This window comes from Nicotiana tabacum, chromosome 8, assembly GCF_000715075.1.
Source record: "Nicotiana tabacum cultivar K326 chromosome 8, ASM71507v2, whole genome shotgun sequence".
Lineage (NCBI taxonomy): Eukaryota > Viridiplantae > Streptophyta > Magnoliopsida > Solanales > Solanaceae > Nicotiana > Nicotiana tabacum.
Window position 1 is genome coordinate 203449947 of NC_134087.1, and position 72089 is coordinate 203522035.

General features: G+C 36.8%; 1 long non-coding RNA gene across 1 annotated transcript; it reads right to left on the reverse strand.

The window, feature by feature from the left end:
* Positions 1-12832: 12832 nt before the first annotated feature.
* Positions 12833-14867, reverse strand: LOC107787397 (uncharacterized). Its single transcript, XR_001648389.2, has 2 exons — positions 14629-14867; positions 12833-13300 (listed from the first exon to the last, which is right to left on the reverse strand). It is a non-coding gene; the product is annotated as an uncharacterized LOC107787397 (long non-coding RNA).
* Positions 14868-72089: the final 57222 nt, after the last annotated feature.

The following is a 72089-nucleotide window of genomic DNA, read 5'->3' on the forward strand; positions in this document are numbered from 1 at the left end:
TGCATGTTTCTTTCATCATTGGCAGTATACAAAGGTTCAGAATAAGATTTTAGTTGATATGAGGTTCGTTACCGGTATCGAGTTGATTATCAAGCAGCTATTGCAGTCGGAAGTTATCACTATGAGTATTTGAGTTGTGTGGTATATCCTGTGATTGTGTCATGGGTCATGGTTATGGCTTGATATAGCTTGTTTAGACTTATACAGTGTGTATATGAGAAGTTCGGGTCTTGTAGTAATTCCGAATGTTGGAAATTGGATACTGTGGTTTACGGACTAAGGATGGAGTAATGATATTCAGTTGTGTGGTGTGGTCGGGCCTAGTTGAAATAGGGTGACATGGTATCACCCCCGAGTATGTGCATGGTAAAGTAATACGACAATTTAATGGCCTTGGAAACAACTCTTGGCACGTTCGAGGAAGAACGTATGTTTAAGTTAGGGAGAATGTAATGACCCGATCGATCATTTTGAGCATTTGTACTTCGCTCGGTAGTTTGGGGGCATGAATAGCTCCGTATGATGTATTAGGACTTTATTGCAAAATTTGAGTTCATTTCGAGTTGATTTGATATATTTCGGTGCAAGTTTTGGAAGTCGAAAGTTCATTAAGTTCGATTTGAGATGTGTTTCATCGTTTCGATGTTGTTATACATGATTTAAGGCCTCGAGTAGGTCCGCATTTTATTATGGGACTTGTTGGTATATTTGTACAAGGTGCCTAGGGGCTCGTATGAGTTTCAGATAGGTTTGGGCTGTGTTGCGCTCGTTTGTCTTATGTTCTGACGTCCTTTCATCAAGTATAAATGGTACCACATTGAACAAATGAACTCCGATTTCTGTTTTGATTGAAGCATTAGATCCGTATCGTAATTACGGAGCCATAACAAAAAGAATCGTCAAATTTGGATATTGTGTGAGGATTTTATGGTCATTTTACTAAGAATTGGGTTGCTAGATTTTTTTTGCAAATTAATTACGAAATTGCTATTGCTGCGTATTTTAAAATCTGCACTATTTTCAAATATTGAAACCAATATATCTCCTTCAATATAAGGTCAAATTGAGTGATTCAATAGCCTAACTTGACTAAAATTTTACAAGAAATCCATTGGAGGTATCAAAAGTGAGTTTCAAGATCTTTGGTACAAGAAATGAGGCAGAATAGTGTAAAAATGAGAGTTTTGTTCATTTAACATATTTTGAGTTAGGGAACTCGGAATTGGGCAATTTTTGAGGCAATTTTCAGCATATGTATTGGGGTAAGTGTTCTCTACTTGGTTTTTATTATACTTTATGAATCCATCTTTGATTTTAGCTTTTGGTTGATAAATTTTAAAGAAGCAATTGGAGGTTTTGGCCTAAAGTTTCATAATATGAATATTTGAGTTTTGAACACCGATTCGGAGTCGGATTTGAGTGAAACTAGTATGCTTGAACTCGTAATTGAATGAGTTGTCGGGTTTCGAGGCGCGGGCCCGAGTTGGATTTTTTAATCGATTTTGGGCTTTTGATTAAAAATTCGACCTTTTTCGATTGGGATTGGTTCCTTTAGCATTGTTTGATGTATTTGAGTTATTTTTGGTTAATTTCGAGTCGTTCGAAGGTCGGAACGTACGGGATGGCATTTTTGGAGCATCGCTTGGCTTGCTCAAAATTAGAATTTGGTTGTTCGAGGTAAGTAACTCTTCTAAACTTAGTGCTGAGGCTATAAATTCCACCAATACGTGTTATGTGATTGGTATTGAGGTGAAGCACATGCTAGGTGACGGGCGTGTGGGCGTGCACCTTGTGAATTGGGACTCGGTTGTTCCCATGCCCCAATATAGTGGCCCTATTTTGTTGATATTTGTGTTTTCACCATGTGATAAAGTAATTGAGCTGTCAATCATGCTAAACATCATGTTTAGACTTCATGTGATATTGTTTGTACTCATAGTGGTTATTTCTGGTTGTCATCTTACTAATTTTCATTGATATTTTTGTACTCAGCCTCATTCATACATTAATATCATATCTCAGTCACAGTTGTTGTTATTGATACATCATATCATTGTTGTGGGCAAGATTCATGACATTGTGTGCCCGTGAGTGAGACTAGAGAGATAGATGACTGAGTGAGAGTGACATTTTGTTTGGATCGGACTGCACGTCGCAACATATTATATCTATTATACTTTATGGGATTGGGCTGCACGCCTATATGGATCGGGTTGCACGCCGCAACGATATATGGATCGTACTGCGTGCCGTAGCTATATTGGGTCGGGCTACATGCCGTAGCGATATAGAGCTTGGGCTGAAGGAGCCCCTCCAGAGTTTGTACACCCCCAGTGAGCGCAATCGACTATATATATATATGGATCAGGCTGCACGCTGCAACAGTTATTATACACCGCTGAGTGATTTAGTGTGTTGAGTATTGAGCTTCGTGAGAGAGAATGCGAAGCAATAAGATTGAGTACTCTGAGAGTGTGAGTACATGTTTCAGCTTTGAAATACATGGCATTTACATGCATACATGACATACAGACATAGAGATGCATTTTTTCTCATGCTATATAGTATCACATCATTCATGACTTATTATACACATTGATATGTGGGTATGGAGAGGCACTTAATACTTGTTATTTGGAAAGAAAATGAAATATTTCATTTATTGTGAAAAGGATATTTGGAAAATTATAGTTTTCAAACTTACTCGTACTTTTGGCATTTTTGGTAAGAGATTCGAGATTTTATTTCACTGAGATATTTGAAAAGCATGACCATTTTCTGGAACTGTAAACGAGCTGAGTATTTTACTTTTGAGATATCTCTTTTATAATTGCATTTATGTTGTTATGAACTGTTGTGGAAAATATTGGCATTGGACTCAATCCTGTGTTAGCTTGTCACTGCTTTCAACCTAAGGTTAGGTCTATTACTTACTTAGTACATAGGGTTGGTAGTACTAATACTACACTTCTGCATATTGCGTGCATATATCAATTGCTGTTGTTCCTGTTCTCGATGGTTGCGGGACTTGAAGATGTACCAGCATCCCTATTGTAGCTGCATCCTTTATTTGGGGTAGCCTTAGCTTATAAAACTCTGTTTATGTGCTTTTCAAACAGACTATGTATTTCTTTCATTTCTGATTTGTAAACTCTATTCTTAGAAGATCATGATTTGTACTACCAGTCCTTGGGATGTATATAGAATTCAGTAAATTTATTTTTGTTTAATCGACTTAATAAGATTATTGAAACTGGATAGCTTTAGTTGGCTTACCTAGCGGGTTGGGTTAGGTGCCATCACGACTGGTGGATTTTGGATCGTGACATAATGTACCAGAGGATCCGTATCACCAATTACCAGTAACTCTTGTATATTCATATTGATGGCCAAATTAAGCCCCATAATGCAAGCCTCATACTCTACTATACTGTTGGTGCATAGAAATCTGTGCTTTGCGGATATCAAGTAATGTTGGCCAGTTTTTGATACCAAAACTACTCCAATGCACACTCATTTGAAGTTTGTAGCTCCATCGAAGAACATTCACCATCCGTCATAGGCTTCAACGATGTCCTCTCCTACGAATGATACTTCTTTATCAGGAAAATACGTTTTTAGTGGTTCGTATTCTCCTCCCACAGGATTTTCAGCAAGATGGTCTGCCAATGCTTGTCCTTTGACCGCCTTCTGATTTACATAGATGATATCGGATTCACTTAACAATATCTGCCACTTGGCTAACTTCCCGGTTGGCATGGGCTTCTGAAAGATGTACTTTAGAGGGTCCATCCTGGATATGAGGTATGTGGTATAGACACAGAAGTAATGTCTCAATTTCTGAGTTGTCCATGTCAAAGCACTGCAAGTGCGTTCTAGCAAAGAATACCGTGCTTCGTAAGGCATGAACTTCTTACTCAAGTAATATATGGCTTGCTCTTTTCTTCTCGTCTCGTCATGTTGTCCCAAAACACATCCGAAAGCCCCATCTAATACGGATAGATAGAGTGGCAAAGGTCTTCTAGATTCTGGCGGGACTAGGACTGGTAGCGTGGACAGGTATTCCTTGGTTTTGTCAAAAGCCTTCTGAAAATCTTCGATCCAACTAGTTTCAGCATCCTTCCTCAACATTTTGAAAATGGGTTCACATATTACTGTAGACTGTGTTATGAAGCGATTGATGTAGTTGAGGCATCCTAGGAAGCTCATCACGTCCTTTTGCTCCTTGGTGGTGGTAACTCTTGGATAGCCTTAACTTTGGACGGGTCCAACTCGATTTCGCGGCGGCTGACAATGAATCCCAACAACTTACCTGTGGGAACCCCGAATGCACATTTTGCGGGGTTCAGTTTTAGATTGTACCATCTTAGCCTGTCAAAGAACTTTCTCAAGTCTGCTATGTGATATGCAGCCCTCTTGGATTTGATGATGACATCGTCAACATACACCTCTATTTCCTTGTGTATCATATCATGGAAAAGGTTGTCATGGCTCTCATGTAGGTAGCCTGGCATTCTTTAGAACGAACGACATCATTTTGTAGCAGTACACTCCCCATGGTGTGATGAAGGCTATTTTCTTTGCATCTTCCTTGTCCATCCAGATCTGATCATAACCCGTGAAGCAATCTACAAAGGATTGGAGTTCATGTTTGGCGCAATTGTCGATTAGGATGTGTATATTTGGCAGTGGGAAATCGTCCTTGGGACTTGCTCTATTTATATCCCGATAGTCGATACATACCCTAACTTTCTCATCTTTCTACGGGACGGGTACGATGTTGGCTAAACAAGTTGGGTACTCAACTACCCTGAGGACTTTGGCTCTAATTTGCTTAGTGACTTCTTCCTTGATTTTCAGGCTTATATCTGGTTTGAATTTTTTGAGTTTCAGCTTCACCGGCGGACACATTGGATTAGTGGGAAACTTATGAACCACTATGGATGTGCTAAGACCGGTCATGTCATCATATGACCATGCAAAATATACTCATATTCTTTCAGGAAATGAATGTATTCTTCCTTCTCTGACGGTGATAAGTGAATGTTTATGCGAGTTTCTTTAACGGTTTCAGAATCTCCCAAATTGATTGTTTCGGTTTCATCCAGATTGGACTTAGGTTTGTTCTCAAAGTTCTCAACTTCTCTGACAACTTCTTCAGGTTTTTCATCCTCTTCTTCTGAGTCACTATCCTTATATTGCGTTGTCTCATTACATGTCACAATCATCAATTCATCAGGAAAAGTAATAATAACGCTGTGGAAGAAAAATGTGAAGGATAATACTGAATAATAAATAGCAATGCATTAATTAAATTTGAAAACATCCAAATAGGTACAGCTCGATGGCTCGAGCAATTATTTCAAAACAAAATATGTCTTTAAAGCAAAATTACTGAAAATATCTTAAATGCCTAGCATGGATATTTAAACAAATCAGGCTAATTGCCAAGCTACCCAGGAACTCGACGGGCCCAAGATGGTATGGCAGTTCAATTCTTGAGAATGGCTCCCTTCTCTACGGTCTGAATGGTGAGGCCTTCTTCCTCCTCCTCCTCAACTATCACATTGAAATCCATATTCTCGTCTTCTAGGAACAAATTTCTCAAACCAGCCAAAGCTTCCTCCTCTGCGGATCCCCATATTGTATCAGCTTGGTGAAAAGCCTGACTCAGATGTGGCACTGGCTACTCGAGAGGGTAATAAGGACCACGCCATGGTGGCAACCAATCATTATATTCTTTTCAGGTGTATGGATAGCCCAGATCGAAAGTTGTGTTGTGACGTTTCAACTGTATCGGTTTGATAATGCCCTAGAGTTTCTTCCCAAGCCCTTTGCCGTGTTCATACCCAGACCATGCCAGTATGCTTTCTATTTTTTTACTCCACCACTTGTCCTTCTCAATTGTATTGACATGTTCAATGTGGTGATAAATTTCTCCACCCAACCTTCTTCTATTCTCAACAACCAGAACAGTTTGACTGGAGTAAATGGGATTGCTTCCATCCCCGTGAATGATTACCTCCTGATGGTTCCATTCGAATTTCACGTCCTGGTGTAGTATGGAATCCACAGCCCCAGCGGCATGTATCCAAGGTCGTCCCAATAAAAGATTGTATGTAGCTGATATGTCTAGTACTTGGAACTCAACATCGAACAAAGTTGGTCCCATCTGCAGATAAAGGTTAATCTCTCCAATCGTGGCCCTTTGAGATCCATCAAATGCTTTCACATTCATACTCCCTGCTCGTATCTCATAGAAATCTTTGCTCAACTTTTTTAGAGTAATCAATGGACAAATGTTGAGGCTTTAACCCCCATCTATTAAGACCCTGGCGATGAATTTGTCCTCGAACTGTAATGTGATATGCAATGCCCTATTGTGGCTTAATCCTTCAGGTGGTAGTTCATCCTCGTGGAAGGTGATCTTTTGACTCTCCAGTACTTGCCCTACCATGTTAGTCAACTCTCCACTAGTGATATTTTTGGGCACATAAGCTTCATTCAACACCTTCATCAGAGCACTCCTATGCGCTTCAGAATTTTGTAATTGCGACAAGATGGATATCTGGGCGGGAGTCTTGTTTAAATGATCGACGACAGAGTATTCTCTTGCCTGTACTTTCCTCTAAAGATCGTCTGGTCCAGTTTCAATGACAGGTTGTTTGGTAGCAGCTTCCTTGCTTGATCCTCCCAAATTTTTGGGTGTATAGATCCTTCCAATTCTGGTCATTCCCTGTATGGCACCAGATTCTTCCATCTCTGTTTTTCCCTTTCTCCTAGCTTTGGCAATGTAATCCCAATATATGGCATTGGACTTGAAAGGAGGTGTGGTTTCTACTGTCACTGTGAAAGGTATGGCCACTTCTACCTCAAATGGAATAGGTGTGGCTGCAGGTGGTGTTACTTCTACCTCAAATGGAACCGATGCGGTTACCTCAACCTCAACTAGCGGCTGTACTTGGACCACAATAGGATTGAGCGTGACTGCGGGCTTCTTAGGATCATCACCTTCTTTGAATAAGTCCAACTGATCCCTCGGGATCCCACTCCTCGTCAGTTTCTATCACATTGATCCCTTTGCCCCTATGATCTAAAATAGGATTGTTGCGAATGTTAGGTGCAGCTTCCTTCGCCTGTATGACCTTATCATCAATCAATGTCTGGATCTTATCTTTCAATGTCCGGCACTCGTTAATAGTGTGCCCTTTCATACGGGAATGATATGCACATGTTTTATTTGGGTTGACTCATTAAGATGAATTCCCCATTGCCACAGTGGGAATATGGGTGACATAACCATCAACCTTCAACCTTTCGTACAACTGGTCGATGGGTTCAGCAATAGCGGTGTACTGTCTGGGTTTTTGATAGTTTTGACGGATTAGAGGCGAATGGTAATAGGCTGGTTGGGTGTTATAAGTGTGATAGGTGGTGGCGAGTTGAGAATATCTGGGAGGTGAGGGTTGATATATATGTGGAGGTGTTTGGTATGTGAGTAGAGATTTTGGGCCTTGGGTCACCATTACTGCCCTTACTTCTTTCTTGTTCGATATGCCACCTGATTGTAATGCTTTGTTCATGGCCTGCAGTGCCTCAAAATTTGTCACCATCCCGCTTTTAATACCCTCTTCAATCCTTTCTCTGAGTTTGATGATATCGGAGAACTTATGGTTCTCAATAACTATTTTCCTTTCATAATACTGTGGGTCATGTGCCTTGATAAAGAACTTGTTCATCTGTTCCTTGTCTAATGCTGGTCTGACCTTGGCTGCTTCCGACCTCCACCGAGTAGCATACTTGCGAAAAGTATCAGTTGGCTTCTTTTTTAGGTTCTGGATATAGAAGACATCCGGTGCATTCTCCGTGTTAAACCTGAACTGGTCCATAAAATCTGATGCCATGCTCACCTAATTGGCCCACTTCTTAGGATTTTGGCTTATGTACCAGGATAGGGCATCTCCAGTAAGACTTCTCATGAAGAGCTTCATTCGAATCCTTTCATCTTTTCCGACCCCCACGAGCTTGTCACAATAAGTTCTCAGATGAACCTTGGGATCACCCGTTTTGTCAAATATTTCGAACTTGGAAGATTTGTAACCCTCCTGTAGTTCCACATCTGGTTGTATGCATAAATCCTCATAGTTCAGACCCTCTATCCCTTTACCTCCTTCAATACCCTGAACTCGACTTGTCAACTTCTTGAGCTTTTCGACCATGTTTTTGATGAGCAGGTCCTTCTCAGTGGATTCTGGTGTATAGGAGATTAGTTGAGTGGAGTGAGGTAGGGTTTCCACGTATATTGGGTTGTTTTGGTGGGTGCCAGGGATTATTGATAGAGGATTAGGATTTTGGAGAGAAGTTGCATATTGATAGGGTGTGAGAGGATTTTGTGGACGTTGATTTGGCGTGTTTTGAGGAGGTGCTAGGTTTTGAGCATTTTGTTGGTTGACGTCTGGGATGTTTAGGGTGAAGGAGAGGTTTGCCAAGTTGCGGACCTGCTCAAGTTCTCCTAGTAAATCCAGTATTTTCTGCTCCAATCGTAGGACCAAATCATTCTGGATCGGAGTACTCCGACCGTCTGAAGTTTCAATATTCTCAGCATTTTCTTTTCGGATACCACTCAGATCATAAATCTTAGCTTTTCCTCTTCTTTTCGGATTACTCGGAAGAGGATGAGGTGGAGGGCCTCTAGATCTGGTGTGATATGTTGATGATGCCAGTATGTGCGAACCAACCTTAGGGGATGAGAATAATAAAAAATAAAGAAAAATAAAAGGTAAATAAGTCATTAAGGATTCTGAAAATGTGTGCACTATTTAAACACATATTGCGGGAATATAAATCCACGTCCTAATATGGGAGCCTCATCGTGCTCGAGGTAGGCCTAGCGACATGTTGATTTGGATAATTTCAGTGTCAATAATTGCCTCATTTCATTAATGTAAAAATAGATGAATCTAAAACGACATTAAATAAGATAAGTCACTGATGACACTTAGCCTTATACATCTGAAAAAGTAAATAAACCTAATCTACTTGGTCCCAGAAGGACCTTTTCCAGGCTTGATGTTTTTGGCTTCGTCGATCAAATGAGGCCAGTTCGCGCAGGTTCAGCAATAGGTATGCCCTTTCTAAATGTCCTTCTTCGCTTCCTTCGGCTTTCTAGCAATCGGTGACTCTCTTCCTCAGTTTTCCCTCCAATTCCATCATACTGTACTCCAGATATTCCAACCTTTCGCCTAATCTAACAACTATCTCCCTCCATTCATTAATTAGTCCCATATCGGTCTTGTGTCACTCCAGATGCTTGGCCTCAGACTCGTGAACTCTTTTGCGCAGTTTGTTATATTTCACTTGCGCTTCAGCAACTTCAGCTATGACTCTGTTCCCTCGACCAATTCTTGGCTCAACTATCCCTGCTAAGCTGTCTTCTGACCATGATGGATAGAAGTGCACATGCCCTGCGTGATACCAGTCTTGTTCGATGGTATCTCTCCCTACAATGATCTTCAAGTTCCACATATGTTGAGCTTCATATTTGTATGGGACGTCATCATCTTGAAAATCTGCCCTATAGTGACTCATTGTAGAAACTCGCGGTATGACTTACTTCCTGCCTGCCTATCTCATAACCCTGATGAGAGCATAAGGGTATATGCCCCTTAACCCGATCAGTACCAAGTGCGGAACATCCCTAGATATGATGATGAATTCGTCGGTAGGGAACTATTCGAACATCCATTGAACCTAATCCTCGGTCAAATTGCTGAAAAACTGCGCCCATTCTATAGCATTCTCGAGTTGAGAAACCCTGTCTAGGATATAGGTCATTCTCTTAGGATGATGGAAAGCTATGTGATCTTTCCACGGCCTTAGAGAAAGCTCTTGACGGTATTGACCTCTTTGGAGATGCTCTAAAAACCAAACTTGTAGTAGTAGATTACAACCTTCGAAGTATTTGTACCCCTCTGACAGCGCTCTAAGGCCCGGTATATGTCTGCTATGATCATAGGGATAATGGTATATGTCTGCCCCTCGATCCCATCCATCAAGGTTTTGGTTACCATGGCCAGTCTAGTGTGGATTTTATCCCCTTGGATCCGGGAACACTATCATACTCAAGAAGCAGACGATGAACACAAAAACCCTACGATGAATCCAACCCAAGAAAGATTGAGAATTCGTCATGATAAATACGATAAGATCTGTTGTGACCATATTGTTCATAGAGGAAGTCAAAGGGTATGTAAGACTTCTTCAGGCACTCTATGTCCTCATTCTTTCTCAGACCCATCATTTTCAGAAACTTTTGGGAGTGCGATTTTCTGGTACCAATAAACCAGGACTATCCCAAGGTATCCCAGCGAATCCCCCTATTTCTTCCAAGAGAGGGGTCATTTCTATGTTTTCAAAGCGAAACACGACTCTTTCTTTGTCCCAGAACATTGTGGCAACTTCATGTTGTTCGGTTGGAGGTCCAGTAGAGAAGGCAAATTTTTCAAGACCCTTTTCACATGATTTTTATCGCTTGATCTCCCACCAATCTAGCAGCAGTGGTGGTATGTTACGGACCATGCCGAACCTGGGGACTTCGTGCCTTATTTTCTACAAAACAAATATGGTTAGACCCTTTCCCCCTCCATATTCGACTATTTATATAACATTGATTAGCGTATTGGCACTTATTTCTCCAAAATTAATGCACAAAATCGTGGTTGCGTCCGTTGGGATTATTGAAACCCTGATGGACTTTTGGACGAGGCTTGTCTTAAAGGGTTATTATGTGGACAACATATTAACCCGGCTAAGTTTGACCGTGATGCATGTACAATTAATTAGAGTAAGGTTTCTATAGAGGTCTAGACTGGTACCCTCAAGTGGACAACTTGAGGAGGAAAGGCACAGAACCGTCGACTGCACCGCTAATCGACTAGTTTTACCGCAAATAAGCCTTTCCGAATTTTAAGGGTGATATATAGGAAAGGTGCAAACACTCATCAAGCGTTGCTATAGGATTGATTACGCATGAGTAGAATATGATGTTGAGCATGATTTATGCAACAATAAATATCATGTTGTCACGTATTTGCACGTTAAAAATGATAAATGCGGTATTTAATAATTGAAAGACGTTTAAGAAAGAAAACAAGGAGACAAATCAGTTTCTGTAATAGAGGAAATCATAAATACTTGAAAATAGGCAATTAAATCCAGATAAAAGGGGAATGCGAAAGGATGCACACGTATTAACAGAATAAAGCATGTTTAAGACTAATTCACAAAAAGCAAGTTTGTTATGGTAAGAGCCTAATTATCTTCAGCAGAGTTGCCATGCTGTCGCACCCCCTTATTTCTCGCTGAGTCCAGGTTTCGATATTTGAGACTACTCCTTTCCTTTTGGAATTGGGTAAGAGATTTGAAGAGTTGCCACCTAATGGATTAAGGTGCGTTAGGGCACCTAGAACAAATAACTCATGAAACTAGTTCACATCACCACAGATCGGGTAAGGACTCGAAATTACCTTGAGGGGAAGGTGTTAGGCACCCCTCGAGGTCCACAACGGTGGGTCCCGGTCAAACTCAATTAAGCGAATTAGTCTTAAAGGAAAGTTACACAATTTAAAACAAATCGATAATTACTTTAAAACAAGAATTGAAGAGGTTCTACGTTTTTTAGCCTATAGGATCATTACATGCAATACTTTGTAACTTTCCCCAAATTGGGGTATTACGCATAGCATTAGCGCACAGGTCATCGTCTCCTTTACTACCCCATTACTATCTTTCAGTTGTTACCTAAGCGTTCTAGTAGCGTCTAATATGTAACTTATGCGTGCACTACCCGTCCCTTACCCATAGTCCTGGAGGTGTTTAGGACTTCTATTTAGGATGGATCTAGACTTACCTACGTTGCTTAAAAATAGGAAAACTAAGCGACAAACAAAATTCAGATGGGACTATCATGTAAGGAGCAAATAAGGGGGCTCATTGTTAACCTCCACAAATAGCCAACCAATATACGCAATTCGAACAAACAAAGTTTTATAGTTTTGGATCCTATCGACAAGATATATAGATGAGCATGAACAGAATATACAACAACTTTATTAAACCGAGCAGCAGTACCTATAAGTTTGCCTACTGATATTTGTCAATATTCAAAATCTGGGCGTGTTTCAAGCAGCAAGAAATCATAGTTTTTTTAAACCCAAAATTCTTAATTACACTACAGGCTTGCCTAAGTGAGGACCGGAGCAGAATCCTATAAGCATGGTATATAAAACTGTTAATTAACGACTACAGTTTATAAACCAGTTACTGATTTTAACAAACAGGTTTTTATCTCTTTAGATCCTATAGACATGCTTTCTAATTTGCAAAATCAGTTAGCTCCTATAAACATGATTTCTAGGTGTTGGGACTGAAACCTTCTTTATTCCTATAGGCATGACATCTATTAATTTAAATCCTATAGACATGATTTCTAGGTTTTTGAAATTGATTCCTTCTTTATTCTTATAAGCATGACATCTATCAATCACATGTGGGCAAAATTTTAAACAACTTGCTAGGAAAGTTATTATTTGAACAGATAGGATCCTATAGACATGGTTACTAATGCATGTAAGTTAAAAAATATGCATGGATCATATGGACAGGATTTCTAATGCAAGGGGACTATAAACAGAATATCTAGCATGCAGATGAAACACAGAACAAAGCACTTAGAAAATCTTATAGGCATGATCTCTAAACAAATAGTAACATTCACATAATCGAACCAATAAACATATAAGCAAGATTTCTACCCGACTTTCAAACAAAGATATGAAAAATCCCTCCCAGTTTTTACTCATAAACCCCAGATATGTTCATTACAAAAATTATTACAGCCTAGAATGAATAAATTACATAACAGTAGCTATTACACTATAGGGAGCTTAGCAGGCCCAATATGAACCTGGGAACCAGGCCTTCAAATATAGCAACTTTGAAGCATAATGGTAATCCATCCATAGCATATAAAATTGGACTCCTAGTGTGTCAAAGTTCCCAAGGGTATCAGGACCCCCGGGCAATGCTCACACCAGGACCACACTCAGAGAAGCAGTTCATAAAAATATTAGAAGACCTGCCCCAATGTGTCAGAGTTCAGAGGAGTCTCAAGGACCTTAGGCAGTGCTCACACTGGGGGTGGTAGGAATCTAAATAACTAAGAGTGGAAGTTTGAAAACTAGTACATAAAGGGTAAATGAGAATAGGTTTAGAAATCAGCACATACAGAACAGTAACAGAACTGCACCAGAAACAAACAAACTCATTTTCAGCATATAGTTCAATTAAGTTGATATTTGTTCAGACTAGATACTCATACCAGCATTTAAAGTAATCATAAAGCAAAGATACTTGAACTAACGTACAGAATTAACCACAGATTACGTGCTTACAATATCTAACAATAGTCAGAATAGGGAACATATAGCTGAATTGGACAGGAAACATATTGCTGAAAGTAACTTAGTGTAGCATTGTCACTAAGTGGGATCATGTAGTCATAGAGAAAATAGAAGCATGCTGAAAATTTAAATAGACTAACCGAATAACGCATGTAGAACAGAATAGAATAACAGGGGTTAAGGCATACCAATTGAGAAGAAAGAAAGTAAAGATGCAGTAGCAGTTAAGTTCCAGAACAATTTGGCATTGACTTTTAGCCGGCCAAATAATAGTCACTTAGTACAGAAATCAGAACAGGAGCAAGAGAGAGCTTAAGTTTTTTGTAGTGAGAATAGGAGAGTTCACATGTTCTCCAAAGGGGAAAGGGGAAGGGTTTTTATAGCATAAAATAGAGTAAAACCAAATAAGGTAGGAGAACCAATGGTACACAAATAAGGCAAAGAGATCAGTTAATCAGTCAACTACGGCTAACAGGAATCAATTAATAGGATAGAATTGAGCAAGTATCACTTAATTTAAGGAAAATCTCACATGGAATCAATCAATAATTAAGAATAAGGTTAAATAAGGTAAAAACTAATTCCAAAATCAATTTTAGGAGTCAAAACGCAAAGTCAAGCCAGTAATACAGATAGTTAATCACATAAATAAAGTAAGAACTGGTAAAATCTTAATAAAGAAATACTGGTACTAAAAGGAAAGTTGATTCCAAACCCTAATTTAGGTAAGTAGAATTAATTAACACATAATTAACATAATAAAAGGTAAACGGGCAAAAGACAGTAGAATAAATAGTCAAAGAATCAAAACCTTAAGAAATACAAAGACATATAGATGGAGCTTGATTAAATCAAGTAAAATCAGTCGAAAAATTAAAATAGGAAAATCAGAGATGAAAACATTTAAACGCTAAAACCTTTTTTTTGCAGAAATCCATCAGAAATCAAAACCCTAGCTTTTAGGATAAATGAAATCGGTCAATAATACTGAAAACGGAAAATTTTAAGGGAGAAATACCAAACAAACACAGAATCGTTTCAGATCTAGAGAGATCTAAATGGATTCAACCAGAAATAGTTAGATTCATGAAAATAGCCAGAAGCGAATCAAATCTAGTTTGAACCAAAGATTTGAATCCTCAAAAATACGAACAATACTTATACTCACACGTATCGGGGTGAACATAGACGGGATAGTCGAGAAAGGAGAGACTTTGAACCAGAGTTGGTTCGAGTCTCTTGGAATTCACATCAAGCAGCATAGAAATTGTGTAACCAGTAGAGGGGTGAGGCAAGATAAGGTATAAAATCGAAGGAAAACCCCATGAATCAAGGGGGATATCAATGACGGCGGGCTAGGGTTAGAGGGGGGTGAGAGAGAAGAGAGGAAAGAAGGGATTCAGAGGCGGTGGGTTTGGGAAAATGAGGGTAGAGTTAGGAGGTTTAGTTAATTAAAAAAAGGAAGGTGGATCCTGGACCGTTGATCTTCTGAGATCAACGGCCAAGATCAATTCCAGGCTGGGGCAAGTTATGGACGAGTAGGGTAATTGGGCTGGGAGGTCCGAAAAATGTAATTAAAAAAGGCTATGTTTTAAATACCCATTTAATTTAATAAAATAATTTTTAAAAATAATTTATAAATGATAAAAATGTCATTTGTGCATGAAAATAATTTAAAATAATTACTTAATATTATAAAAATATAAAAAAACTATTTTCCATGTAAATAATATAATTATGCATATATGGGCTATTATTCTGAAGTTATTGCAATTATAGCCTAAAGATACAAATATAATTATGCATGAAATGATTAAAGCTTAATATAAATGATAAAAGATCAAGTAATAAACCATTATAAAATTATCTGTGATGCAATTAGTAATAATTTAGATAATAAAATGCTGGAATAAATTAATTAAATCCTTTTTAAAAATTACAGAAAATTATAGAAAAAATGCTAGTTGATGTTCATGCACTATTTTGAAAGTATATATGCATTTAAAAATATATGAGGGAAAAATTGGGTATCAACAATACCGAGCCCATTTACTTGTTATTGTTTTTCATCTATTTTATGATCTTTATGATGTTGTTGTTATTCCTATGGTTTATGTTGATGGTATTGATATATTGTCTCTTTTCGTTGAGCCGAGGATCTTACGGAAACAGCCTCTCTATTCCCTGGGGATAGGGGTAAGGTCTGCGTATACACTATCCTCCCCAGACCCCACTAGTAAACTTTTATTGGGTCTTTGTTGTTGTTGTTGTATATACTAATAGCTCCAAACTGGTGTAGTTAATAATTTTTATAATGTCTCTCGATTTATTTTAGTGTAAAGAATATCATTGTATGTGCAAAAGTTTTGCGACGATGCAAAATTTCCACGAGAAATAAATTTATTTTCCATATTACACTTAAAAAATCAGATTACGTGTTCCACATCCCTTTGGTCTTGTATATTGACGTCTTAAACATATGAAGCAAAATTATCTTCAAAATCTTTTATTTGTATCTCCCGTACGACACTTATTGTAAATATTTTTGATGTGTGATATACTTATGGATGAGTCAAAGAGTCATAATGCTACATAATTAATTTTATGTTGGTTTGTACACATCGATCGTATCTATATCTAACTAAATTTAGCTAATTATTTTTATTCGACAGTTAAGTTTGTGCTTGTATTTTTTCTTTTAATATTATTTATTTATATTATTTTAAAAGTTTGTATCAGGTGACATAGAATACACGTGCAATGCACGTATTCAGAGTATCGAATATCGGGTGAAAAAAACAAAAAGAATCATGGTGATGGACACAATTAACTTCCTCTTTCCCTGACGCTTCCTCCGCCGGTGGCAGAGCCTATGTTTACTCTCTACATTAATTGTCAAAATTTATATTAATTCCCAGCTGTAAAAGCAAGTAAAAATTGACTACACTATTACTATATAACTTGTAAAGTATTTAATTTGCTTCGTTAACAATTTTTATCGCATGGGGATTACCATTACCTTAATAATTATAGCATTTAATTACTTTTCATGTTGTTTCCACCTGCACATCTTTAGCGTCTAAAGATCTAAAAATTTCCACAGTGCTTATTATTCCATGTTATTTCCGCATGTAGTTATGCAGCAAATTGTCATTGTACACAACACAGAAGTTACACATTTTGCCCCGAGACACACACACACACACACAAACACACACACACTATATATATATATATATATATATATATATATATATATATATATATATATATAATGTGTTTTTATTATAATTTAAATTCATATTTTTAATAACTTAATTGTACAAATTATATATATGGGTTTTTATACAATTATTAACTTAATTGTTAATATCTCTTAAATTTATTTGCAACTTCCAACGTAAATTGATTGTTCAACCCAATTTGAGGAATAATTCGTGGCGAACACTTAATTAGTGGCCCAATATCAAGTTATTATGTTGGGAAAACTACACAATATAGTTGCTCTAAAATATACTCCCAACGTTTCATATTATGTGTTGCGTTTCTCTTTTACATGCCCCTTAAGAAATATTAATTAGTAAAGGGATTAGATTATTCTACTCTTATTTATGTCATAAGATATAATCTCTTTTCATTGAATATTTATTCTATTTATGTGTTATCTCCATGTCACGACCTGTAATTCCAATCATCGGGACCGTGATGACGCCTAACATAACAATTGCTAGGCAAGCCAACGTTAGAGTATTATTAACCAATTTCCTTTACGTTACAAAGATTAAGAGTAAACAAGCTAAAACAAGTAAAAATAATTGCGGAAGTAAATAAAATAGCCTCTTGTTCATATACAATTACCAATACCATTTCTATTATTACCCAGAATCAGGTGTCACAATCCACGAACACAATATGATTTTCTACAAACATCAGTCTGAAAGAAATTACAATTGTTTTGGAAGAAAAGGAAAACAATAATATAGAGATGTAGAAGGGGACGCCAGGGCCTGCGGACGCCGGCAGGACTACCTTGGGTCTCCTAGTTGAAATTATCTACAACCGACCTCTCGATCAGCCACTGCCTGCTCCAAAATCTGCACAGAAAGTGTAGAGTGCAGTATCAGTACAACCGTCCCCATATACTGGTAAGTGCCTAGCCTAACCTCGACGAGGTAGTGACGAGGCTACGGCGGGGCAATTACAATATAACCTACATACAGTATATAATAAAAATAGAAAGAAGGACATAACAAAATAAAGCAGTAACTTGCGAGGAATGAATACAGAACTCAAGTGTCTTATCAGTATCCAGCTATAACCAATCCTTAAGTGAAATGCAAAGCTACCGAATAACTTACACAGCAGAAGAAAGATACATAAACACATAAATTGACCGGTGTGCATGCCGATCCCACCATATATCAATATCAATATGAACATTCACCCTTATTACTCCAATCAATCCACCCTTATTCCTCTTGTTGCGGCGTGCAACCCGATCCCACCGTATAATGTCATTTCACCCTTATTCCTCCTGTTGCGGCGTGCAAACCGATCCCACCATATAATAGTATTTCGCCCTTATTCCTCCTCAATATATCACCATCATTCCTCCTATTGCGGCACGCAAACCGATTCCACCATATCAACATCAATTACTCAATAAGTACAGAAATATTCACAATATTCAAGACCTCTTCACAATATTTAAACCTCAAACCAAAGCAAACGGAAAGTTTGTACATTATGAAACTTCACACAAATAATACTACTCAGCGAAACCAAACCAAAACATATCATAAAACACTGATAAAACCAGCTTAAGCCAATATTATGAGACAATGAAACTACGGGGTAGCTAATACCTTTAACAATGAAAAATAATGTCTAACAAGTAGCAATTAAGCATGGAAATACCTGTAGCATGTAGCATTTAAAGCAGGGAAGACAATAGAATAAGAGCGGAAAGAAAACAGGCAAAACAAATAAATTGGCGGCGCATAGGTACTCGTCACCTCACCTATATGTCACTCACATGGATTTTCATATACTCCCTCTGTTTCATATTATATGAGGTAGTTTGACTCGGCACGAAGTTTAAGAAAAAAGAAGAAGACTTTTGAAACTTGTGGTCTTAAAAACTTAAGGGGTAAAAAGTTTGTGGGGCCATGACATTTGTGTAGCTATAAAAGCTTCTCATTAAGGGTAAATGGGTAAAATGAAAGAGCTTAAAGTTAAATTATTTCCAAATTTAGAAATGTGTCATTTGTTTTGGAACAGACTAAAAAGGAAAGTACCTCATTTAATATGAAATAGAGGGAGTAACAATTAAGTTAAGAATTCCTAATCCCTCGAGTCAAAGTTAAACACAATACTTACTCGATCCGCAGGCCACTCACTGCTCAATTACCGTTTTTTCTCAAGATTCCACCTCCAAACCACTCGTATCTAGCCATAATTAACTTAATAACATCAAATATTGCTAAAGGAATCAATTTCAATACATAAATTTAGGTTTCCCAATATTTTTCCCAAAAAGTAAAAAATCAACCCCGGGTCCGCTTGGTCAAAACTCGAGGTTCAGACCAAAACCCATAAATTTAGGTTTCCCAATATTTTTTCCAAAAGTCAAAAATCGACCCCGGGCCCGCTTGGTCAAAACTCGAGGTTCGGACCAAAACCCATTCATCCACTCACCCCGAGTTCGAATATGTAATTAGTTCTGGAATCTGACCCCAAATCGAGGTCTAAGTCCCCAATTTGTAAAAATCCCTAATTCTACCCAAACCTCCAATCTACCATGAAAATCCTAGATTTTTGGTTGAAAATTCAAGAACTATGATGGAAAATTGAAAGAAAGTGGGTTAGGATCACTTAACAAAGTTTTGGGGAAGAATTGGTCTTGGAAAAATCACCTCTAGGATTTGAAAAATGTGGAGAATTGGAGAAAATCCGGTCTAACTTACGTTTTGAACAGCTGCAGATGTCACATTTGCGAACTAAGCTTCGCAAATGCGAACTCCTCGCATTTCTGCTGCCTTCGCAAATGCGAACTATTGTTCGCAAATGCGACCTTAGGTGATCGCAATTGCGATCCTAATCTTCGCAAATGCGATGTTCACCCCTGCCCAATTGCTCGCAATTGTGATGAACTCTTCGCAAATGTGAGGCTCGCATTTGCGAGCCAGACCTCGCAATTGCAACGTCTGCAGACCTGAAGCATACCTGCAAAATTTTTCAAGTTCAAAATATTCCGTAGCCTATCTAAAACTCGCCCGAATCCTCGGGGCTCTAAACCAAACATGCATACAAGTCTTAAAATATCATAAGAACTTGCTTGCGTCATCAAATCGCCAAAATAACACCTAGAACTACGAATTTAGCACTAAATCACATGAAATTCTTAAGAACACTTTGAAATTCCTATTTTCACAATCGGACGTCCGAATCACATCAAATTAGTTCCGTTTCCCACCAAATTTCACAGATAAGGTATAAATATTATTTTGGACCTGTACCGGAATCCGGAACAAAAATACGGGCTCACTACCAACAAGATCAAACATTAACCAAATTCTTAAAATAATTTAATTTCAGTTTTTCAATTTTCATCAAAATTTCATTTCTCGAGCTAGGGACCTCAGAATTCGATTCCGGGCATACGCCCAGGTCCCATATTTCGTTTCGGACCCTCCGGGACTATCAAAACGCTAGTCCGGATCCGCTTACTCAAAACATTAACCGAAGTCAACTAAATCAACTTTTAAAGGCAAACATTATTATTTTTAAAAACTTTTCACATAAAAGCTTTCCGGAAATACGTTCGGACTGTGCTCGAGGAGGAATAAAATGAGGTTTTGAAAGCCGCGGAATACGAAATCGAGTTCTAAAACATTCACACTCCATCTTCAGGGATAATTATTACTAAGAGTAAAAAAGAACAAAAATAGTCAATTTTGTCTTGAACTTCTAAAATAACAAATAATTTGAGACAACTATTTTTAGTAACCACAACTGTTAATATGAGACAGAGGGAGTAGTAACTACTATTCACGGTAAGTCTGATATTATAACATAAAGAGAATGAATAATCTGTTGGAACTCAAGTAGTGTTGTGCACGTTTGGATCAATAAATGATTGATAGATTCGAGATTTGATAACAAAAAGAGTGGAGGATCTGTTGTTCTTGAATCATTAAATAGTTGCTGCATGTACTAATTAATTAGCCCATTGAATTTGCTCTAAACACACTCTTATTGAGCTTAATCTTTCTACTCCGGCACATCGATCAGTGACGTGTTGAGCCACTCCATATTCTAATTTAAAAAAACACGTGTGCATCAATCAGTAAGTCTTAATCAGAATTTATGACACTTAATTAACTGAAAGCTATTATTAAATTGGGGCCTACACATAGTTATTCCTATGAACCATAAATTGTACGAATAGCCTTAAAATTTGACAACAAATGCTAATATTAAATAGACAAGAGGAAAGATTGCTCTCATGCCATGGGTGGAATGATCCGTCTTTAATTGGCTGATGGAGAACATATATAGTGCTAGGTTCATATAAACCTAGCGTTTTTTGACGCAGAGCATAGAACTATATATAAAAATTACTAAGATTGTAATAAATATGTTTACCTCGAAAATACAATAACAATTAAATTTATTTGTGGTTTTAAAGATATGTGATTTAATCCAATACTAATTGATAAACAAAGAATCTAATGTATAAATTTAAGAGTAAGGCAAGTCAAACCAATCGTGTAAGCAGACCTCGACCTCGAGCATAGGCGACCTCGAGGTAAATGAGCAAGAACAATAAGAACAGTAAAATAATAATAAGATGATTCAGATGAATAGTAGGCAGAAAAGTAAGAGAGTATATTTGTTGGTAATGATTGATGATGTTTACAAATGATTTGAGTCTCCTTTATATAATAGGGGAACCCTAAATAAGGTACATTTTTATTTACGGTAAAGAATCTTATTGGGACAGTTGTATAACCGCCTAGTACGGATCTGTACTAATTCGTACAAATCTATTCCGGAATTTATGCCACGATCTTGGTGACATGGCGGGAATCTTGCTCATTCTGTTACTAACCCGTAACGGCATTATCGCGAAGCCGGTCACGTTCGATGTTCATCGGACACTTTGATCTTCGAAGCCTCCCATCGGGCTCGCTCCTGGTTTATTTCGATCTCGCTCTTAAAAGTGACCCTTGTGCCCATGAAATCAGGTAGCCCCGATTTCTACCGTATACAAAATAATAGATTCTTAATCTATATTCAAAAGCCTAATGAGTTCAGCGATAAAAACGTAACCTAAAAGTTGAACCCTTCCATCAAAATCTCGGATCCTTCTCTGCTCTTTATCTTTATCGTCATTGCCAGAAGTCCAGAACTAGAGCTAGGTAGGATAGATCTATGATGTGTAATTGAAGTTCATTGTACTTGGGGAGAAATAGTACAGTGGAAAGCCGTAGGTGCAAAACAAAAGAATTTTGATGCCTCGAATAATTAATAGAGCATTACGTAGCTTGTTTTTGGTTTCTCATCCGATGTTCTGTATTTGTAATGGGATCCGACTAAATTCGGATTAGCACCAGAAAATATCATATTCAGAGATAAAATAATCCCTAACAAAGACGACTCCATACCCAAGCTCAAACCTGAGACCTCCTGTTAAGGATGAAGAAGTACTTATCATTCCACCACAACCCTTGTTTGTACGTGCGTAGGTTTTTTCGTGATGTCAAATGATGCATGTAAATAAAAAAAGAGATACCTTTTACAATGGATCAATTACTTTTCATATAGAAAAAGATGAAAACTACGAGTCGAACCACCCCTCAATGGCCAATAATTAAGCGTTTTAGTTTCTTTGAAAATGAAATGCATTTTTTCAACATGCTTAAAACAGTAGGAATGTCAATATCATGAATTCATGATTCACCAAATAAAGCCCATAGAAAACAAATAAAGCCCATAGAAAACTTTTCTCCTTTTTGTCGTCCACCATTAATTCGTGTAGCGCCTGCCATTTTTGTCTATACCATAGTATTCAATGAGGTAAATTAATTTAACGTGAAAGCTCAAGTGCACCAAAATTTGAATACCTCCCATATATGTAATTTAATAAGTACATTAATTGCAATACGGTTGAACATTTGTTTAAAATGATCTCAAATCAATCAATATATTTGTAATAATTAGAATAATTAACGTAAACAACCAAATGCTTATATATATATATATATATATATATATATATATATATATATATATATATATATATATATATATATATATATGTGTGTGTGTGTGTGTGTGTGTGTGTGTGTGTGTGTGTGTGTGTATGGGATTAATCAATATAATCTAGGTATATAAACTAAAAAACATAAATAATGAATCTGATAAGCTCTATGGGTATACTTAATGAATATGTTCAATATGCAATAATTATACCAGTAAATGTGCATGCTAGAATGAAGGCGAAATTTAGAATTTAAACTTAGACCCAATTTAAAGTTCTTAACATGGCTTAACTCTTTATACTTTTAAAATTATCTTGTAATTTTTTTTGTCTACGATGGAAGGAAGAAAGAAGATGAAGTGATACATTGGAAATATTCTTTCAATAGATAGGAGGAGATGATCTTCCAAATTAGTTCATTTCAGCTTTCTAAAAGAGGTTGAAAAAGATTAAAATAGCAGAAAGTATTATGCAGTAAATAATAATATAGTGGTTGTTATATGGTGAATAATAACAATATAAGGATTGTCATTATGTCATATGGTGCTTAAAATACTTGAATTATTATGTAGGGGTTTGCCTTATTGCCTACTTTAAAGGCTTTCCTTTTTCTTTAAATACTTTTATATTCATATAATACATACTTTTTCTTCATAATCAAATCTTTTTCTTTATTGTTTTTGGTCCTAAATAGCTCATATAATACTTCCATAGGAATCATCAAAGTGAAAAAAGGACCATATTGTAACGACTCGACCAACCGTTTAGCATTTGCACTTTGCTAGGTGGTTTGAGGGCATGAGTAGCTCTGTATGATGTATTATGGCTTATGCGAATCGTCGGTTTTGGTTTTCAGGTTATTCAGAACTGATTTGGAAGAATGATTCTCAACTAGGAAGCTTTAAATTGGAAGAGTTGACCAAGTTTGATTTTTTAATATTTGACCTCAAATTGGTATTTTCATGGTTCCTTTAGCTCCGTTGGGTTATTTTGGACTTAGGAGCTTGTCTGGATTGTGATTTGGAGGCCCGTAGTTTAATTTGGCTTGAAATGGCGAAAGTTGGATTTTTGAAAAGTTTGACGGGGAGTGAACTTTTTGAAATCGGATTCGGATTGTGGTTCTGGGATTTGATATAGCTTTATTATGTCATTTGGGATTAGTGTGTAAAATTTGGGTTCATTCTAGGTTGATTTGCTATGTTTCGGCACGAGTTATGGAAGTTGAAAAGTTCAAGTTCATTAAGTTCGATTTGAGGTGCGATCCGTTGTTTCGATGTTGTTATGCGTGATTTGAGGCCTCGAGTAGGTCATTGTTATGTTATTGGGCTTGTTGGTATATTTGGATGGGGTCCCGAGAGGCCCCGGTGAGTTTCGGACGAGGCTCGGATCATTTTCATTTCTGTCGGATTGCTGAGGGGCTGTTGGTTCTGGTGTGATCGCGCCTACGGCTTGTTTCACGCAAGTGCGATGGTCGCAGAAGCGACGAAGGAGTCGCAGAAGCAAGGTGAGAGCTGGTGAGGAGAATCACAGAACCGGATTTTCCACCCTCGGGAGTCGGGATGGCGCCTACTAGTGAAATCTAGGCAAGCTAATCATTCCAAATATTTACCCTTTTCCATTTTAAATCTCTTTAACAATTGTAAATTAATATTATATAAACAGAGGAAATAATAAAGAGGAAGAATGAAATGTAACAATTTAATAATAATACCGATACAAATCCATAAACAAGAGCTACCCAGAACTGGTGTCACAATTTCACGAACTGTCTGAGAAAACTACAAATAAAGTCTGAACAAGAAAGTACATGTCTGTCTTTGGAATATAAAAGAACATAAAGAAACTAGACAGGGAGGGGACGCCAAGGCCTGTGGACGCCTGCATGACTACCTCAGGTCTCCTGATGGACTGAATACAACAACCTCTCTTTACAGTCCAAATGCTCCAGCACCGGGATCTGCACACAGTGCAGATCGTATTATCAGCACAACCGACCTCATGTGCTGGTAAGTGTCGAGCCTAATCTTGGAGAAGTAGTGACGAGGCTAGGACACGACTACCAAAAATACCTGTGCAGTTAAAGCATATATGACAAGAAATAATAACGGAAACTAGCAGTTAAATATGGGAAGGGGAAATATGCTGCGGGGAAATATCAAATACTAACAGTAACTTTGGAGAAAAGCATAAAGAACATTTTAAGGTTTGCATCAGTAAGAATAAGGGAATAGTAACAAATCAATATCCACTTTTATTATTTATTGTTGCGGCGCGCAACCCGATCCAAATCATATAATATTGTTGTGGCATGCAACTTGATCCAATCATATATCACTGTTGTGGCGTACAACCCGATCCAATCATATATCATTGTTGCGGCGTGCAACCCGATCCAATCATATATTATTGTTGCGGCGTGCAACCCGATCCAATCATATATCATTATTGCAGCGTGCAACCCGACCCCTCCTGTCCTCCCTTATTACTCCATGTTGCGGTGTGCAACCCGATCTAATGTAATATTATTGCGGCGTGCAATCCGATCCCAATATACAATTCAACACTAATCACAAATGATTCCCGACAAGGGGACAATAAGAAAACAACAATGTCCCGACAAGGGAATCAATAATCAGAATAAGCTCATCCTGGCAAGGGAATCAATGGTAAGAATTAAATACGTCCCGGCAAGGAAATCAACTATAACCAAACTTATACCAACATTTAACTTCACAAATGAAACCTCAATTAGGACCAATACTCAACAACAACCAAATACCACGAGAATAATCATTATTCTTGCCCAACACAGAGAATCAACAACTTAGGCATTTATAGTATTTATCAAGAATGCAACGTTTACAATTTAAGACTCACGGGCATGCTTGACAATGACGTATAGATACTTGGCACCACACATATACGTCGTACACTACACTAGCACATAGCAAACAACCCACAATACTTATTCCCTCAAGCTAAGGTTAGGTAAAACACTTACCTCAATGCCACGAACACAATTCAAGCCTCAACTATCGCTTTACCTCTTGTTTCCACCACCAATTCGCTTGTATCTAGCCACAATTTACTTAACGATATCAATAAATGCTAAATGAATCAATTCTAATGCATGAAAATAGGTTTTCCAATGATTTCCCCAAAAAGTCAAAATTGACCTCGGGCTCACATGGTCAAAACACGAGGTTCGAACCAAACATCGGTCACCCATTCCCGCACGAACTCAAATCTATAATTTATTTTGAAATCGGACCTCAAATCGATGTCCAAATCCCCAAAATTTGAAAATTCTAAGTTCTACCCAAAACACAAAATTTCCCCCATGAAAACCTTGATTTTGAGTTGAAATCATGTGAAGAGATGTTATAGATTAAAGAAAATAAGTTAGAAATAACTTACAATTGATTTGGAGAAGAACTATTCTTTAGAAAATCGCCCAAGAGAGTTTAGGTTTTGAAGAAGTTTGAAAAATGAAGAAAATGCGTCCAAGTCCAAATTAACTGGTCGCAGATGTCGCAATTGCGACCAGTTGCGAACCCCTTCAAGACCTGCTGTCTTCGCAAATGCGAAGAATCTGTCGCATTTGTGACCATGGGAAAATCATGACACCTTCGAAATGGCGAAGGGAACATCGCATTTGCGATTGGGAGGGCTTCGCAATTCCTACCCATTGTTCGCATTTGCGAAAAGGGCCTACCCAAGCTTGGTTCGCATTTGCGACACTGGGATCACATTTACCAAGCATGTCCATTTCGCAATTGCGAAGCCTGACCTCACAATTGCGAGATCCAAGGCCTGGGCAAAAATACCAGATATCAGCACTTGCTCCTAAGTCCATTTTCATTCTGTGGCCTATCCAAAATTCACCCGAGCCCTCAGGGCTCCAAACCAAACATGCACACAAGTCCAAAAATATCATACGGACTTGCTCGTGCGATCAAATCATCAAAATAGCATCACCAACTATGAATTAAACCTCAAATTCTTGAAATCACTCAAGAACATCAAAATTACTATTTTCTCAACTATAGGTCCATTTTATACCAAACAAATTGCGATCTATACCAAATTTTACAGATTCAACTTAATTATTCTTTTAAACTTGTACCGGGCTCCAGAACCAAGATACAGGCCCGTCACCATCAAGAAAATACATCAATTTGCTTCTAAAAACCTTTATATTTTCCAGAAAATAATTTTCTTTAAAATTTCATTTCTCGGGCTTGGGACCCCGAAATTCGATTCTAGGCATACGCCCAAGTCCTAAATTTTACTATGGACCCTACGAGACCGTCGGATCACAGGTCCGGATCTGTTTACCAAGAATGTTAACCCAAGTCAACTTTATTCAATTTTAAAGGCCAATTTCCATATTTTACTTAGTTTTCACATCAAGCTTTCCGGAAACGCGCTCGGATTGCGCACATAAATTGAGGTGAGACAAAAAGAGGTTTTTAAGGCCTCGGAACACAAAATTAACTTGTAAAACTAGTGATGACCTTTTGGGTCATCTCAATAAAGCGTAGAAGCGGGGAAATATTTCCGCAGGTGCGATAGGCTGGGCCTTTAGTGATTTCTCACAGGTGCGAGTTGTTTTCCGCAAAAGCGATGGTCGCAGATGCGACGATTATTCCGCAAATACGGAAAGTGCTGGGCAGAAACTATAAAATCGAGGTTTTTGGTTCATTTATCATATTTTGAGATGTAGGACTCGGATTGCAGCGATTTTTGGAGTAATTTTCATCACAAGAATTGGGATAAATATTCTACATTTGGTTTTGTTCTTATTCCATGAATCTATCTTCATTTTTGGTAATTGGTTGATGAATTTTAAAGAAAAATTGGGGATTTTAGCCTAAGGTTTTATAAAGCGAATTTTTAAGTTTTGAACAACAATTTGGAGTCGGATTTGAGTTAAACTAGTATGGTTGGACTCGTAATTGAATGTGTTATCGGATTTTATAAATTTTATCGGGTTCTGAGGTGCGGGCTCGAGTGTGACTTTTGGTCGGTTTTGGGTTTTGACTAAGGATTCGACATTTATCATTTGGAATTATTTTCTTGGGCTTTATTTGATGTATTTGAGTTGCTTTTGGCAAGTTTTGAGCCATTCGGAGGTCAGTATGCGCGGGATGGCATCTTTGGAGCATCGTTTGGCCTGCTCGGTATTGCATTTGTCTTGTTCGAGGTAAGTAACACTTCTAAACTTAGTGTTGAGGGTATGAAACCCCGAATTACGTGTTATGTGATTAATGTTGAGGTGACGTACATGCTAGGTGACGGGCGTGTGGGCGTGCACCGTATAAGTTATGACTTTGTTATTTCCGTGGTACTGTGTAGTTACCTGATCATATTTGTAACCATGAAATCTCTGCGTACTAAAGTAATTGAGTAGTCAATCATGCTAGAGATCATGTTTAGGCTATATGTTGTTACTGTTGGGACCCATAGTGGTCGTTTCTTGCTGTTGCCTTATTGATTCTATTGGAATTTCGTACTCATACTACACTTCTGCACCTTGCATGGAGATGTTGACTGCTGATGTTACTGTGTTCAGCGAGAGCTGGATTTGAAGATGTACCTGCATTCCGGTTGTAGCTGCCTCTTGTTCATGGTAGCCTTATATTCATACAACTCTGTTTATGTACTTTTCAAACAGATGATGTATTTACTTCATATCAGCTTTGTAAACTCTAATCTTAGAAGCTCATGATTTTTACTACCAGTCCTTGGGGAATGTATCAGATTTAGATATTTCTTTACTTAATTTCTTTATTAAATTGTTATTGGAATTAGTTAGTTGTTAAATTAACTTACCTAGCGGGTTAGGTTAGATGTTATCACGACTAGTTAGATTTTGGATCGTGACACACCTCACAAAAAAAAATTAGGTGGCCAAGTTAATGATCAATCCCCTGAAAAAATGAGAAGACGTGAATTGACTATAAAAGAGAGATTAAGGGAAAGTGAAGTGCTCAAATACAACCAGTGATGAAGAAAATTTGTCGCGAGAAAATATATGCCCTGCAAATCTAAAAGGGTCCTCACTCCTCACGATGTTCCTCAACAAACTACACCACCCACGGCCAACTCGCACCGCCCTTTGCCCCACTTAGAGGCGATTTTACCGATAATGATATTGGATTTATTTGAATTCAATATATTTTATACGAAATATAAATTTATATATAAAAATTAATTAAAGTTATAACAAGCAAAATACTACAAACCCATAGCTTAAAATTAATGGTTTGATTCTAAAATCCTTAAAGATTGTAACGATAAAGTTTAAATCTTGAATCCGTCTCGTATGCCGTTTTGTACTCTTTTTTCGGATACAAACATTTCAAGCCTTTCAACAATTAGTCGGCCAATATATGCCAATTCAACAGTCAACTGCTCAATTCTATGAACAACCATGCACTCAGCATGGACCATTCACATAGCATTATATTCCTCAAAATTCAATGTCGATATTGAGTAAGGATTTGACTATCCTTCTGCCGGATTATTCAAGATTAAAATTTGATGAAATTCAATTATAAAAGATTTTCAGTTTTGAACTTATCTTATTTTTGTAATTATGAGTTCACATTTAATATTTATTGAAATTTTAGTAGTTTTTGATATATATATTTAAATTCTTTGTTGAAAATACCTGGTTAGTTGAACACTTAGCACAAAGGCTGCATTCACATATTACAAAATCGAATTCAGGATTTAAACTCATGGAACTTGTAGATTTGTAAGCACTAAACTCGTAATACTTCTAAAATTATATATATATATATATATATATATATATATATATATATATATATGTTTTCCTTGCCAAATACTTGGTACTACCACTGATTATGTACAGAGTTTAAATTTTGTGCGTGGATCATGTATAAATTTTGTGCGTGGATCAAGTTGAGCTATAACAATTAATATGTAATTTAAAAAAAATTAATATGGTAACATGGAAAATAAAATAATATAATAATGTTCTATATATAGTAGATTAAATTATAATTACATAATTTCTGTTATATTATTAATGCATATAACTTACATCCCTTTCTATATCACGTGTAAACAGTGAATCGACACTGCTCTTTTCAACTATTTTGAGTCCTTTCACTCCTCTCTCCATAATCCATATCTAGAAAATTGAAGTGGTGAAAGTTGGTATGGTAAGATGGATGTGTCAAATAATTGTATGTATATATTGCACGTGCATCATTCTATCTTTTTAGGTTTTATCGGATTAATGTTTTATGAGGAAGATGGTGACATGGAAGAAGATTTTCCAAGATTTTACTTGCATTTACGACCACAAAAATATTAGTAGTACTTGGCCCTATTTTCTCACTCCGCGAATGTTTGACACTTGTAATAGGACCGATTAATTTAGATTCGTATAATACAAGGTTCTTTAACGGGGAAAGAACTTCTTATTAAGATTTTTTTCTTCTCAAAGCTCGAACTCAAAATTGTTGGTATTATTTTATACTTTATAATGCAAAGTCAAAGATTTCTTTGTAGTTCCTTTTCTTTTTTTAATTCTTTGTCTTTTGTGAAAGACAAAGTGTCCCTCATTGGTTGTGGAAAGTCTTTTTCTTCACTTTATAATGAATTAATCTTTGTTGGGCTTGTAAAGAGCTAGTAAAAGGGAGTGGTCTCGCACACATGAAAAGTTGGTCCTGGAGACAAAACGGGTCAATTCCTTCCTACCCTCACGAGATATACATGAGGCCTAATCCAAATTAGGTTTTGCTAAAATTATTTCTTCAGTTTTTGAGCTTACCAGAAAAGTATCCAAATACATGATTACCAGAATATTTCCAATTTTTTCTCTTTACGGCTCCATTTTAATTTCTGTAACATCTACGGATTAATTTCTTCAACTGTAATTGTTCAACATCTTTGCCTACAAAAGGCAATCTTCTTTATGAATAATCTGACATAGAAAAAATACCTTCATCCTCTTTTCTGCTTCAACCGAATTCTGGGCAATTGTTTTGTACAAATTCCAAACTTCCAGCCACGAGTGCACGTGTTTGGAAGTGTTGTGGAACCTTGGGGAGCGACCGGTCTTAATGATTTGCACCCAGTCGAGCCGAAATCACTTTCAAGGCAGTGGCTTGCCACAACACAGTATTTTTGATAAGTTGTTCTTCTTTCCTTCTTATTCTTAGTCAATATTATCTACTCATTTTTCTTACAAAAATCTCTAATTAAAGATGGATCTATCAGAATTCGAACCTAAAACCTCTAGTTAAAAGTGGAGGGATCATCTTCATCTCCTCACTACAACCCTTGGTGACTATTTGCTTATTAGTACTAATGTTACTATCACCATGATCATATGCGTAAAAGATGGGCCACAAGGACTCAACGACTCAAATTTAGCGGCAGAATCATAATTTTTATTGAGGGAGTAAAACTATACATGAAATTATAGTGTATATACACTGAAATTTTTTACTTAGCTATATAATATAATTTCCGACAAAGAGACGTAAATTAACACTCGTTAGACAAATTAAAGGTGGCTCCCCGCTGCTCTAATTTATGTCAAAAGATTTGTATAGTAGTAGGAGAATGTTTTTTCTTCTTTCTTCATGGTTTTTTTCTTCCACAAATTAAGGAGTTAATTAATTTTCTAAATGGTTATCCAACTTGATGAATTTACCTAGTAAAATCACATTTTTTTCTTTTAGGATAAAAAAGGTATTAACTATTCATTTTTTTCTTCAAAAGTCATACGCCACATTGAAAGTCACTTTTTATATGAAAGACAATTTTACCATCCTCAAATTGTATTTAATTATCCCTCAACGCTATAACTTGAGTATTTTCTTGGCCTACTAATTTTGTCATTTTAGTTTTGAAGTACATCCACATTATTCAAGTAACAATGAATCAGTTATGAGAAACGCTAATTAAAAAAATGAGATAATTATAATTTTAACCTTAATTTTAAAAAATTAAGCAAAATTTCGCTCCTATTTTCTTTCTACAAATTTTAAAAAAAATAATATGTTAAATTAATTGTTAACTAAGATGGTATACTCCTATCGCATTTTTATTACTCTTATTACTTTAAGTAGTTTTCGTAATTATTACTAAATAATCTTAAGCTTTTTAAAAATAAAGCACCGACAACTCATATATTGATTTAATTTGTAAAAATAATGATGATTTTAATATATAGATATATGTGGAGAAGTAAAAAATATTCCAAGACAAATGTTTCGAGTGATGGGATGAACAATAACAGTTTTGATATTAATTTAAATCTGGAAAAGATTCATTTGACTACCAAAAATAGATTATAACTTTAACTTTGTACACTATAGATAAACTGCCTTTATTATTATATCTAAAAATATGACTATGATTTTCAACCGTAGAGTTTTTTTAACATCAAAAGGGTATAGGGATGGATGGTTGAGACTGAAGTTTTGGCATATAAAAATATTAATTTACATTTTTATGATTGGGTAAAATGAATAAATTTATCTTTTTATACTAAAAGAGGCCCTTTTAATGGTTCTTATTCTATTTTTTGTTGTGTATGATTTTTGGAGAAACAAATGAATCGTTTACTGATTTTTTTATCCTAAAATTAAGAAAATAACTTTATTAGATAAATTCATCAACCTGAGTGACCATTTGAGGAATTAATTCTAAACTAGTGAACTTGTTGCCGCAAAATAAAATATCAATGCAGTATGCCAGTGTGAGCATGCATATATTGTCCAATTTAAAGTCATATTAGTAGTAATAGAATGGAGTATTAAGAGAGGAATCAAGAATCTAAGGTTGTTTTGAATCTTATCGAAGCCAAAAACAATGGAGCGTAGCCGCTTCATTGGAGGAATTGCTGCCCGGCCTTACAGCCAAGGTCAAGCATTTCAGATGAGCTTCAGACTGATCCCGCCTCCTTTTTCCAAACCTCTACCTACGTTGGGGGGAAGTTTGTGAATATTACTACAACGCACTAGAGGAAGACTATCCATTTAGGAGTTAGACTTAGGATGCTACTGATCAGCTACTGATGCAGGGCTGTATCTGTTGGATATTAGTATACCTTACATCCTTTTCGTATTTCTTATATTGTTGTTATTTTGTTATTTTATGTTATGTATTTTATGTTATTTACTATGAGTCTATTGATAGTACTAATATATTGTCTCTTGTTGCTCTCTTGAGCCGAGGGTCTCCTGGAAACAGCCTCTCTGCCCCTCGGGGTAGGGGTAAGGTCTACGTACATATTTCCCTCCCCATACTCCACTTATGGGATTATACTGCCATTTTCCAAACCTCTACCTGCGTTGCTTAATCCTTTCATGTTAGATTATATATGATATAGGTACATATTGGTGAACACTATCATAAATTATATTGTCATAAACTTACACATTAAACAATTACGAATATAAAAGGCATGAAAATATTGAAGTTATTGAAATATAAGTTATGAAGATAAAGATGTGTGAGTTATGAATTTAAAGTTTTTATAAATACAATAAAGGAGGAAAAAGATAAATATATTTTTGGATTAAGAAAGGTGACACCTTACTTTTCTATTACTCTCTTTTATATATATATACTAAATTTACCTGTATTTCGCACAGTTATAAATGAAAAATAAAAATATGCAATATAGATAAAAAAAAACCACTGGTTTGAGAAATTAAACAAACTTACAAAGTACAGGAGAATAACATGTATGTTTTGTCTTTTTGCAGTGAAAAAATAAGGTAAATTTAGAAAAACCTCTTACAAAGAAAGTGAAATTCATCTCCTCGTATATGTCTTCTTATCAGAATATTGCTCTGTCTATTGACTATGAGGACTTCAAACTATGTCGTCCTCCCGAAGCTTTTCTTATTGTTTATAGATACAATGACCGTGTAATTCTGCATCGCTCTTTATAATTGAATATGTTTAGAGGAGATGTATGAGTAATTTGAGGGAGTAATTAGTGAGAGTAATGGGCAAGTAAATACTCTAAACTTAATGGGCAAATAATGGTCAATAAATACTTAAATTGTAACGAATAGAGAAGTTAAAAAGAAAAGAACGATCCAATCCAAAAGATGTCTTCTTTACCTCTTATGAAACAAGAAAAGGGAGAAAAAGCCAAAAAAAGGAGATAAAAGAAAAGTGCATTTGCTGAAATTAGAGATATACCACATCACCTTTGTCATTCCCAACTTTATATTTATATATAGATATAGACCTAGCGTACGTATATTAGGGAGAAAATTTCTCCAACTTTATTAGAAGCTAAATTAAATTAAATGGTCAGCCCCCACAAATTGATTGTAGACAATGTTATTTTTTTTTTCTTTTTTTTTAATCTGTAGACCCCAATCATTATCTCAGGTTGTTTGATTAGCTTTAAAGTAATAAAAAACATAACTGAAAATGACGTTAGTAAAAAGGCCCTGCATGAAACTGTTAATCACTCAAAAGGTATAGTGAATCAGCTAATGTAATAATAATAATAATAATAATAATAAATAAATAAATAAATCAGCTAATGCTTGCTTTATTCTTATTGGACAAAATTGTAATAACCACTTACGCTGTGGACCATCTTTTTCAATGTCCAAATTCAAAAACCTTATAAGATTTTTTTTTTTTTGATTAATTCTGTGATCACTGTCTTTTATCTTTTTGCAGACAAAAACTGGACTTTATATCAAGGTTTATGATGGGATTGATAGGATCCTTTTATTCTTGATCAGGGTTTTCGGCTTCAAACATTATGTATAGAAAAAAATTTCTGATAGTGGCCTCTGTACGAATACTGAATATGAAACCTAAATAAATAAAACCTAGGAAGGAGGGATCTATGCTGTGTAATTTCGTACTTGGGGCCACATATCCATACATCTTTTCAATAATGTTACAAAGAAACCACTTATTGAAGTTTGATTGTTAAAGCTATGGGTACCACACGTAATAGAAGATGCAGACAATTTGCATGCAGAGGCGGGCCTATGTATTGAGCAGAAGGGTTACCGCAACACATTAATCTCGGCAAATTATTTAAATATACATGTTAAAAAGGTCATATATTTTGCTTTAAAAAAATCTGAAGGGTGTTGACCAATCCACATGTGGCACAGCCAACTTCAAATCGTGGGTCACCTCTGTCAGTATGTATAAAATTTCATACGTATTCAGGATTTAAAATTTATGAATTTATACAATAATATTGAATTAATACACAAGTAACAGAATTTATAATTAAATATTTCTAAATATTTAGTGTATATATATATATATATATATATATATATTAATGATTCACGTAACCCGTAACCAACTCTCTATATTTGTCCTTGCACCCTCCCATACACCTTGCAATGAGCTTCTATAGTCTTCTCGTAAAAGAAAATGTAAATAGTACTACGTCAAATCAAATATTCCCTATATAACTTTTTGAGTAAATATGGATATTAATTTCTCCAATACTTTTTTTCAATAAAATTTGTATATTTAAAAGTACTACAATATATATCACAATTTTATTTTTAAAAATATTTTTAAATGCATTTAAAAAAATTTATTGAAAATTTATTTGATACCCCAAACAATTATATATATATTTCATTTAATATAATATGAACATATTTGGTTTGGTTGGACACAAAGCTTAGGAAAAAAAAACAAACTTTTAGAACTTACATTCTTAAAAAAATCATGACAGTAAGGATAAAATAAAAATTTTAATTTAATTATTTTTAAATATAAAAAGATCTGATTCTTTTTAGAAAAACAAAATGGATAAAAATATCGTATAAAATGAAACAGTGGGAGAACTATTATAGAAAATACAATATGGGTACTAAATATTATGTACTGACCTTATAAAAGATATTTATATAATTAAGTTATCAAAAACTAGCTACAAGTAACCAATGTATACGCTAGATATTAATTAATAACCTGAAAATTATAGTAAGTAACATGTCAGAAACGGTAAACTAAATTTACCTCATGGAAAATCTACCAAATATATTAAGGTCTTAATAGGAGGTCTCAGTTTGAACATTGTGTATGAAAAAAAATCGTAATAGGAAGCATTTTCTTCTTATGTGGGCCTCACACGAAAAAAAAGTAGCATGATGTACTAAACTCCAGCAATGTGTGGGGTCCGGTCACAAGGATCTATTATACGCAGCATTACTTTGTATTTTTATAAAAGACTATTTCCACGACTTGAACACTGTTTACCCGAAAAGCGGTACAGTTGAATTTATACATGATTTCTAAACAAGTGAATTAATTTGATCCTGGAATAATAAGTTGATTGAAGAAATATATAACACTTAGCCTTGATAGGAAGACGAAATAACAGAAATAAAGATTCTGATAATGAAGCCTCCGGGCGCAACAGTGATAAGAACAATAATAAAGACAGAAAATAAGAAGATAAAATTGTATAGAGCTTTTTGTAGATTGTAGTATTAGTTTGACATAAAATTGGTCCCTTTACAATGATAACAAAGTTCACTATTTATGGCTAGGTCTAAGGAAAGAGGTCCTAGGATCTTGCCCTTTAATGCCAATTATGAGGGTCATTGATGAAAATGCAGCGGTGAACATAAATGCAAAATTTCTTGTAACGAGCAATGTACTTAATGTTGTGAAATATTCTCCATTGGATGCTACCGGGTGAAGAGTATTTATTGCATCTTTATGAGCGTTATTCTTTCCGATGATAGATAGGACAATTGCTTTCGGTTTTGGTTATCCCCCGTCTTAGGTTCCACGTGTCTCTCTTTTAAGCGGCCACATAACATTGCATATTTTACCCTATACAGATAGTCCCCCTGCTTTCCAGTGACATAACTTTGTGTCATCGGGAAGTTGGTAGAAACACTCTTTTGGCGGGAATTACTATGATTCTTTCTGAATGCTTCTGACGGTTGATTAAACACACGTCTCTCTAGTTATCGAGGTAATCATGGTCATGAATTTAGCCGCCAAAACTTTTACTTATAAACATCAATCTTCTCCTCTTATACTCCATAACTTTCCAAACTTTCTAAAATCTTCCTTGCTGTTAGTTAACCTTTCTACAACTCCCTTTAATACGAAAAAACTTTTCTTTCATCCAAATGGTTTCTTCTTCAAAGAACGTTAGCTCTTCAAAGGGCAAGAGCAAAGCTGAAGACGCTGCTCCTCCAATAGTGGATTCTATCATTCCTAGAAGTCTTGTTAAAACAAAAGACTTCGAAGAGAAATTCTCTTTGGATCTCCCTCGCACGTGGGCAGATTCCCTTCTTCTATTTGTCCTTATAGTATTCATGTTATGAAGGAAGACTGTCGCTGCCATAATTTGGACATTGTTGCTCCTGATCTAACAGAGCAAGTGACCATTCCCAAAGAGAGTTTTACATATTTTTACACGTATCCCTTTACTTTGGGTCCGTTATCTTTGAGTGGAGAGTTTGACTCTGTTATTGCAGAGTTCTGCCTCCGCTACCAAGTGTGTTTGGCACAAGTAAGTCCTTCTGTATGGAAGACAATTGCTTGTCTTTGGCGCTTATGATAAGAGACGGGAGCGGAGCTATCTTTAGCTCATGTGATGAATCTCTATTCCCCCAAAATCTTCCGCGGGGGAATGATAAATTTCAGCAAACATGACCTTCATGCCCTGTTATCTAGCATGGATAATGACAACGACCGTGGGTGGATGGAACGGTTTGTTGCAGTTGCCACCAACGACATCATTCCGGTAACGACTTCAACCTTTCCGGAAACGTGGAACCGCACTCGTAAGCTACTTGTTTAATATCTTATATTTCGTTTATTAGGGATTCTTCCATATCCGTATTAAACCTTCATCCTTCGCTCGTTTCAGCAACTCGATGGGTTCCATCTATGGTTGAAGGCTTGGAACAGTGGGTCCAGAAAATCTTGGACGTCACTACACCAGAAATTCGCATGTGGAAAGAACTATCCCTCAAATACGGGTGGAAGGCCAAAAATCACGGTAACTCAGACTTACCTTGTTTCAGCCTTTAATGTGAGGAAATTGATTGATCTTTTATATCTTTTCTTTGAAATCAGGTCTACCCATGGGCTCAGTTTATGTCCCAGAGGAGGATGTTTTGGCTAACCCTGCTGAAGCGGCGAGGCTTCTTCAGGAGGCACCCACTCGAATAGGTGTCTTCGGGCCTGCTTCGGGTATAAGTGTTTCACTAGGAGTCCCCGGCCGGAGAACAAGCAACCAAAAAGATGGCATTCTTCTGTGATCGGGTGAAAGAATAAGAGGGCAAAGATTATTCCCCCGAGTCATCTCCGAAAGTTGTGATGACTAACCCTCCTCTCGAGCCGGTCATAGACACCATGATGATCGACGACGATAGAGAAGCTAGTGATGATGGAGATTCTTTACACATAAGGAAACGATCCTGATCAACCGAGGACGATGTCTCGGTATTTTGGGGGGAAGTTTGATTTGGTAGAAAATGCCAACTCCCATTTCCTGGCCCTAGTTGATGTGCCCGGTACTACGGGGCTGATTATCGGGTCCCTACCCTCTTCAGTTGGCGAGCATCCAACAACCAGCAATGCGTTTGTTGCAGTTGCTTCTCATCCTTCATCGCCATCAGCTTCATCTCCTTCTTCCCCAACTCTTCCATCAAAGATTTCTGCATCATCTCCAATGGTCGCAGTTGACCAAGAAGAAGGTATTCCTCTTCCCCAGTCCCCAGTTCATGGGAATTTGGGGTAAAATTATGCTGCCCCCTCTGAAGATCCACAAGGGAGGAGGAATATTACTCTTTTGATCTCTATCGGATGCAACTTGTTATCCCGGCCAATGGAACTTGCTAATTATCTGAAGCCTTTGTCTTCAAAAAAAGATTAGGAAAAGATTCAGGCTCTCTCGGGAGAGTGCTGGTTTAACAACGCCGCAACGGTACATTATTTACTTCCCTTGTCCACGGGGGCCCATGAACTTGAGTTGGCTGCTAAAAATGGACTCCCGACGGGTCCCTCGGCAGAGCCTGACGCTCCTAGTTTTGGTTCTAAATCTTCGGGAACTGAAGAGGAACTGCAAGGTGATGATGTTGAGGGCCAAATTGTTGAAGCATCGGCGACTCTTTCTACTTTCCCTGGGAGCGCGGACACTTCTCTTCCTCCGGGCTCCGGCGAGGCAGCAGTTTAGCGTTTCCTTTCTTTTCCCAACTTTTGTACTTGTGCTATTTTGGCATTTTTATTGTAAATAAAAACATCTTTTGCTCAAATACTGCATGACTCTTTCTGCGTTCTTTCATTTGAACATTTATGCAAGTTTTAACCTTTGCATTTTTTTTCTCCTAATTATGCAAGGCCTTGGGTGTATTCTTTCCCCCAAAAGCATTTGTATTTCGGGCACAAACTCGTCCGAAATTAACCCTTTAATGTGAGGGTTACGTATTTGCACAAGTTTGCTTTTTGCATCTTTTTGTGCAAGGCTTCGGGTGTATTTTTCCCCAAAGGCATTTTGATTCCGGGCATAAGTTCTTCCAAAATTAATCCTTTAACGTGAGGGTTTTTATAAGAGAGGGCCCTCTAATGTTTACGGTGCTCTTGAAGAGGACGTCTCCTGTTTATTACGACACTAGCGTTTGAAGTACTTGTTTAAATTTCAAATGACAAAGTTAATTTATCGCTCAGATAAGAAACAAGATCGAAATAAAAGGATTTTGTTTTATTCCATCCATTTTCAAAAAGTGCATAGGCATTTATTATGCTAAAAAGAAATTGCCATTACTTGTAGCTAACTTATACAACTTGTTTCTACGGGGTTGGTCGTGCAGTTCTCGGTCCCAATGATATAATTATGTTTTCGATTTTCATTCTTCGGTCAATGTGGCAGTCATTGTTGCCTTATCCTCATATCATTCCTCCCCCAATGTTTGAGTGCAAAAATGCGAATTAGAACACTGGAAGTTTTGCACCTTCGAAGACCCCATTAATGATTTGCTAGACAATGTTATGCTCGTTAACAAACTTCGATCCCCTTTTATGCTAACGAGCAAAAGACTATCTAACAATCCTTTAAGAGTTTGCACTTGTAAACGGTCGGGTAACCTTTGTCATATAGCAAATATAACTTTCCGGTGGGAATTTTGCTATAGAGACAATGACTATCTAACCATTCCGGAGTATCTCTTTACTTGTGTGCGTGGTTAATAAAGGTCTTATTGCTACTGTTGAAACTTTTTTCGTAATATGATTTCTGTTGCTGCCTCATTAAAAGCCTTGCCAAAAAAATCCAATTGGGACAAAAACTGGACGAAGGGAAAAATAGTGCAACACATACTTTTAGTTCAAGTGATGTTCCTGAGCAATAATATCTTATGAGTGTTGATACCCAATTTTTTCTAAAAGATATTTTTAAATTGCATATATACTTTCAAAATCATACATTAATAGCAATCGGTATTTTTTCATAATTTTCCTACATTTTATTAATTTGTCCAGTATTTTGTTTCCAATAAATAATTATAAAATTGCATCACAAATGATTTCAAAAAGCATTTCTTGATTTAATTATGGTCCTACTAAGGCCAAATTATTTCATAAATAGCCAATTTGGCACCTTTTTGTTATAATTGCAATAACGTTGCAATTATAGCCCATGCATATAATTTTATGCTATTTTTTACCAACAATTAGTCATTTATATTTTTAAATACTAAATAATCATTTTAAACTATTTTCTATGCATGAAAGTCATTTTTTATATTTATTAGCTATTTTATATATTATTTTAACTAATTTGAATTGGGCATTTAACAAATAGCCTATTCTATTTTAATTTTAGTCTAATTAGACTAGTCCAAACACCTAATCATACTCAGCCCAATACCCTAAGCCCAATTCCTAAATCTACCTGACCCAATCTGATTAAATCTTGGTCGTTGATCAATTTTGATCAACGGTCCAAATTTGTTCTTACCTAATTTAACCTAAACGACCTACCTCCCCAAACCCTCATTCTCTCATCCTCACCCGCCGTCACTCCTCTCATTCTCTCTTAAGTTCCCTCTGCCCTAACCATGGCTTCCACCCGCCGTTGTTTGCTCGCCGTTGATTATGGTGGTTCACCACCACTCCTAGCCATAATGGCCCCCTTCCCATGACCGGAACTCTTGCTATCCTGAGGTCCTCAAGGGACCAGTGGTCGTTTACTCACCCCTGGGTTTGTCCTCACCATCCTCAGGCCACCATGGCCCGATTGAGTAAGATATTTTTATTTCCCAGCTAAACCTATGGGTTTCTAAGCCGGTCTCTCTATTTCTGAGTTATTTTTCTAGGAATCCCTAATCTCTTCTCATGTACCTCTTAGATCTATTAACAGATCTGAGGTTTTTCTGAACTATTTTCGTTTGTTTTATGAAAATCTTTCAATTTCTTAAAGCGTCGCTTTATTTTCCCATTAAGGTTTCTGGAATTTTTCTTCAAAACATATCTCTGGTCTTTTAATGTTGTTCTCTGATTCTCATATGTTTAAACGACTTTCTATTAAAATTGCTTTTTAATCATATTTTGTTATGTTAAAATCCTAGTTTTAACACTATGTTATAATCCTGAGTCCGTCTTTGCTGATTTGTTCATTCGATTCGTCTGAATATCTGTTTCTCATGAATATGTTTCGAGTCTCTGTAATTTTACCCTATTGTGCTTATTATGGTTTCTGACTTGATTCTTCTTGCATATATTATGTCTATTTTTGTTTAATCACAGAAATTTATATTAATTTCCCTTAATCCATACTACTTTTATTTGAATCCCTGATTTCCTGTGATTGATACCCTTTACTGATTTCATGTGATGATATTGTGTGTTGATTTCCGACTTCTAAATTATCTTCTTGCCTTATTATGTGGTTGACTACATTATTTATTGATTCTTAATATTGTTTCCTTATTTAGGACTTTCTGAACCTAGCCCTAATTACCTGTTCTATACTTACACTATTTGAAGTTTTTCCTTATTTGTTATACTACGGCTATGAATGATTTATTTCCTTACTTGTCACCTCCTCTTTACCGTTTGAACTAATTACCTTAATTAAGGGAAGGCTCGGACTGATTTTACTCCGAGTTCTATAATTACTGAACAATTTTGATTCTTACCTTATTTACCTAGCTTTCAAACTACTATATATATTGTTCTCTTCTACAGTCTTATACACAAACTCACATTAGTTCACATCTCGCATACACTCAAAAGCTCTTCTGCTTTCTTTTGTTACTTACTATTGTTATTAAATTAGCCGGTTGCAAGCCAAGGCTAATTATTACACTCTCCTGTTCTACACCTTGTGTTTATTTTATTTACTGGTATGTTCTGATTTTAATTCAAGCTCTCAAACCTATGTGTTTCCTAATGCTTCAGTTTATCATATTCCTAATCTGTTTCTATCTACTGTTTTGATGTTCAACATGTAATTGATCTATTGCTCCACCTAGCTTGTTAGTTATGTCCTACCCCTTTCTAGGATCAGCATGTCTTATGAACTTGTAGTCTACCTAAATTTGACTCTACCCTATTTTTTGAATGTTGGGTTACTTGCTATTTAGTCTCTAGTATCAACCTTTCTTTACAAAGCAATTTTTTTACCCTAAGTTGTCTGATTCTATATTAGTTCTGAAATTCCTACTGTGTTGTATCATTAGCTATCCTCCATCACATGAACCCCCTAAAGTACCTCTGATTCTATAACTATGTTCTAATTAGCACCCCTGAATCCGTGTCTTACTGTTTGTACTATTAGCTACCCCCTTAATTGCAAAGACTTCTGTTTACATGTATTATGTGTTCCCATCCCCAATTACCCCTGTGTGAAGGGTTGTCATTTGAGTGTTGCTGAACCTATTTTGGCTATATGTTTGATCTGTTGTTTGTGTGATTACACAACTCTTGTCAAAAACTGTTTTACTAAACAATTCTTCTAATTTATAAAATTACTTCAACTGAGTCTTTTCAAATACTGCTTTCCTATTAAAATCTTTTCCAAACTATGTCAAGCACTCTCCCTCTACTCTTAGGTCCTTAAGTTCTGCCCCTCCAGTGTGTGATTGCATTGGGATCCCTGTGAGGTCCCTTTGAACTCTGATGCACTGGAGCTGGCTCTTCCATACTGCAATTACTCAGTTCTGGTTATGAAGTCTGGGTATGAGCACTGCCCGGGATCCTTGGGGTCCTTAGGGAACTTTGACACACCCGGACATAAGAAAGGCTATGAAACTTTGGCATATGAGGCTATGGACAGTTTGGTATATTTGGGCCTGTTTCAGGCTCTCTATAGTTTAACTTCTTCTTTTCCTTTATCTATTTATGTAATTTATTTAGCTGGTTTGTAATAATTATTTGTAAATGAATATTAGGGATGACTAGTGAAATGGGGAGGGTAGTTATATATTTCTATCAATATCATTGGGGTAGAAATCATGTTATAGGCTTTACCTTATTTATGCTTGCATTAGAATCCCTGCTTTAGGACCAATACATTCAAATTGTGTTATGCACTAGATATCATGCTCTTAGGTTTCACGTATACTGCTTCAACATCTCATTTAACACTAATACAAGTTTATCACTTAGAAATCCTACTCCTAGGTTAATAAACAACATTAACATAAAAGTTGTTACTACTACACATCCTAAAATCATGTCTTAACAATTCTGTAACTCTTTTTGTGCATTTAGAGATCATACTTTAGGAATTCTGTTAATTTAAAGATCATTGTCATAAAACTGTCGTTTCTATGCATATAGAAATCATGTATTAGGCACTCTGTTTGCATTTGCTTAGCCACGCCTAATTAAACTACTGATTATGAAAGGATGTAAAAACAATCTCACATATGATCGTCTTGTTTCAAATAAAACTGGTAACAATCCCTGTATTCTCAGCATGCTTTAGGCAAGAAAAAACTTTTGAACTGTTAATGATTTTGTAACTATTATACATGGTCCCACGCCTAGGAAAGCCTTAGGTAATCAATCTGTGAAAGACTGGAGAACTATTTTCGTTTGTGTTTACTGCTTAACGACTTACAGGTTAAAAATCAGTAGGCAAACTGATTAGGACCTTACTGTCGATTTCATAAAAAATAAAGTCTCATATTTTTGTGCATTGACATCCACTTAGATATCCGGTTTAGGTCTTTTCTCTAATAAAAACTGCTCTTGTTTGTGTTTGAGATGTGCTGCTTATGTGCATTACTTGTGGAGGTAAACTTGGGCCTCTTAACTGCTTGTTTCTGCATTTATCTGTTAAGTCCTATGTGTTCTTGCCCGCCGCCTAGAATTTATCCTTTTAAAGCAGTTTAGGGTTTGTCTAGAACTACCCAGATTTAGAGGTCCTAAACTCCTTCGGAACCACAAGGAAGGGATGGATAACAGCACGCTTAGAGTTCGTTAAATAAAACTCGCTTGATAACCACTAAGGGTTGGGGTAATGGGTAGAAAGGGATATGATAACTACGCGCTAATGTCACGTGTAGCCCCTCATTGAGGAGTGTTTATCGGGCACTGCGTGGGGTGATCCTGTAAGCTAACCAACCTAGGACCCCTCCTTACTAAATTCCCTTTTCTTAAACTTTACTTTTCTATATGTACGCAGTTTGTTCAAGTCTTTCCATTGTCTCATTATTTGAGTCATATAATGTCCAAAACCTGCTCTTATTTGTAATTATGTGTTTAAACTATTTATTTTTAAAGGACTAGTTCATAAGTAAGTTCGGTCGGGACCTACCGTTGTGGACCACGAGGGGTGCCTAACACATTTCCCTCAAGGTTATTTTGAGCCCTTACCCTAAATCTCTGGCAATGCAAACCAATCTAAGATGTTAATCAATCTAGGTGCCCTAACGTACCATAATCCGTTAGGCGACGACTCCTCAAAATCCAAATTCCTAAAAAGGAAATGAGTTATTGCCCCCATGAATATCGAAACCCGAACTTTCTCCGTGGAAGAAAAAAGGGGGCACGACATTGAGGTGCGCCACATTCCAATTGTTGGGAAAATTTTCTCCATTTTGATTCTCCAATTCATACGAACCTTTACCGGTGACAGCTGAAATCCGGTAGGGGCCTTCCCATGTTGGACCTAGTTTCCATGTGTTGAGCTCCCGGATGTTTTGAGTTACTTTACTTAGGACTAGGTCTCCTAATTTGAAATAACGGAGGTTGGCTCTTCGATTATAATATTGTTCCATTCTCTATTTTTGGGCTGCCATTCTTACATACGCCAAGTCCCTGCGCTCATCGAGTAGCTCCAAGTTGACTAAGATTGCTTCATCGTTTGACTCTTCATCTTCTTAGAAATATCTCAAGGTGGGTTCCCTTACTTCCACCGGGATTAATGCTTATGCCCCGTACATAAGAAGAAAAGGAGTTCTCCTATGCTTGATTTGGACGTTGTTTGGTATGCCCATAAGACTCCGGGCAATTCTTCGGGGCATTTACCTTTAGCCGCTTCCAACCTTTTCTTGAGGTTTTGTATAATAACTTTGTTTTTTGACTCCGCTTGATCATTTGCACTCAGATGGTAGGGTGAAGAAATAATCCTCTTTATTTTCAAATCTTCGAGTAGCTTTGTGATTTTTGCACCAATAAATTGTGTCCCATTATCGCAGGCTATCTCTTTCAGTATTCCGAACCTGCAAATTATGTTTTCCCACAAGAAATCTACCACTTCGCGCTCGCGGATCTTCTGATAAGGACATGTTTCCACTTCGCGCTCAGATGGTAGGGTGAAGAAGTAATCCTTTTTATTTTCAAATCTTCGAGTAACTTTGTGATTTTTGCACCAATAAATTGTGGCCCATTATCGCATGCTATCTCTTTCGATATTCCAAAGCTGCAAATATGTTTTCCTATAAGAAATCCACCACTTCACGCTCGCCAATCTTCTGATAAGGACCTATTTCCGCCCACTTAGAAAAATAATCAGTCAAAATCAAAAGAAATAGTCTGTCAAAATCAAAAGAAATCTTACCTTTCCAGGGGCCGGGGCAATGGTCCGATGATGTCCATCTCCCATTTCATGAACGACCACGGGGACAGAATCGGACGCAACGGTTTTGCCGGTTGATGTACCAGTGGTGCGTAGCATTGGCAGCTATCACATTTTCGTACAAAGTCTTTAGCATCTTGTTCCATGTGGGGCCAATAATATCTTGTCCTTACAAGCTTCAGCACTATCACGACCCGGAATTTCCACCTTCGGGACCATAATGGCGCCTAACATTTCACTTGCTAGGCAACCAACGTTAGAGGATCTTTAAGTCAATTTTAATCAGTTTCAATAAGTAAAATCAATTAAGCCGAAATGAAACTAAAACTGAGTGCGAAATGACATAAAAATCAATAATATCTAAGTACAACCCGGATTTGGGGTCATAAGTTCACGAGCTTCTAGAGTTTCTACATATAGAGTTTGAAATAAATACAACTGTCTCGAACGATAAGAACAGTAAATAATGTGAAAGCCGAAGGGGACTTGAAGGTCTACGGATGCCAGCAGATCTACCTCGATTCTCCAAAGCAAATCCGAGTTGAAACGCCTCACATACAGTTAGGACCAGTACCAAAATCTGCACAAAAAGTGCAGAGTGTAGCATGAGTACAACCGACACAATGTACTCCGTAAGTGTCGAGCCTAACCTCGACGAGGTAGTGACGATGCTATGACAAGATACCCACGTAAATAAACCTATGAAAATAACAACATACATACAACATAATAGAAATAAAGGCTAAACATGTACTGTTGGGATGTGACATGTGAAAGGGGTACAAAATACGATAAGTACAGCAAGGAATGATAACAAGAAACAGTCAATAAGCCTTAACCAGCAATACGAATAAACATAATGAACAAAACTGCACGACATCACCCTTTGTGCTTTTAATCTCGACCTCACTATGAAACAACAATAATGACACGGCATCAACCTTCGTGATGTTACTCTTATTTTCATATTAAATCAATTAGAACGGCATGACATCACCCTTTGTGCATTAACTCTCACAATATGGCATGACATCACCCTTCGTGCATCAACACTCTCCCTTACCATATAACAATGAACATATAACAACAGGGAGATAAAATGAACAAGAACAAGCCTTACATCAAAATGGCTCCACAATACCAACCTCAACTTCAGAAACAATACTCAATTATCACAGATAGTCCATAAACGCGGAAAGAACGACCAATTTAGTAATTAACTAGTCTAAGCATGGATATCATGATCAAATAAAGCACCAAATTACAAGAAACGAGTCCCACCCGCATTCTTTAACCCAACAACAATGTATAAGTACTCGTCACCTACATATATGTTGTACCCAACATCTAAATAAGTAGCAAACATGCAAACAATTCCTAATCCCTCAAGTCAAGGTTAACCACGACACTTACCTCGTTCCAAAGATCAACTCAAATCTCAACCACAACTTTGCCTTTCAAACAAGCCAATAAACTAATATAATCTAGGAAATTACCAACCAAACGATTCAAAATAATGTTAAGAACTACCCACGATTGCAAAAGATTCAATTTAGGTCATTATTAAAGAAGTCAACAAAAGTCAACCCCCGAGCCCGCTTGGTCCAAAGTCAAAATTCGGACCAAAATCTGATTACCCATTCACCCCCGAGCCCGGTTATGTAATTTTGTTGAAATCCGACCTCAATTTGAGGTCTAAATTCCAATTTTACAAAGATTTCTAATTTTACCCAAACACCCAATTTCCACCATGAAAATACTAGATTTTAGGTTGAACTCTTATGAAATATAATGAAGGATTGAAAGAAAATAGATTAGAATCACTTACCAGTGAGTTGTGGAAGAAGGTATCTTGGAAAAATTGCCTCTAGGGTTTCTAAGTTTGAAAATTTGAAAGAATGAGAGAAATCCCGTCTAACTCAGCTTTTACCCAAGTGGAGACGTTACAATTGCGATATCTTGTTCACAATTGCGAACATCGCAATTGCAAGAAAGAGGTTGCATTACGAACTCCTTTCAGAATCCTAGTTATCACAATTGCGATAACATGGTCGCAAATGGGAACCTTAATGCCCTCGCAAATGTGTACCCTTCTTCGCAAATGCGAAGATCCTCAAAACAGTGTTGAGTCACAATTGCGACTCTGCCTTCATAAAAGCGGAACTGTCAAGATTGTAATTGCGAACTTTGCCTCGCAAATGCGAGGACTCCCCGCCCATGCCTAGGCTCGCAAATACGAGATCTGCAGCAGACACCAGAAACTAATTGCATCAGCTATAATTCCAAGTCCAATTTCTCTTTGTAGCCTATCCGAAACTCACCCGAGCTCTTGGGGCTCCGAACCAAATATGCACACAAGTCCAAAAAATCATTCGAACTTGCTCGCACGATCAAATCGCCAAAATAACATCGAGAACTATGAATCAGACACCAAATCAAATAAAATTTTCAAGAAAACTTTAGAATTGCTATTTTAACAATCGAACGTCCGAATCACGTCAAATTAACTCCGTTTTTTACCAAATTCGACAGGCAAGTCATAAATATAGTAATGGACCTATACCAGATTCTGGAACGAAAATACAGACCCAATATTAATAAAGTCAAACATTGGTCAAACTTTTTGATTCAATAAGTGTTCAAACTTCATTTTTTCAACAAAATACGAAAACTAGAGTTAGGAACCTCCGAATTAAATTTCAGGCACACGCTTAAGTCCCAAATCACGATGCGAACCACCGGGACCGTCAAAATACGGATCCGAGTCCGTTTGCTCAAAACATTAATCGAAGTCAACTCAAATAGATTTTTAAGGCAAAATTTCATATTTTATCAATTTTTAACATAAAAGCCTTCCGGAAAATATTCCAACTGTGCACACAAATCGAGGAAGGCTAAAATGAGGTATTTGAGGTTTCGAAACACGGAATTGGGGTTTAAAACACGAGATGACCTATCAGGTCATCACAAGACCTAAGGAATAAGTGCCCGAATGGTTGCCGCATATACCTTCGTGGACTTCTCGTATAACATAGTTAGCTTCGGATGCCCCAAGCATCGGGCCAACGGGCCTTGGAACGATTTTCTATACAATTGGACTCTCTTAAAGCTATATCGCTGCTTTGGTGTGCAGCGCTCGGGACACTTTGGAGTCTTCGGGCAACTTACCTTGCTCGAGATAATCAATGATTTCATTCCTCCAGTCCCAGACCAAATTAGTCATATTTACTTCATAGTAGTTATTTACATCCAGGACTGAGTTCATCAATTGTACTACCGTCCCAGATTTTGATCTTTTTATTTCCATTGATGACCCAAGGTTAGCCAACGCGTCTGCTTCTGCATTTTCTTCCCTCGGGATATGAGTAATCTACCCCTCCCAAAATCGCGCCAACAAGGTCGGGACCTTTACCACATATTGTTGCATGCTCTCCTCTTTAGTTTCGAGATCCCATAGACCTGATTCACTAATAGCTGTGAGTCGCATTTGATTTCAAAGACCTCAGAATCAAGTCCCTGAGCCAATTCGAGCCCTGCAATCAAAGCCTCATACTCTAATTCATTGTTAGTTAAAGGGACCGTTCTAATGGTTTCCCTTAGGGTTTCCCCAAAAGACATGATTAATACTATACCAAGTTCGGGCCCTTTTACGTTAGAAGATCCGTTCGTGAATAAGGTCCAAACCTCTAATGTCGATTCTGATACCATTACTACCTCTTTGGTTGCCAAAGGTAGTAATCCCGGACTGAAATCGACCATAAAGTCAACTAAGACTTGTGACTTTATTGCAGTCTTTGATTTATATTTTAAGTCAAACTCACTCATTTCGACGGCCCATTTGGCCAAACTACCCGAGAGTTCGGGTTTGTAGAGGATATTCTGTAGAGGAAAAGTGGTCACCACGGCTATTGGGTGACATTAGAAATAGGGCCTCAGCTTTTGAGCAACGACTACGAGAGCTAAGGCTAGTTTCTCCAAATACGGGTAGTGAGTTTCTTCTCCCGTTAAAAGTTTACTAACGTAATAAAATTATATATTAAGTACCTTCATTCTCACGTACTAAAACTGCACTTACATGACTTCTGAGACCGCGAGGTAGACTAATAGTGTTTCACCTTCCTCTGGTTTGGAAAGTAGTGGAGCGCTTGACAAGTATCTTTTCAAATCTCTCAGAGTATGTTGGTACTCCAAGGTCCATTCGAAGTTGCTTTTGTTTTTGAGCAGTGTGAAGAAACGATGACATTTTTCTAATGACCGAGAAATGAACCTGCTCAAAGCTGCCAATCTCCCCGTAAGCCTTTGGACTTCCTTCAAGCTTGACTGTTGGTCTGGGATGTCTTTAATGGCCTTGATCTTATCGGGGTTTACCTCAATCCCCCTCTGCGATACCAAGAATCCTAGGAATTTGCTGGAGCTAACCCTGAATGCGCATTTCTTGGGGTTAACCTTTATATTGTGCTTCCTCAGGATGTCAAAAGTTTCTTGCAGATGCTTAAGGTGATCACCTGCATTCAAAGACTTAACGAGCATATCGTCTATATAAACTTCCATAGTTTTTCCTATTTGCTTTTCAAACATCTTGTTTACGAGCCGTTGGTAAGTGGCTTCGACGTTTTTCAACCCGAAGGGCATCACATTATAGCAATATGTGCCGAACTTCATTATAAATGAAGTCTTTTTCTGATCCTCCGGGTTTATCTTAGTTTGGTTGTACCTAGAATACTCATCAAGGAAATTCCTTATTCAATTGATCGATGTGGATTTTGTTGTGTCCTCTCTTCTGAAACATAGGAATATCTCGGTACCTAATAAAATTCTGACATTTCTTCCCCTGGGCCAACTTCATCCGATTCTAGAGCGGGCACCAGTTCCTGTAGTTGCTATGTCGAGTGTCCCTTTCCTTTTCTACTGGAGACTGAAATTGCGTTCATCTCCCTTGCCTCTGGTTAGTCACCCCTCATCTGTTTAACTTATTTAGTTGTTAGAAACTTCAGCAACTTATGATATGTTGATGGTACCTCCTTTATCTTAGGGTCATCTCAGAATAATGTTATATCCCATATCATCGTCTACCACTTCGAAAACAGTTGTTGTTATCACCCCTTTGGCGTTCGTGGGTAGCAAAATATCTCCTCGGGTTGTCACGTTCGCGAGGTTGAATCCGGCGAGGGGTTTTGTGGCCGGAATAATGCTTCTGGTGAGTTTAGCTTGCTCCAATACTCTCCATTGTATGATATTAGCCGAACTTCCTGGATCCACTAGAACACATTTAATTTTAAAATCTAGCACATTTAAAGAAATTACTAGTACGTCGTTGTGCGATAGTAGTAATTCGTCTGCGTCCTCATTCGTGAAAGTGATATCGTCTTCGGTGACTTCCCGGAACCTCTTGCTATGGGTTATTGATAGTTTTGTCTTTTTTTCTGCCGAGAAAGTGACTCCATTGATCTCGTTCCCCCCGAAGATCATGTTGATCGTCTAGCGCGGGGGATCTTCTCCTACTTTCGAGGATTCCACTATGTTACGATCATAATTGTTCTTAGCTTGGCACTCAAGAATTCTCTGAGATAACCATTCTTCAATAGTGTTTCCACTTCTTCTCGGAGATGTCAGCAGTCCTCAATCTGGTGGCCATTCACCTAATGGTACTTACACCACAAGTTGGGATCCCTCTAGCTGGGATCGGATCTCATTGGTTTCAGGAACCGTGCTATGTTTCTCATAGCTGATACCAATTCTACTATGCTGACATTGAAATTGTATTCTGATAGCCTGGGGTAGGAAGGATCCTATGTACCTGATGGTTCCTTATCTTGCAACAATCTATTATTCCGACCGCGATCAGACCTTCTGTCAGTAGTGAATATATTTGTTGATCGGAAACCTCTATTGCAGCCTTCTATCCGTTCATAGGGCAGAAACTGTCTCCTTGAAGACCTTCTATCCGTTCGACGTTGTCTTTTGATTTTTCTTTATTCTTCTCCCGTCCCTTTGCCGTTGACGGGAAACCGACCTGGTCATCTTCGAGCCTGATAGGTTTTAAATGTCATTGCCTTATGTTTTGATGATCTAACAAACTTATTGTTAAGAACCAGATAAGGAACCTGACCCACTAGGACTATACTGCAAGTTTAGCGGATTCCAGCTAAATGTGAACTGCTACAGCTTCAGGAGCTAGGAAACCAAACAAGGACCTGATACCCTTGTGGTTCCCTCATAGCAGTACAAAGTCAATTGGACACAGTTGGAAATGAAGTGACTGCCTGCACTGTTTCTTCCGCACTGTACTGTTTCCAGCGCCCACTCATTCCTTGACCAACTAAAGTGATCACATCATTTCAAGTAATGTGATCAAGGTGTACCAATGAGTTTATATTGAAACATCACTTGAATATTTCAGTTTCTCATTCAAGCCTTTTGCAAAAATAGAGAAATCAATTCTCACGAGCTTGAAGAGCAAAGTTGAACGCTACTACGGACCAGTTCCTAAATTCAGTATTTTATTGTCCATAGTTGAGTTGTAACTTTGTTGTTTGTACTTAATGTATTTCCTAAATTGCTTAGCTAGAAACGTTGATTAGGAATCTTTTTGTAAAATCCGTAAACTCTTTGAGTTTATGTTGTGACTAGGTCTATTCATAAGCAAAAGCCTTTGTAACTGTAGAGTGACAAAGTGGCTTGTGGTGAGAGCATCACAAGTTAGTGAAAGTCTTTGTAACTAGAGAGTCACAAAGTGGCTTGTGGTAAGAGTACCACAAGTTAGTTGAGTTGAATTCTTTGTAATGAAGTCATTACAAAGTGGCTTGTAATAGGTTTTTACAAGTTAGTGAAGTTGAAAGCCTACAGGTGTAGGTCGTGATTTTTGGTCCCCTTGTGTGGGATTTTTTCACGTAAAAAATTCCTTGTCTCATTTACTTACAGTTTATTAACATTCTCAGCAGAATCTCATAGAGGACCAGGTACTCTATTATTTGGTGGACTAATACAAACTAACAAATCCTTATCTTTGACTCGTACTGGTTGTGTACATCCTCCCAAGTAGTTGCTTGTAACTCAAGCAAACTTTCCTTAAGTTTCTGGGAAACGTCTGAACTTTTCAGATTCAGTCCACTGGTGAATGTTTTAGCCACCTATTTGTCGGGAACAGCGGGGAGCAACATCCTCTCCTTTTGGAACTAGGTAACATATTCCCTCAGCAACTTGGATTCTCCTTGTGCAATTCGAAATATGTCGGCCTTTTGGACCAGTACCTTTCTAGCCCCGGCATGAGCCTTAATAAAAGAGTCCACAAGCATTTCAAAGGAATCTACGGAATGCTCGGGTAGCAGCGAATACCATGTCAAGGATCCCCTCGTGAGAGTCTCTCCAAATTTCTTCAGCAAAACAAATTCAATCTCATGAGAAGCTAGATCATTTCCCTTTATTGTCGTCGTGTAGGTGGCTATGTGCTCCTGGGATCTGAAGTTCCATTGTACTTTGGCACGTCGGGCATTTTAAACATCATCGGGATTAGTTCTTATACCGCGCTTGGTTTGTATGGCAATTGAGTATATTTCTTTGAGTCTGTTCCTTTCAGCACAGATGGTGCGCACGGGATTTGATCCATGCGGGCGTTCACTTCCCTTTTGAACCGTAAAAGTTCACTCTTGAAGGGATCATTTTCGTTATTGGGACCGGATCTGCTCCTCCCGGCCTCATCGGAGCCAACCTCGTCCCTCGAAGTGTTGTTGTCGACCCTCTGTGTTGTTTGATTCGCGGGAGGGCCGGGAGGAACCGACTCTCGTTATTCGTATTATTCGAAACCCCCGACAGTGCTTACTTCAACTTTGTCATAACCTTATCCTGCCGCGTGAGGTGCCCTTGAATGATCGCTTGTTGCTCTTGTAGGACCTTTACCGAACATGTCGAGGATATCGCCTATCATGCACCGGCGTGGCATCATTCTCCTCGTTGTGAGTTTCACTAATCGAATCCTCGAAATGAGGTTGATCCCCTCGAACCTCGGGATTGTGCATGTTGTTAACACCGTTATCTGCCATTTCTTATGATTTTTTCTAACACAAAATAATCAAAACACGTTGGTAAAAAAGGCAAGGATCAACTTAATTACACGAACATCTAGGCCCCACGATGGGTGCCAAACTGTTTACCCGAAAAATGGTAATGTTGAATTTATACGTGGTTTCTAGACAAGTGAATTAATTTGATCCTGAAATAATAAGATGGTTGAAGAAATATATAACACTTAGCCTTGATAGGAAGACGAAATGACAGAAATAAAGATTCTGGTAATGAAGCCTCCGGGCGCAACAGTGATAAGAACAATAATAAGGACAAAAAATAAGAAAATAAAATTGTATAGAGCTTTTTGTAGATTGTAGTATTAGTTTGCTAGAAAATTTATCCCCTTACAATGATAAAAGATCTCATTGTTTATAGCTAGGTCTAGGGAAATAGGTCCTAGGACCGTGCCCTTTAATGCCAATTATGAGGGTTATTGATGAAAATACAACGGTGAACATAAATGTCAAATTCTTTGTAATGGGCAACGTACTTAATGTTGTAGAATATTCTCCATTGAATGCTACCGGACGAATAGTATTTATTGCATCCTTATGAGTGTTATTCTTTCCGGTGACAGACGGGACAATTGCCTTTGGTTCTGGTTATCCCCGTCTTAGGTTCCACGTGTCCCTCTTTTGAGCGGCCACGTAGCATTGCATATTTTACGCTATACAAACACGTGACCGCCTGGTCACATGGCAGCAACTTAATTAGTTACGCAGCCGCACGCAATATGAATCCAAATTAATTAGTACACCAATGCGAGTATCGAATATCGGGTAAAAAACCAAAAAAATATATCATGGTGATGGACACAATTAACTTCCTCTTTCCCTTACGCTTCCTCCGCCGGCGGCGGAGCCTATTTTCACTCTCTACATTAATTGTCAAAATCTACATTATTTACCAGCTGTAAAAGCAAGTAAAAAATGACTACAATATTATGTAATTTGTGGAGTAATAAATTGATATGGTGTGTTACCGAAGTATTTAATTTGCTTCATTAACAATTTTGATCGCAAGGAGATTAACATTACCTTATTAATTGTAGCACTCAATTAGTAGTTTCCATGTTGTTTCCACCTGCAAATCTTTCGAGTCTAAAGAATTAAAAAATTTCACAGTGCTTATTCCATGTTATTTCCTCATATAGTTATGCAACAAATTGTCAATGTACATAAAACTAAAGTTACACATTTTGCCGCTCGGCCAAAAGTTACATTGCCGAGTCAATATACATATATTATACATGAATAGTATATATATAGTGCTCGTGGCGGCTTTTGTTAATCTCTCTTAAATTTGTTGCAACTTACTCAATTTGAGGATTACTTCGTGGCCACTAAAGTCACGCAATATCAAGCTATTACTTTAGAAAAATTACACAAATATAGTCGCTCTAAGAAATAATAGCCAGCCAAATATATATTTTTGTATATTAATATATTTTATACAAAAAATATACATATTTTATGCATAATCAATATATATTTTTTGACAAACGGATATAATTATTTTGGGCCAACCAGCCAAATATATAACTTGCCCTATTATGTTCATTACTAATTGATTAGCCCATTGAATTTGCTCTAAACGCACTCTTATTGAGCATAATTTTTTTTAGTACTCCAGGCACATTAGTGACCTGTTGAGCCACTTCATATTCGAATTTAAAAAAACGTGTGTACATCAATTAACAAGTCTTAACCAGAAATTATGACACCTAATTAAATGAAAGCTATTATTAAATTGGGGCTCTACACATAGTTATTCCTATGGACCATAAATTGTACGAATAGCCTTAAAATTTGACAACAAATGCTAATCTTAAATAGACAAGAGGAAAGATTGCCCTCAGGCCATGGGAAACTAGGTACACTATATTAGGGTAAGTTTGAACTATGGACCATTTAACCCATAAAAAGTATCATTCACTGAAAAAATAAAAATAAAAAGGCAGTCTAGTGTATAAATCATTACGTATTTGCGGGGTCCGGGAAGGGCTACACATTCAGGATGTGATGTATACAGTCAATCATAATGCAAACATTAGTGATTGTTTTAACGGCACGAACTCGTAACTTATAAGTTATACTGAAACAACTTTACATGAGGCACAAAATTGAAAGGTAGCTAATTTCATCCAAAAGGCTTCCTATGAAAAATTTGTACTTTGATAGCTGACTTACCAACTACTTGGGATTTTTTTTTAAAGAAGTCTGTTGAGAAAACTGCATTTTGCATTAAATTCTTAATGAACCTAGAAAAGCTGCTACTTATTTGACCCTCTTAGAATAGAATGTCCATTTCTTCAAATTACTATACACCTACCATGCCCACATGTATGTTCCTCAATTCTATTGATGTCAATATCCAAACCAGCGTTTTATAGGACGGAAGCGTGGGACGGGACATTTTACTTAATTAATGCAGGTGGATATAAGCCCTATGATGTGGAGTGTTTTACGGTGTATATAACAACAATAATAACAATAATAATAATAATAATAAAATAAATACTGTGTAATCTCACAAGTATATGCAGACCTTATCCCCACCTTGAAGATAAAGACGCTATTTTCATAGACCTTCGCTCACGAAAGACAAGAAGAAAAGCAATACCACCAATCAATAATAACAACAAGATAGTAAAAAAACGAAACGAAAGGAACAACAAGTAATACTAAAAAAATCTAACAATAACAGACAAGACTAACACTAATACTCTCGGCTACCTACTAGTCGTCTACCTTGATTCTCGACCTCCACACCTTTCTATTAAGAGTTATGTCCTCGGTAAGCTGAAGTAACGTCCTATCCTGCCTAATCACCTCTCTTCAATACTTCTCCGACCTACCTCTAGCTCTTCTTAGCCCCTCCAGCGCCAACCTCACTACAAGAAAAGTGCTATTTACATGGGGATTTTCTTGGTGATAATAGAGGGAAATTCGCATGTAATTTTGTTTCCTGCAGATTTTCCAGCCAAAAAAAAAATCCGATGGGAAAACCTTCGTAGGTAATTATTACCTGCAGATTTTAAAATCCCCAAACAAGTTACTTGGGGATTATGAATCTGCATATAAATTACCTGCGGATGTTATCTTAAAAAATGTACAAAGACTCGTGAAAAATGATAATTTTCCTAGGGACCAGTAAGGCCTCTCACAGTTCCTTACTGGGGCATTTGTGTTTCTCCTCTTCACATGTCCAAACCATCTAAACTCAATTAGCTTCCCGCATCTTGTCCTCCATCGGAGACACTCTCATTCTTGCCCGAATTACGCTATATATACTAAAATTATTAAATTTATTTATACTAATGATGTAATTTAATTTGTTACACCAAGTTTTTTCAAAATAATTAGTTTCATTTATTATAGGTATTTATATGATCTGATAGTATAAAAATTCTAATGTTAGTATAATACCAAAAGTTAAAATCCTAATTAAATTAAATTGAATACTAAAAATAGGTAGAAAGCATAATTGTTGCCCACTTCTTTTAAACATTTTGTTGGACCTATTGAAGATTATTGCGGTTCAAAGTTCAAACTAGGGTTTGGGAAGTTGACCTGTATGGGAGTATTTTGATTTTTTAGAATCTAGTAATGTTATAGAAAAGAAGTGAAAGTGAAAAAAGAGGGAAATAAAGGAGAAAAATAAGAGAAACCCCATTCTCTTTCTCTTATTTTGGTTGAAGGAGAACATAAACAATTGGAGAGAAATTGATTTTTCTTTTGCTTGGATTTAAGAAAAGAAAGTGAGAATGAAAAAAATTAGATTTGAATCGTAAGAATGTTTATTTAAACAATTTCTTCCTTTTATAATTAAGAAAAAAAGGAAAAAAAAATTGTGGCGCTATAAATAGAAATTGTTCTCTTCTTTTTTATAACTTATTACAAGTTTTCTGGTGTCTTTGTTTAGTTGTATGATAGATACTAGAATCCCGCATCTTGATATTTCATGTTTCACAACTTATATACAAAAAAAAATTCTGATCAGTCTTTTCTTTATGTTTAACAAAAAAATGAGATTTCTGTCAAAGCTTTAATTTTAGAAGAACTCGGGTTACTGATAATCAAAAGTATATATGAAAGATAGTAATTTTACTAGCAATGATATAATCAGAAGAAAACAAGTAAACTAGTATATTCAGATAGTTTTTCGTGTGTGTTACAATTGACCCACTCTCCCCCTTTTATAGCTATTTGGGGATATGCGTTTTGCCTTTGTTATAATAAGGCCATTATGGACAATTAAATACATTAAATGCTACGTTACATAATCATTACATTTAATACAAATTCTCTAACGTTTTTAGTAATTAAGGCTCAATAAATACTGTATCTATACTCCCATGTAGTGTTAGATTCATTCCCCTTAATTCTTGGACTTAAATAAGTACGAGCGTTGAGTCTTTTACATAACCTCTCGTGCCTCTTCCTTTGCCTCTGCTCGTATTTGTTGCAACACGTGCCTCTTTGTCAGTTGTAATTCGTTGACCAGTCTATGTGTCATGATACGTCATCATTACACCACTTTAATATGTAAACTCATTTTTTCTCAATACAGATAGTCCTCCCACTTGCCATTTATTCATCGATTGAATATTTGGGAAGTGGATTTCATTAAAAATGAGAATTTTTGTCACCATTAATGCTATGACAGAATCGATGTTTTAATTATCACTTCCATTTAATACTCTTCACGCGTGTCATCTTTTCATTAGTTCTGCAGTTTTGCAGCTCTTTTTAAGGCTTTTTCACGGCTTCACTATTCACGAAGCGTCAGTTATCATTATTATGGTCCTTCCATCATTGTACCTTTTCCTTTGGCGGTTGTTTATTAGTATAAATATAACTTCCTTCTTTATCTTTACCACATAAAGTTTTTTGAACATCCAATTTTCTCAAATCTATTTTTGCTTCTTCATCGTATCACCATGTCTTCATCAAACCCTAACCCTAGAAGGGTCCTCATAGTTGATAACTTCCGTGATGTCCCCAGTAGGAGTATAAGAGGAGGCAGGCTTCGTAATTTAGGATCTTCATCCTTGCGTGGTTCTTCCCTTCATTCGCCTAGTTCTGGCCCTTCTTCTAGAACTTGAGGTTCTCTTTCACACAGATCTTCTTCTAGAGTTAAGGAATCTTCTGAACCTCTTTGTGAACCTCTAGTAGAGGAGATAGTTCCCGTGGAACTATCTTTCTATAACGACAGAGAATCTCTTAGAAATCAAGTATTTTGTTTAGATCACGCTGATATCTATCCCACTCAAATCACTGAAGGTTTGATTTCTTTAGTTCGCAGAGACTGACATTGGGATCATGACTTTTCTATCATTATTCTCAATCCGAATCAAAGAATTACCTCCTACTTAACTAGATTTTCTTTGTCTATACGTACCCTTTCACTTTAGGATTCAAACCTGCTATTGATCCTGTTATTATCGAGTTCTGTCGTTTCTTTGATGTTTTCTTAGGTCAAATAGGCCCAATAATATGGAGGGTTGTCGCTTGTTTGAGGCATTTAACCAACATAGCCAGTGTGCCTTTTACTTTCCCGCATCTGATTCACCTTTACTCCCCTAGACTCTTTTGCAATGGTGTTTTTACTCAAGTAGCCAGGAGCAAAAGAGTTCTAGTTAGCCCTAAAGATGACAAAGACCGTGGTTGGTATGCCAGGTTTGTTACTGCCCTTACTATTGGTTTAGTGGGTGATGAGAACGTTCCATTCCCTAAGAAGTAGAATTTTGCATGTGAGTCTTCTAACTTTCTCGTACCTTTTTCTTCAATTTTGTTGATTTTTCTAATTTTGCCTTTTTTTTTCAGCAACCAGGGGAGTTGTAGAAGATGTTCCCAATTTCCGTGATTGGGTAGACAAGCTATTGAAGATTGCGCCAATGTATGGTAGATCTTGGAAGACCATTTCCCAACGATTTGGTTGGAAGTAAAAATTCATGGTAAGAGCTTTTATATTACATATATTTTTTTATTTCTCTGAACTAATTTCAATCCTTCTTTCTATCAGGATTTGCTATTCAAGGAATTACTGCCAAGGCGGTCACGGCTTCTCGTATCTCTTTGGAAAGGGCCCAAGAAATAATCTTGGGTTCTTCATCGAAAAGAAAAGCCGTTAATGACCAAGGCTCTAAAGAAGAGGAAGACGAGGGCTCTTTGATAACAAGGCCACGGGCTCGAAGACGCATCATTTATGACGATGAAGAAGAAGCATCCCTCTGCCGTTCCATTCCCCTTATCGAGTCTATTGAAGCCACGAAAATGATTCTTGATGATGATGTTGCTCCCGCTGCTGCTCATGACTCTGTTGAGCAGCTTTTTATCAGCGGGTTTGGTGGTGAAGGCTTAGGCCCAGTTTTGGATGTTGCACCTCTGACTTCTTTTTCTACACCTGTATTTATGACTCCTTCTTTTTCGATCTTGATTGTTTCTGTTCCTCCCCAGACTGTCTTTACTACTTCCACTGTCCCTGCTTCCATTGTTCCTCCTTTAACAATTCCTCCCCCAATCATTCACCGTGCTGAAGTTGGCTCCTCAAGTAGGAGTGGTGCTATGAGGTGAGTGATCATTGAAATCCCTGCTGAGGGTAATCTATTAAGAAAATCTGGTCAAGCATATGTATGGTTGAAGCCCTTAATCGGACCAATTGAAAGAGCCAAGCTAGAGAGCCGTAGCTCCTTGACTTTGATGAATGATATTGTGCACGTTTCTTTTCTTCCTTCAAGTAAATCAAGATTTACACGCATTTCCACGTCATTAGATTCTTCTGTCACCTGTGTGAACCATGTACTCGGTTCTCCTATCTCAACTGGAATTAAAGCTTCTGCTCCATAAACTAATGAAAATGGTGTTTCTCCTATACTTGTTTTTGTTGTTATGCGATATGCCCATAAAACACCAGGTAACACTTCTGGCCAATTACGTTTGGATTCCTCTAAATGTTTCTTTAAATTGTTGATAATAACCTTGTTTGTTAACTCATCTTGACCATTACCCACCGGATGATAAGGTGTGGATGTAATCCTTTTGATTTGCCAACTTTGAAAGAACTCTGTGATTTGAGCGCCTATAAACTTAGGGCCATTATCACACACGATTTCCTTTGGCATACCGAATCGACACATGATATTCCGCCAAATGAAATCTCTAACTTCCTTTTCTCGCACCTGTTTGAATGCTCCTGCCTCTACCCATTTAGTAAAATAATCAGTGAGTACGAGCAAAAATTTTACCTGACATTTTGCTTGTGGTAGTGGATCCATGATATCCATCCCCCACTTCATAAATGGCCACGGTGCAATGATCGGATGTAGTAACTCTGCAGGCCTATGTATATTATTACCGTTCCTTTGGCATTTATCACATTTAGCCACGAAACATTCCGCTTCTTCTTCCATTTTGGGCCAATAATAATCTGCCCTAATTAAGGTTCTTACCAATGACCTTCCTCTTGCGTGACTCCTACAATGCCCCTCGTGTATTTCTCTCATTACATATTCCGTCTGAGAAGGTCCGAGGCATCTTGCTAAGGGACCACCGAACACTTTTCGGTAAAGATTGCCTTGCTTTAAGCAATACCGAGCAGCCTTTTTCGAAGCGCATGAGCTTTTTTCTTATCTTCAGGGACGGTACCATACTGCAAAAAAGCAACAATCGTGTTCCTCCAATCCCAAGTTAAGTTATTAAAATTTACCTCATTCTTATCGAGGTCGAGAACTGAATGAAACAAATGAATAACTGAAGCATTTTCATTGCTTGCCACGTCTGCCGCAGATGCAAGATTAGCTAGGGCGTCGGCTTCAACATTTTCATCCCTTGGTATTAGTGTTACTTTCCAGTTTTGAAATTGCTTTATCAAATCCCGCACCTTCGCTAAGTATTGTTTCATCCTTGCTTCTCTGGCCGTATAAGTCCCCAGCATTTGATTAACTACGAGCTGTGAATCACTTTTGATTATAATCTGATTTATGCCGAGTTCTCGTGCCAGTTCTAAATCTGTAATCACAGTTTCATACTCTGCCTCATTGTTAGTTATAGAGTGACATTTTACAGCTTGTCGAATGGTTTCACCCGTAGGTGGTACCAAAATAATCCCTAAACCAACACCATTTACGGTTGATGAACCATCAGTAAACAAGGTCCAAGTTTCTGGGTTAGCTCCGTTGAACACCTGCAAATCTTTTTCTGCTTCTAATTGCATCCCTTGGCTAAAATCAGCGATGAAATCAGCTAACACTTGAGATTTTATAGCAGTTCTAGGTTGGTAGGTGATATCATATTCACTTAATTCTATAGCCCACTTAGCTAACCTACCTGACAATTCATGCTCATGTAATATATTGCGTAATGGAGAAGCAGTTACTACAGCAATAGGATGACATTGAAAATAAGACCTTAATTTTTTAGATGTCATGATTAATGCAAGTGCAAGCTTTTTTAACTGAGGGTACCCTGTCTCCGCATCTAACAAAGATTTGCTAACATAATAGATTGGAGATTGTTTACCTTGGTCCTCACAGACTAAAACAGCACTTACCGCTACTTCTGAAACAGCAAGGTAGATGAGCAGTCTTTTCCCAGCCTTTGGTTTTGCGAGCAATGGTGGACTTGATAAATATGTCTTCAAATTTTTGAATGCTTGCTGACATTCCTCGTTCCATTTAAAGTGACCTTGCTTTTTAAGAGCTGAAAAGAATTTAAAGCATTTTTATGATGATTTAGAAATGAATCTTCCCAAGACTGCAATTCTTCCTGTCAACTTCTGCACTTCTTTTTTGCTTGAAAGCATATCAGGAATTTCTTCAATGGCCTTAATCTGTGCGGGATTCACTTCGATACCACGGTTAGAAACAAGAAAACCCAAAAACTTACCTGACGCAACACCAAATGCACATTTCTCCGGATTTAATTTCATATTAAATTTGCATAAAATTTGACATGTATCAGATAAGTGTGATATATGATCTTTCGAATGTTGAGTTTTAACGAGCATATCGTCTATATAAACCTCCATGGTTTTTGCCAGATGTTCTTGAAACATTTTAGTAACTAGCCTTTGATATGTTGCACCAGCATTTTTGAGACCAAAAGGTATTACTTTATAACAGTAAGCCCCACTGTCTGTTATGAATGAAGTTTTTTCCTCATCTACCGGATCCATTTTGATCTGATTGTACCCTGAATATGCATCTAAAAAACTTAATAGTTCATGCCCTACAGTAGCATCAATTAGCTGATCTATATGTGGTAGTGGAAAAGAATCTTTAGGACAAGCTTTATTAAGGTCTGTGTAATCCACACAAACTCGCCACTTACCATTCTTCTTTGGAACTACGACAGTATTGGCTAACCAATTAGGATACTTTACCTCGCGGATGGATCCAATCTTTAGCAATTTTTCAACCTCTTCTTGAATCACCTGATTCTTGAAAGTTCCTTGCTTTCTTTTCTTTTGTTTGACAGGAGGGTACGTTGGGTCTTCATTCAATTTATGAGTCATTACCTCCGGTGGTATTCTTGTCATGCCAGAGTGGGACCAAGAAAAACAGTCCACGTTAGTTTTCAAAAATTCAATTAACTTACCTCTCATGCCTTGGCTTAGATTAGCCCCTACGTAGACTTTCTTATCAGGTCATTGTTCAAATAACATCACAGCCTCCAGTTCTTCAATTGTTGTTTTGATATTTTCGTTTTCTTCTAGTTCTTGAATGGTATCAGGCCTTGAATCCACATTTGTCCACCCTTGTTCAGTTGAGGTTTGTGTTGTGGTGCCCTCAACTATCTTCTGTGATTGTTATTTTTCTTCTTTTTTCGTACTTGAATCTACTACAGAATTGATGCTCCTGGATGTAAGTTGATCCACGCGAATTTAACATATTCCCCATGGTGATGGAAATTTAATAACTTGATACAAGGTTGAAGGAACGACATCCATTTCATGGATCCATGATCTCCCAAGGATCATATTGTAAGCCATCTCCATATCTACTACTTGAAACTTTGTATCTTTGACAACTCCTTCTGCGAATGTGGTGAGTGTTACCTCTCCTTTTGTCATAACACTAGAATTGTCAAATCCAGATAAAGTATGCGCCTTTGGTATTAATTTATCCGCAGCTTGCATCTCACGTAATACTCTTAGCAAAATAATGTTCACGGAACTACCTGGATCAATCAAAACTCGTTTCACATTAGTATCATATACAATTAAAGATATTACCAGGGCATCGTTATGAGGAGATAATACGCCATCCGCATCAGTATCATCAAATGTAATGTTGTCTTCCTCTAATACATGTCGCACCAGTTTCCCTTGGGTAATTGTGACTTTGGAAATTTTATTAGTTGTAGTGTACGTTACGCCATTGATGTCTTCACCCCCGCTTATAACGTTGACGGTCCTTTTTGGAGAAGGTGGTTTAGGAGGTTCTTGCCTATTCCTCATGTAAGCTTGCTTACCTTTCTCACTGAATAACTCGGTGAGATACCCTTATTTTAATAAATTTTCAACTTCACCTTGTAGAAATCTACAATATGTTGTTTTACGCCCGTGATCATTATGAAACTCACACCAATGATAAGGGTTGTGCCTGTTTGGATTCGATCTCATCTCTTTTGGCCACCATACCTTGTCAACCATGCTTTTCAAAACAGCTACGAGCTCGGAAGTGCTCACATTGAAATTGTAACCGCCAAATCTCGATTTCAAATTTCTATCATCATCTTGTGACTCGTGGGAGTTTCGGTCATTCCTAAATCTTGATGAAGAGTCTGACTCTCTATTCCTTGATTTGTGATCATACCTTTGATTGTCCTGTTTTGACCGTGAATCTTTTCCCGCAGGTCCCATGTATGGCTCCTACCTGTATTGACAGGACCTTTTTTCGGTTTCCGCCTGTCTCGAACTTACTTTTTCTTCTTTTTGGAATCGTGGAACAGTATCTTCTTCTATTCTTAGCTTTGTGCTATACCTGTTGTAAACGTCATTCCATGTTGTAGCTGGGAATTCACGAAGACTTTTCTTGAGTCGCCTCGTAGCTTCTGAACTCCTTTCATTCAAATTACTTGTGAAAGCTATAACTGCCTAATTATCAGGTACACATAGTAATATCATTCTTTCACGTTGGAATCTGTCCATGAACTCCCTAAGCAATTCTGAGTCCCCTTGCTTGATCTTGAAAATATCTTCCATTCTTTTTTCGACTTTTTGAGCTCCCGAGTGTGCTTTGATGAAAGAATCTGCAAGCTCAGCAAAAGAATTTATAGAATTTTCGGGTAAAAGGGAATATCATGTTAATACACCCTTGGTGAGTGATTCACCGAATTTTTTGACTAATACTAATTCAATCTCCTACTTGGTCATGTCGTTGCCTTTTACGCCTGTTGTGAATGCAGTCACGTGGTCTCGTGGGTCTGTTGTTCCATCGTATTTTGGAATATTAGGAATTTTGAATTTCTTTGCAATCGGGAGGGGAGCAGCACTTGTCTTCCAGGGTTGTTGCGAATATTTATCAGTATCTATCCCTTTGATTACGGGCGGCATCCCGGGTATTTGCTCAATGCGGTCACTTTGCTCCTTGAGCTCTTTCTGCAATGTTAGTACTAAATTTTGTAAATCAGAATTGACTAAGTTACCTGGTTCTCCCTTCTGTGATTCGCTGGGGGTTCCACCGCTACCTGAGTTGACAGGTCCGGAACGAGGGTTCTCCAAAGTATTGTTGTTTGGAGTGGGTGTGGGTGGTGCAGCAGGTAACTGGCTAGCAAAAGCCTCAAGAGCTTTACTGACCTGTGCAACAATTAATTTCTGCAAAGCTTCATCAATAGTTTCAACATTTTCAAATTGAGCGTTTCCATTTGTATGAGATCTATCAGGAGAACCTTCACGAGACCGTCGAGGAGAACCTCGTGGAGAAGAGACCGGGGTTTGATTACCTTGTGGATTTCCCTGAAGTTGTTGGTTTCCTTGGTTTTCTTGAATGTTGTCATTGTTGTTCGACATGGTTGATGCAATAAGGAAAGTTAAGCTAAAAAAGGGTAGATTATCAGATTTTTGGTAACGGAACCAATTTGTTTAACCAAAAAATGAGATTTCGGTCAAAGCTTTAATTTTAGAAGAACTCGGGTTACTGATAATCAAAAGTATATATGAAAGAGAGTAATTTTACTAGCAATGATATAATCAGAAGAAAACAAGTAAACCAGTATATTCAGATTGTTTTTCGTGTGTGTTACAATTGACTCACTCTCCCCCTTTTATAGCTATTTTGGGGATATGCGTTTTGCCTTTGTCATAATAAGCCATTATGGACAATTAAAGACATTAAATGCTACGTTACATAATCATTGCATTTAATACATATTATCTAACGTTTTTAGTATTTAAGGCTCAATAAATATTGTATCTATACTCCTATGTAGTGTCAGATTCATTCCCCTTAATTCTTGGACTTAAATAAGTACGAGCGCTGAGTCTTTTACATAACCGCTCGTGCCTTTTCCTTTGCCTCTGCTCGTATCTGTTGCAACTCGTGCCTCTTTGCCAGTTGTAACTCTTTGACCAGTCTATGTGTCATGATACGTCATCTTTACACCACTTTAATATATAAACTCAATTTTTCCCAATACACTTTATTTATTCTAAAATAATAGTTCGTGAAGGGGAGTGTAAGAGCAATAACAAAGTTATTTCGAGTTATTGGCCAATATTATCTTTTATCTTTGAGGGTAGGTCTATTTTGGTCTCTCAAATATAACTCTGAGCATATTTAGTCCTTTAAGTATGCTAAAGGGGAGCACCTTTAGTCTCACTGATAAAATCTGTCTAAGATTAATTACGGGGTTGGTTTCGGCACTCACCATCTTTTTAATTTACTTATCGATAATATTTTATAAACCAATACTCCCTAATAGTACAAAGCTAATAAATTTAAGATTTTAACGTCGAAACTTTTACTTTTAAAAATTTCGGTTGATTTTTCCAAAAAGAAAAGCTAAAATTTGAAAAAAATAGAGCTGCCAAGATCTCTTCTAGACGTATTATTGAAGCAAACAAACAACCAGATTGTATTATCACTTTTAGACCGCGCCAAAAATTATTTACGTCGGTAGGCAAAAAAGTATATAAATATTTTGCATATTAACATACAAAATGTTTATATATACAAAACAATATATAAATCCTATATGTTTTTTCGGCTATTATTTTTACAGCAGCTATCCAGTGTCATTTTCTTATTGAAAACTAGCACATAAGGGATATTTTCAAGGTCAAAATTTTAGAAGACATTATTTTAAAATGAGGGAATTAAAGCGATAATTTGTGTTATCCAATAAAAGGAGAGGAAACGTTTTACTTCAAAGCAGAAGATTTGATTCATGAATTAAAGTTGGTTAACGTCGTTAGTTTTTGAACACGTTCTGTTAGTGAGACTAAAGATGCTCTACTTTAGCATACTTAAGGGACTAAATATGCTCGGGGTTGTATTTGAGGGATCAAAATAGACCTACACTCAAAGATAAGGGACAATATTGGTCAAAAACTCAAGTTATTTATGTAAATACGTGATACAATACTTTGTATACCGGGTTCCCATTTTTATTCCAAATAGTTTTTCGATCATTTTTGCGTAGATATTTAATTATTCATTTATTTATCGAAGTGTGGCCACTCCTCATCAACTTACTAAATCAGTCTATTGGATTGTGTGCTACGGCTTGTAAGAGAACCATGTGTCATGCAATCCCAAACATCTATCTCCTTCAATTTTGACTTATTTGCTTAACTTTATTTTGTTTATCTTTTTTAAAATAATTATTCAACATTCGAAACGTATTAGCTCTGTTAATACGACTTTGCATAGTATAGGATTAATTTAAAGCAAAAACGCTTCTTATCAAGAGTTTTTCTATTTTCAATACTCAAATTTTGACCGATCTTGTTAACAAATCACTATAAATAGATTAAAATACATTAATCATAAAAGATACTTTTACGCCGTCAATTAGTGGTTGATTGAGCTTTGAACTACGAGTTTACCTAAGCCTAATATTTTGGACACTGGTCAACAATATATATATTATAAAGAATTTATATATATTAGATAGTAGACTCATAATTTTAAAAGCAACAACAGCAAGAACCCAGTATAATCTCACTTAGTGAAGTCTGAGAGGGTAGTGTGTACGCAGATTTTACCCATGCCCTGGGGTAGAGAGGCTGTTTCCAAATAGACCCCCGACATTCTTCCCTCCAAGAACTTTTCACCTTGCTTTTGGGGAGACTTGAACTCACAACCTCTTAGTTAAAAACACAGTAATTTAATGTAACGAAAATAGAACATATCAAATTTAATTATGGATTTTCCACCTCTACTGCCAGTGAATTAATTAACAAAAATGATAAATTATACTAGAAACATAAAGTGTTAATTGATTTGACTCTAAATCGTAAGCATTTAACAGCCCAAGTACGTGACCATGTTCCATTTGTTTTGCATGAAAGTTAGAGATTACTATAGTTTAAATCACGTGATTAGCGCCTAGTACGTTGATTCTATTTAAGACAAGAACATTATTATTTTGAAAAATTGGAATATTGTACTGGTCAAACCGGCCTAGATTGTTTTACATACACGTACACTACACGATAATAAACCGTCATTAAATACTTACCCACACCATATGTTTACACCAAACTATAGTAACTTACTATGATTAATTAATTTAATTAGATGAGAATGAATATAATTTACCATGGTTAAATGAATGAAATCCATATGCAAAACACATGCCATGTATCTATTGGTTGTGTATAAACACTCCATGGGTAAGCTTTTACCGTTGCTTAGTTATAGGAAGTAGAGCTTGGTCTTATTAAATTAAACTAATAACTTTCTTTTATTATCATTATTTTTTGTTACAAATTAGTTCCTCTGATCATCAAAGGTCAACTCAAGATCATGGTGTCACGTGTGTGATGTCACTAGAAGACTTACATATATTAAGAGATTTTTACATAAATATTAACCGACCAAATTTACTACTATTTGTTTTTTCTACCAGGTATTAGTAAATTATATACACTAATTATACATGATTATACATATATCAGTAGCACATGCGGAAAATTTTGTAAGTGATGTTACATTATAAAATAAATAAATAATTATAACGATAAGCAGTGTCATTTTTTATATTTTTACCTAATTTCTTATTTCTCCTATTATCTAAAATATATATTTAGTAGACAAAATTTGACGATACGGTGTCACATGACACTGCTTTGGGCAAAGTGCCTACGCTCTGACACATATTATACATGAATTGTATATTCACCTGTTTTTAGTTTAAGCGATTGGGTGAACGGCTATTTAGGTTTCTTCCTTTATTTCCTTCTATCCCCGACCTAAACAATTTACTAAATTGTATATTCACCTGTATTGAAATCATGCTGCGGGGTACAACAAGTATCAACAGGAAATCAGCAATTTAGTGTAGAGAAATCGTAACACCGTTATCAATAAAAATAAGGAAATCAAAGACAAGTGCACGACATCATCCTTCGTGATTTTACTCTCTCTCACCAAAACAATACACTGCATCACTCTTCGTGCTTTAACACTTTCTCACCAAAACAGAACACGGCATCACCCTTCCTGCTTTATGCTCTTGCTCACCCAAACAATAATCACAAGGCAAATAGGGTAAGGGAATCTATAACCTCGAAATAAAATCAAGTAACAACAAAAAATCAGTAAATAAACATAAAGGACAACATAACTCAATTATCAGCAAGAATCAGGGAAAATCAAGGACAAGTGCACGACATCACCCTTCGTGCTTTACACTCTTTCCTCACCATGAAATCAATATAATAGGCATGGAATGGTATATCGTGCGGTGCGGCATCATCCTTCGTGATTTACACTCTTTCCTCACAAAAACAATGCACAGCATCACCCTTCGTGATTTAATTCTCTTTCTCACCCAAACAACAATCACAAACAATAGGGCAAGGGAATAAATGAAATTTTCAATAAGAATTCTAGAAAGGGAACAATATCAATAACAGTAACACCCCGGCAAGGGAGATAACAAATAAATCAACAATAGCCTGGCAAGGGTGACAACATAATGATCTCTTCTCTTTCTCACTTTTACTTCACAATTCACTTTACAACTTGAGCCAATGCTCTAGAGGTTCAATTATTACTTATACTTTCACAATTCGTTATACAACTTGAGCCAACGCTCCTCAATGTTCATAGGTTCAATTAAGTGGTCGCTGCAAATATAATCCAGTCTAAAAGTCTGGAGTCGAATCCCACAGAGAACTAAGGTTTCAATATAACTGTTCAATATCACTCAGAAGACAACCTCGAATAATTTTTAAGTTACTTAAACTAATTAACTAATAACTAACAAATTAAAATAGTAAATTAATAACTAAAGATATTAAGGGTTGGAGACTAAATTAAGGAGGATTAGAGTTATGATTTTCCCAATTGTCGGAATCCTTCCCGCTACGTCTTCTATAATTTCACCTAATTATTCTCTACTAATCGTGAGCACTCGACTTATCATAATTCTCTCTCGAGCAACTACAATAATGTACTAGTCATATTCTCTCGAATTACGCTAACTCGCACTTTTTCACCGCTCACTATGATCACGTCAAAGTTTCGTTATCTCTAATCCCGCTTTTAAACCCGCCATATTGATCTCTCATATACGTTAGGAGTGGCGTTTTTCAACAACCACCTAAATATGTACTCTTTTTCAAAGAAATATTAAAATTAGCGACCAAAGAACTAATGTGGGACCCAGTTGTAACGCTTGAATAATTATATTATTATTTAAAATATTTTATAAATTATAAATAAATATTATTTAAAATTGGCGACCAAAGTTAGTCGGTTATGAAAGGGGAAGCAAGTAGCGACCAACTTTGGTCGCTAATTTGGGACCCAGTTATAACTTGTCAAGATCGGGTTCTTTTAGGGATTGATAGACTTGTCAAGATCCTAATTAGTATATATAATTTGTCATCAAATATATCTGTGTAAATTGATTCATCGACTTATAACCTACTCAGATGCATCGTTGAATATTAAAAATAAAACGTCTCGACTTATATCAATTAATCTGTTATAACTGATTCATCGACTTAGAACCTAGTGATGAATGAACGTAATTCATTAACTCTGTTATAATACAAATAATGAATACAGTAGCATATATTATAACATGCTATATATGTATATATATATATATATATATATATATATATATATATATATATATATATATATATATATATATATATATATATATATATATATATATATATATATATATATATATATATATATATATATATATATATATATATATATATATATATATATATATATATATATATATATATATATATATATATATATATATATATATATATATATATATATATATATATATATATATATATATATATATATATATATATATATATATATACGGATTTCCCACCCTCGGGAGTCGTGATGGCGCCTACTCGTGAAAGCTAGGCAAGCCGAGTGTTATAAATTTATTACCCTTTTTTCATTTTAATCCATTAACAATTAAGAATCAACATTATGTAAAAACGGAATTTAATAAGCGGAAGAACAGAATGTAACCATTTAACTATTACCAATACAAATCCTTAACATAACTACCCAGAATTGGTGTCACAATTTCATAGACTGTCTATGAATACTACAAATTAGGTCTAAAAAGAAATACATGAATCTGTCTCTGAATAATTAAAAACAGAAAGGAAATGATGGAAGGAGACGCCAAGGCTCGCGGATGCCTGCAGGACTACCTCAGGTCGCCTATTGGACTAAAGGCAGCAACCTCACTGCGGTCCAAACGTTCCGGTATCAGGATCTACACACAGTGCAGAGTGTAGTATCAGCACAACCGACCCCATCTGCTGGTAAGTGCCTAGCCTAACCTCGGCGAAGTAGTGACGAGGCTAGGACAAGAATACCAAATAAACCTGTGCAGTTAAATCATATACAGCGAAAAATAAAAGCAGATATTCACGGTTAAAGAGGGGGAGGGGAAAGTATGTTGCGGGGAGTATCAGAGAACAACAAAATACCAAAGAGGAATGTAAAGAAACCATAATTTAGTTGCCAACAAAAATGAGGAAAACAAACACAATATTCACTTTCATTTCTTTCTTG